Source organism: Pelmatolapia mariae, linkage group LG16_19, assembly GCF_036321145.2.
Source record: "Pelmatolapia mariae isolate MD_Pm_ZW linkage group LG16_19, Pm_UMD_F_2, whole genome shotgun sequence".
In the NCBI taxonomy this organism is placed as follows: Eukaryota; Metazoa; Chordata; class Actinopteri; order Cichliformes; family Cichlidae; genus Pelmatolapia; species Pelmatolapia mariae.
The window spans coordinates 30,781,332-30,842,279 of record NC_086241.1 but is presented as its reverse complement, the minus strand read 5'-3'; the positions used below and the strand labels follow the sequence as shown (position 1 = coordinate 30,842,279).

At 40.3% G+C, this 60,948-nt stretch overlaps 1 protein-coding gene and 1 long non-coding RNA gene across 3 annotated transcripts; one reads left to right on the top strand and one right to left on the bottom strand.

The window, feature by feature from the left end:
- The first annotated feature begins 1,599 nt into the window (after positions 1-1,599).
- pde1a (phosphodiesterase 1A, calmodulin-dependent) lies at positions 1,600-52,135 on the top strand. Of its 2 annotated transcripts, XM_065472121.1 has the most exons (17): positions 1,600-1,799; positions 1,891-2,803; positions 20,663-20,689; positions 29,442-29,555; positions 29,646-29,828; positions 36,427-36,493; positions 38,294-38,410; positions 38,510-38,650; positions 38,970-39,070; positions 39,584-39,709; positions 40,707-40,808; positions 43,054-43,174; positions 46,969-47,050; positions 47,254-47,374; positions 48,438-48,622; positions 49,782-49,946; positions 50,026-52,135. In XM_065472121.1, exons 2-17 carry the CDS (start codon positions 2,073-2,075, stop codon positions 50,076-50,078), a joined length of 2,436 nt encoding a protein of 811 aa, XP_065328193.1. In that variant the 5' UTR covers positions 1,600-1,799; positions 1,891-2,072; the 3' UTR covers positions 50,079-52,135. The 2 variants fall into 2 exon arrangements, with proteins under 2 accessions (XP_065328193.1, XP_063355475.1); XM_063499405.2 differs by having other exon boundaries at positions 1,600-2,803.
- LOC134646334 (uncharacterized) lies at positions 24,671-25,859 on the bottom strand. Its single transcript, XR_010096661.1, has 3 exons — positions 25,742-25,859; positions 24,852-24,900; positions 24,671-24,683 (listed from the first exon to the last, which is right to left on the bottom strand). It is a non-coding gene; the product is annotated as an uncharacterized LOC134646334 (long non-coding RNA).
- Positions 52,136-60,948: the final 8,813 nt, after the last annotated feature.

Below are 60,948 nucleotides of genomic sequence, written 5' to 3'. Positions count from 1 at the left end.
CAAGGAGCTACTTATTACTTTCTTTACCTTTTAACATAGGTATCTGTACTTCTACTTAAGTACAGAATTTGTTGCACACTATTACACAATCCACCAAGCAGTTTTGGTGCCTGTGGTGGAGACTAGTGCTCTTTTGAGGTGATCAATGTTTGCTTTCTAAGTAGCTCTTTAACTTGCTTGGCATGTTGAGACCAAGAAGCAGCCAAAAGGGTTGGTGAAATTTCCAACTTGATTTAACATACATTGTACATCCATGGGGTGGCTGTAGCTCAGGAAGTAGAGCAGGTCACCTACTTATCGGAAGGTTGGTGGTTTGATCCCCTGGCTTTTCCTTGTGCAAGATACATCGGTGAATGTGTGTGAATTTCGTTAGAAAAGCACTCAGTTTAGAGTCGGTGAATGTGGCATGTTGTATAGTGCGCTTTGAGTACTCCGGGAGAGTAGAAAAGCAATCCATTTACCATTGTGGCTAGACCTCTGCTTGATTATATGGTTAGGTATGTCACATTATATGAGGGTATTTTGCCGACTATTTGACCATGACCAGAAACTTTGATCTATCGTGATCACATAATTGCCACTGGAACATTTTTTTTTAGGAAAATTGATGTGGATAACAAATTAAACGTGAATTCATAATATTTGATCTAATTACACTAATGCTATACAGTTATTGCAAAATCCCATGTCACATCTGGCCATGGGATTTTGGCCTCCTCCTCCAGGAAACCGTTTGGGAACCTCTGTTCGAGATATTATATTGTGGCGTGGGTGTGGTCTCTGGCCGGCTGCAGAGGAGGGGTGACGCAGTGAGCTCCCGGGGCGGCGCAGGGGCGGGGTGAACAGGTGTGCTGAGAAGTAAAGGTGATTGTCACTCTTTATATGTTCGCAGTGACAGTCGGAGGCGGAAGAGCGGACGTGACAGCAGAGAGCGGGAGTGACTGTGTCCCAGTGAACCTAAAATCACAGTATTAATAAAAGTATTGCTGTCCCCACACCTGTGTCCCGTGGATGCTTTACAGGACAAACGTTACATATATATACTGCACCTTTAAACTTAAGGGCCACTCAGAAACATGTCCTTACATTTGTGTGGCTAAAGACAGAGGATAAATTGCTGTTTTTAAAGTTTACAGAGCTTCAAAATCTTACTTCCATGAGGAAATTATGGCTGTAATAATCATTTCAGCCTCTAGAGGGAGCCATTAGCACTTTACACCGACTGTGTGATTGTACCACTTGACTGGAGAGGATTTGTGACTCTCATTTTCAGGAACATTACATCATCATTGTTTAAAAACAACACACACACACACACACACACACACACACACACACACACACACACACACTCTCTCTCTCTCTCTCTCACTGTACAGTCTTTCTGGCAGGCACTGCGGGTGAGTGAGGGGAGGACAGATTAATGTGCCTCTTTGCTGTTTGTGTCTGAATAGAGCATAAAGTTATGTGCATTTGAATTTGGGAGGGGGTGAGGTGGAGGAGAAGGAGGAGGAGGAGGAGGGCAGTCTGTCGGCTGCAGAATTCCATCACTCTTGGCAACCGTTGTTGGGTTACCACGGAAACGCACTGCAATGTTCTCTGCTTCTCTTTTGTCCTCCTCCATCACTCCTCTCTCTCTCTCTCTCTCTCTCTCTCTCTCTCTCCCTCACTCTATCCCATCTTTATTGCTGGTCGGCTTCCTCCTTGCGTTGCTACGGCGATGCTCTGGGACATTCAGTGGGATCATTTTGTCACTGCAGTGTCGGCGCACAGAGCTGACACTGCGCTCCGAGATCTCTGTGAGACGTGTTTTGTTGTTTTTGCTCTCCCTGTTTTGTCTCCTCCTGAATTCTCGTGACCTTTAACCCCTCCACTTCTCTTACCAATCAGTCCGAAATCAGCGATTTGGACTGGCCGGGCTCGTCAGGTGACATCACAGAAAGTTGGATGAAGTTTCGCTGAACTGAAGGCTCCGATCAGTGTTGATGTTTTCACGACTCTGTCGGACTGAGAGACGTCCGGACACTTCACAGAGACTGAACTCTGCTCGGTGAGCTCTGCCACAAACCGAGATGAACGAGGACGCGGAGGAGGCGCAGCTGCCTGAGAAGTTGCTGGAGGCTGAGGAGCAGGAGTTGCAGCAACAGGAGGGAGAACTTGAGATGGAAGAAGAAGTGAAGGACCAGGAGGGAGAGGGAGAGAAGGAGCAGGAGGAGGTCCATCCGCTGGAGGAAGACCTGGAGGAAGAGAAAGTGCAGCAACAGGATGGAGATACTGAGGAGGTGTATGGGCAGGAGGAAGAGCTAGAACAAGAGGAGGTTGCGGCGCATGAGTGGGAAATGCAAGAGAAGGTGGAGGAGGTTCTGAAGCAGCAGGAGGACGGGCTGTCTGAGCAGATGCTAAAGCCAGAAGGGGAACAGGGGCATCAAGAGGAGCAGGTACAGGAAGAAGAGCAGGAGAAGGAGGAGGAGGAGGTAGAGCTCAAAGAGGTGCAGGAAAGTGAGCTACAGCACCTTGAAAAGGAGGAGGAGGAAGAGACTGAGGAGATGCAACAAGAAAAGGAGGTGCAGGAAAGTGAGGTGTTACAACAAAAGGAGGAGGAGGAGGTAAAGCAGACTGAGGAGCTGCAGCAACAGCAGCAACCTCGAGAGCAGGAGGAGGAGCAGGAGGAGGTGCAGCGTGAGGAGATGTCACGGACTGAGGAAGAGCAGAAGGAGCAACAGCAGTCTGAGGAGGTGCAGGACTTTGGGGACGCTCTGGAGCAGAATCACAACAACCAGGTCCTGATCCGGCTCAGAGGAATGTGAGTAAACACAGATCACGCAGTCAGCTGGCTGATGATGTAATGTCAGTGTGTTGATGCAATAGCACTATCGATAATTGGTGATCACGCTGTGAGGATCCGTGAGCTGCTGTTAGACTGACAGCCTCAGGGACGGCATCAGTGCGGTCGACCGGTTGCCTTGGTGATGCTGGCACGGACCGACGATGGAGGGGAAGACGAATGACAGAAAATGAGCGGGGAACGGTGGGCGTGCAACATCACTTAACACGGGAGAGAGAGCGCGTGTATGTGTGTGTGTGTTTGATGAAGTCACAGCTTCTCGTCTGTCTGTCTGTCAGATATTTTCTTAGCGGCTGACTCCTACGCTGCAGCGGAACAGCCTCGCCACATCTGTTTGAATTTGAGGCGATCACACACACACACACAAAAACAAATCAAAAGCAGCAACAACAACAACAAAACAGAGCCCAGCGTGCTTTTTTTTTTGATTCTCCATTGTTGCCATGGTAACAACTGAGCGTTGCGATGCAGCAAACTCTCAGCAAAGAAAGACACATCAGCAGGGAGATGGACGAAGACAGAGACAGAGATGAAGGCAGGGCATGCGAACACAAAATGTTTGAATGTCCTGTTGATGCTTCAGTCTGTTTACATGTGAATTACAGCCTCATTCATCACACTACACTCATCATCACTCACGGATCCTTTCTTTGACAAATCTGACAACACACTTTGAAATGCTCCCAAACTGAGCGTTTCAAACCAGTGAATGCCCTGTAGGCATGATGCAATGAATCCTAGTAGTCCAAGTAAGGATTTTAAGTGACTGCTGTTTAAAGTTGCCAAATTGAAATATGTACACTTTTGTTTTAGATGTGTAAATCGTCCATATAACACACAGTAAACATTTTTATTATTGTAATATATAAAAAAAGCTATGTGTTTAACCACATCTTTGCTATGGCAAGAACTGCAACTCACAACAGGAAGTTGCTGATTTGAGCCTCCTGTTGAGCTGTGATGAGTTTGTATGTTCTCCCTGTGTGGCTTTTCCTCCTTGTCCAAAGACATGCATGTTAGGCTAACTGATGACTGTAAATTGCGCCCCTTGGTGTGAACATAAGAGCTGGCAGTTATCTGTCAGTCTGTTTTTATGTATTACGACATAAGATACATTTTCTACTTCTTACTAGATGTTAAAATGAGGTAAATTCAAGCTCAAATGAACAGCAGCACAAAACATGTCACACAGTGTCGCTGCTGTTTTAACAAAAGCCAAAATTCAGTAGCTTTTAGAATCACTCTTCTTTACCATACTCTTTCAGTTCACTGAAGTTTCCTGGCACAGTTTTGATTATAACCCTTCTGCAGACGGTGGCTGAGTAGCCATTGCTGTTATACTTTTTTGAAGTCTGCCTCCACAGGCCCATGTGCAGTTGTCACACTGTATTGTAAAGTCTATGTGGATGGGTACACACGGTCTCAAAAACACTGGCAGGCATTCAGACACAGACCTTCAAACTGATTATCTGATGATGGAATTTCCGTCACTCTGACCTGAGCGGACCTGAGCAGGCTCACGGATGCGGAAAGTATAATCAAAGCTTAACGCTTCAGCTGCAGCATTTCAATCAGGCTGAGCTCTGGACTTTGACCGGGCCTTTGCAACACCTTGATTCTTTTTGTTTTTAGTCATTTTATTGTATAGGGTGGGCCATTTATATGGATACACTGTAATAAAATGGGAATGGTTGGTGATATTAAAGTCCTGTTTGTGGCACATTAGTATATGTGAGGGGGCAAACTCCTCAAGATGGGTGGTGACCATGGTGGCCATTTAGAAGTCGGCCATCTTGGATACAACTTTTGTTTTTTCAATAGGAAGAGGGCCATGTGACACATCAAACTTATTGGTAATGTCACAAGAAAAACAATGGTGTGCTTGGTTTCAACGTAACTTTATTCTTTTACGAGTTATTTACAAGTTTCTGACCACTTATAAAATGTGTTCAATGTGCTGCCCATTGTGTTGGATTGTCAATGCAACCCTCTTCTCCCACTCTTCACACACTGATAGCAACACCGCAGGAGAAATGCCAGCACAGGCATCCAGTATCCGTAGTTTCAGGTGCTGCACATCTCGTATCTTCACACCATAGACAATTGCCTTCAGATGACCCCAAAGATAAAAGTCTAAGGGGGTCAGATCGGGAGACCTTGGGGGCCATTCAACTGGCCCACGACGACCAATCCACTTTCCAGGAAACTGTTCATCTAGGAATGCTCGGACCTGGCACCCATAATGTGGTGGTGCACCATCTTGCTGGAAAAACTCAGGGAACGTGCCAGCTTCAGTGCATAAAGAGGGAAACACATCATCATGTAGCAATTTCAAATATCCAGTGGCCTTGAGGTTTCCATTGATGAAGAATGGACCCACTATCGTTGTACCCCATATACCACACCAAACCATCACTTTTGTTGTTCCAACAGTCTTGGAGGGATCCATCCAATGTGGGTTAGTGTCAGACCAATAGCGGTGGTTTTGTTTGTTAACTTCACCATTCACATAAAAGTTTGCCTCATCACTGAACAAAATCTTCTGCGTGAAATGAGGGTCCTGTTCCAATTTTTGTTTTGCCCATTCTGCAAATTCTGTGCGCCAATCTGGGTCATCCTCGTTGAGATGCTGCAGTAGCTGGAGTTTGTAAGGGTGCCATTTGTGAGTAGCTAATATCCGCCGAAGGGATGTTCGACTAATGCCACTCTCCAGTGACATGCGGCGAGTGCTACGCTGTGGGCTCTTGCTGAATGAAGCTAGTACAGCCACTGATGTTTCTTCATTAGTGACAGTTTTCTTGCGTCCACATTTTGGCAAATCCAACACTGAACCAGTTTCGCGAAACTTAGCAAGCAGTTTGCTAACTGTAGCATGGGAGATGGGTGGTCTCGTAGGGTGTCTTGCACTGAAATCTGCTGCAATGACCCGTTTACTGCGTTCACCAGATATCAAAACAATTTCAAAGAGAAACTTGTAAATAACTCATGAAAGAATAAAGTTACGTTGAAACCAAGCACACCATTGTTTTTCTTGTGACATTACCAATAAGTTTGATGTGTCACATGGCCCTCTTCCTATTGAAAAAACAAAAGTTGTATCCAAGATGGCCGACTTCTAAATGGCCACCATGGTCACCAGCCATCTTGAGGAGTTTGCCCCCTCACATATACTAATGTGCCACAAACAGGACTTTAATATCACCAACTATTCCCATTTTATTACGGTGTATCCATAAATGGCCCACCCTGTACATTTGCTGCTGTGCATGGGATGACTGTCATGCAGCATGATCCAGTGTAGGCCAAGTTTTAGCTGTTGGACCAATGACCTCACATTTGACTCTAGAATACTTTGGTAAACAGAGGAGTTTATAGAGTAACTGACTCAGTAACTGTAAGGTGCTCAGGTCCTGTAGCTGCATCACCACCACCTTGCTTGACCAGTGGTACGAGCTGTTTGTGTTGATATGCTGTGTTCTGCCCCGATGCTCCAGACCAGCAAACTGCTGTCATGTTTTGTAGCTCATCTGGGGTTTTATTTGCCTAATTTTAAGATCTGCTGAAGACCAGATTATTTTTTTATTGTTTTCTTGATACGTGTTTACTTTCTTTTTACCTTGAACGTGTCTTGATCAGCATTCACGGTGCCTTCACAGACATCCAAATATCTGTGACCGTTACCACTGATGCATAATCGTACCGTCAGATCAGGCTCTGATGCATGCTCTGATGCATGCTCTGGATAATCCTGCTCCTCTTCACCCTGAAGTATGCTGCTCCCACCTTTTCCAAAAACACAGAAGGACATAATTTTCTGCTTAATTCATCCAAAATGTTTTTTTTAGTTGGATAGACGGCCAAAAAATCATAAGTATTCACATCCATTCAGCATTACTTTCCAACTTTGTAACTCCCACACAGAAACTCCTCAAGCTTCAGAGACTTAATGATTTATTGACTGCAGATTACAAAAGAAGTCGTCAAATTCTTCGCAGTTTAGTTGTGACATGCTCCGTCAAGAATTAGTTTGGGTGGGGTTTTTTTTCTTTTTTTTTTTTTTTACATAACTTTCCCAGTCTTTTGTGTTTGTTTGCCTGCCGTCTTTAAAGGAAGAAAGCAGCACATAAATGTGTCTAAGACGAGTGTTCTTCTTCATTTTTTCAGTGACTCGCAGCTCACACGTTCAGTCTTCGACTGCAATTTCCCAAGAAACATTTGTCACATACAAAATATCTGGACAGTGCTGTGTTCAGTTTAGTTATAGCTCTTTGTCTGGTTTGGTCCAGTTAAATCTAAGAACTTTTTACACATTTAAAGTAATAGTATAGAGCACAGGTGTCGAACTCCAGGCCTCGAGGGCCGGTGTCCTGCAGGTTTTAGATGTGTCCTTGATCCAACACAGCTGATTTAAATGGCTAAATTACCTCCTCAACATGTCTGGAACTTTTTCAGAGGCCTGGTAATGAACTAATCATGTGATTCAGTTGTGTTGACCCAGGGTGAGATCTAAAACCTGCAGGACACCGGCCCTCGAGGCCTGGAGTTCGACACCCCTGGTATAGAGTAAAAAGAGTACTAATGCATATGTTTTAAAAGCTGCTGTATCTCCAGAATGGCATGGCATGGCTACAAGTGAAAAAAATCCAGGTGCGTTGTGCTATCCTCTGTGAGGTTTCATTCCAATAACGTAGGTCCCCAAGGAGGAATAAAGAGGAAATAAGGAGGAATGAGGAAATGATAGCTCTGATCCTGCTGTGCTGATAATAACCTGTTTTTTCTTGTTTAAACTGGCCATGTATAAGGTCAGTGTGGTACTCTTAAGCATACACTGATGTTTTAGTCAACAAATCTGTTTCCCAGCAGAGATGCTGACTTGTCACAGTAGGAAAAGCATTGATGGACCCGTTGTATTAAAGCATACCTTTACATTTCCCTGTTGTGACAAGTCTGTATGTCTGATTGAAGTGGTTTGTCCCTTTGTCTTGGTAGCATGACATGCCCATGACAGGCAGTCAGATCTCTTTCAACCAGGTCACTTTTTCCAGCTTAAGCTAGTTAAAATTCTAAATCGTTTCAGTTTCAGATCTTCCTTTAGTCTAAATGGTAAATTGAAATTTTCTTATATAGTACCTGAGCACTCAAAGCACTTTATACAGCACGTCTCTCTCACCCAGTCACACACAAAATCACTTTTTTCTATGTCTAAGTGCTTTCTATCTAACATTCACACACATTCAACCCCAGTGAACACAGCGGACGCAACTCAGGGTTCAGTATCTTGCCCAAGGGCACTTTGACTTGCAGACTGGAGCAGTCAGGGATTGAACTGATTAGTAGGTGACCAGCTATACTTCCTGAAGCACAGCCATGGTCATTCTTTCTAAGAATTACTAAAACTGAAAATGCCAGTTTATTTTTTTTCAGAGGCTTTCTGATATTTGTCAAAGAGGTTTGGAAATTAAAATAGGGATTTGTTAGGAAAAGCTAGCTAACTTATGATCCAAGTATCCACAAAAACATCCAAGCAGTGATGCAATCAAGAACAACAAGACTTCCAATATTTCCTGCATTGGTTGTCTTAACTTCACTGCGTGCAAATACCTATGCATGTCTGGAAAATGTAGTTTATTAAATAATTTCAGCAAATAAATAGCACATCGACCAGGGAGATGGACTGTCTGTTCCATCAGCAGTGTCCTGCCCCCCTGAGCAATGCTGGTGACTCTTCTGTCTTTAGCCTCTGGCAGTAACAGTGTGGATTGTGACTGAGCAGTGGTGCTTTGATCAAAAGTTGAATCATTTACGAACATGCTACAAGTGACTATTTAAAAGATAAGATAAGATAACCTGGTGCCAAGGAATTTGCTACATCTATTCAACAGAATAAATATATAAAACAGTAACAATAGAGATTATTATCAAGAGATTATGTAAAGAAAGAAACAGAATACATACACATTTTACACATATACAGTGGTGAAATATTGCACAGATGACATTTGAATCATTATTAAATCACAAAACCTCACATTAACAGACACTGTTTGACATCTTCAGTTTAATAAATAGTAATCTAACAATTCTGAAATGGTAGGGAACACAAGGTAAAAAAACAAGAAAGTTTTACACTTAGGTCTGTTTTTTTCTGACTTTTCCATTCTGTTCGCAAATTAGATTAGACAAAAACATTTAACAACAAAAAAGGAAAATATATATCAAGGAAATACATTGTAATATGTCATCATTCAAACACAGCAAAGAGGACATTGCATAATAACCATGGTAGCTGCTTCATTCAAAATTTAACAGCCCATTATAGCTAATGGACAAATACAGACTGATGCATTTGGCTGGTTTGTTTTTCCAGCTTCTCACATATGGTGATAGTTACAGAACGCTAACTTAGCATTCTGTAATGCTAAGGTAGCATTAGTGAAGCCATACTGGCATATTTTGTAACAGCTGACTTTTCATCTGCTGGTAGTGTTTGTTTCAAATGGGAAAATTATGTCCAGAAATAAAATTAATAGATTTAATGCTGTTAAGAGTATGTTTGCCATAGTATTTTTTTGACAGCTAAAGTTAAACTCTCCTTTATTTTATCAGCTTCTGTTCACAAAAACATTTAATAACAAGATGCCCAATGTATTGTGTATGTCTGTGATACTTCTTCTAATTTACTATCTTATGAAAGACCAGGTCACCACCAGTATTTGGTTTACTGACAGTATCTCTCATCAGCAGTTAAATGAAATGTGCACAGCATCATTACCATTAAACACACACATTTAATTTATGCCCCTTGGCTACTCTTGCTCTGTTTAGCAGACCCTGCTTGCTATACAGCATCTTGTGTTGGTAACCGGCTGGCAACAGAGGAAAATATAACAGAAAAAAAAAAAGAAACAGAAATTTATCAGCAGAAGTTGGTGTGTTGGTTGAAGAAACTGACGCCAAGACAAGTGTTTCGTTTTTGCCAAATCCTCTAATAAACATTGGCAAGTGAAAGTGTTCTCTGTCAACAGTGAGAGAATGAGAAACGCTAGAGGTGTAAAAATAAAGATGCAGAATTCAGCTTGTCTACTAACCTGACAAGACTGAACTCCGAGGTTAGGGGAACTCCGTCACGGGGAGTGAACACACTCCGAGGTTTGTTTAGTTTTCCGGAGGATTCTTCTGCTCAGTGAGAAAAGGTCTTAGATAAAACAACAAAGCTGGTTTTATTTTGGGTAGTGAGTAATGGCAACAGGCATCTGTAGTTTGACAGTAATGTTGCTTGTGCGTAAGCAGAAGCTCTGCGTGCCTGTGTGTCCCCCCTCAGTGTCTGTGCACCTAGTAAATAGATCCCCTGCTGCACCTGAATGCTAATCACACTCAAGAATTGTTGGCACCTCTGACCTAACAACCTGTGAGACATAGTTGTAAATAAAGTAACACTCTGGGTTGCAAAGTAGCAGTGACTAAGGAGAGACCATTCGAATGAACAGTTCTCAATGATTTATTGAAATATGGAGCTTGATTAATAATTGTTTGGCAATTAGACTCCGATCAGTCTTGGTAGTAGAACTGAGTCCAACAATGGTAGGAAGGATGGCAGCGAGGTGAAGCAGGTGGAGACTTGTAGGATCTCTCTTCTGGCGAGGATGAGGTGGAGATTTGGAGGAGGCTGGTTGCACAAATAAGAATCTGAAAGGCAGGATGACAGAAAAGCAGTAAGATTTAAAGCACACAGGACAGAGCTCGCAGAAGACAAGCAAGAAAATGTTTGGGCCAAAGTGATGACAACAAAATTAAGTTTGACACCACAGGAAAGTGGAAGTAATGTGAAGAATAGACTAGCAGCGCCAAACCCCGAGGGATGCAGGCTTCCCCATTGAAATTAGCATAATCATTATTATATGTTTCAGTCTGTTGAGTGGTGCACCACAAATGGAAATATCTCAATAACTATGGGCTGAGAGGTTGTGAAAAACTATATGGACATTCACGTCACATTCCTCCCTGAATGACAGTATCTCTGAACCTCCTGTCTCCCTCCCCTCAGCCCTAACCAGTCATGGCAGATGGATGCCCCTCACTAAGTCTGATTCTCCTGGAGGTTTTCTTCCTGCTAAAATGGAATTTTTCCTTCCCACTGTCACTAAGTGCTTGCTCATGGGGGGTCATGTGATTGTTGGGGTTTTCTCTTTACCTTACAATATAAAGCATGTTGCATATATATAAATAGAACTGAATTAAATTAAGTTTGAGTTAGTTCAGACAGACCACAAAGCCAACCTTACCTGCAATCGATATGCTATAGGAAGGGTGGTGAGGTTCTCAGACAAGAGCCATGCAACCGAATATAAACAAACGAAAAGACTTCTTTTGAATATGGTTGTTCTGACTGAGCCAAGGCTCACCCAGACTTTGGGTCTCTTCATATGTGCAGTTACCAAAAATGAAAAGAAAAAATAAAATAAAGAGAAGCCTTGTTGTTACATTTCTTTTTCACAGACTGCAAATTTTTGTTTGATTAAAAAAAAAGTATTAAGGTTACTTCATCATATTACTGCCAGGTACATTTGTATCGCTATCATCAGAGCAGAGCAGAGCTGCTGTTCCATTTATAGACATTCTGCCTGCCACTGTTGACCTTTCCAGGCACAACCCTCCCTAAGTTTGGGGACTCTGTATTTAGAAGGGCCTTGTGACATTGACTTCTCTATTATAACCTGTGACACCAAGTTAAATAGAGCAAGCATGAATGAATACAAGATTAAGACCCATTCAAGTGGTCACAAAACCAGCTGTTTCCTATTTCTTTGTGTGAGCGATTGTGTCTTTGTGTTCATTATAATATTATTTCTTCCTGGCAGACATAAAGTTCATCCATAAATTAATCACAGAGCTTAAAGCTGTTTGACAAGAAAACAAAAAAGTGTGGAGATATTTATTTATTCGTTTATTTTTGAAAATTTTCCCCAGTTTCCGTGGTAACAGCAGAACATTTCGATGCAGTAAACTAGAAAAGGACAAAAAGAGAATAGAACAGCTTTTCATTTACTTTTTTTTTTTTTTTTTTCTTTTTTACACATTGAGATGCATAATTTTTTATTATGCTGTTTATTGTTTTTTATAATAGCCATGCTTTTTGTTTATCAGTAGGCTTTGGTGAGAAGCTGAGTGGAATTACAGAGGAAGTGTAAAAACAAAAGCAAAAAATAACTTTTTTTTGACACATTAAAGAGCAGAAATCAGCTGAAAAAGCTCAGCTATGAAAAAAACGTTCTGCCATCTGAGGATGTATTAAAAGAAGTACCAGACTGTCCAGGTCAGATTAAGTAGAAACTAATCTTTATAATAGTTTTTGCATGTCTGGCTTGTTGTCATGCTTCAAAAATTAAATTTAGGACCAATCTGAAGCCACCCTGATGAGGTGGTTAAGAAACTAAGCAACAAAAGGCTGATACTGTGTAGTGTGTGCACTGCTTCAATTTAATGGAGGTTCAGCTTTTTTCTCCAGGACACTTGGTCTAGACGTGGGCTGGTTAGATGGAGTTAACCATCAAAAACACACACACACACACACACACACACACACACACACACACACACACACACACACACACACACACACAAACACACACACACACACACACACACACACACACACACGCACACACACACACACACACACACACACACCCTGCAGTGATGCATTGCAAACAGAACAGTGCACAAAATAAAATACATTCCACAAGCTCAGTGTTAATGATGCAGAGAAGAAAATGTGTAGGTGAAATCACAAAACAATTGGTACAAGGACAAAGAAAAAAAAAAGGTAAAGACGCAAAATGCAAATTCTTTCGCTGAAGGCGTCACCCTGTAAAAGTCATGATAGGGGGGTGAGTCATTCTCCAGAAACTCTCTGTCCTCACCTGTCACTATTGCTGCTGCCGCGTGCTGGAGAGTTTTCTCTGACTAAGAAAACAATGCAGCGACCTGGCACTGATCAGCGTGCCTTATACAGCTTTGTAATTCAGCTCTGATCCGCCCACGCAGGCCGGCGTACAATTACCATTCGACCATGAAATAACAGGTCTCTACAGTCGCATTTCAAAGCTGAGACGTGTCAGAGCTGTGATTAGCTGCTGGGGTCAGATTCCAGAGCTGTGACTGGCTAATTTCAGACCAAATGGAGCGTTTAGATCGTCGTCATCTACTTGTGGGGTAATCTGCTGTTCAAATTTACATTCCAATAGGTCTTTAGGTTCGGTGATGCATGATTTAATGCTTGCATTTTGGTGACATTGACTTTGTTTTGCATGGTATTAACAGTAGCAAAATCAGCTCTATTTTGTCCCCTTTTTTTCTGACCTCATAACATGTAATGAAGTGGTAACACTTTCCAAATTGGATTTGGGCATATTTATCAAAGGTGACAAAACATGTAAATTAACATTAAAATCGTACTACTTCACCAGCACCACCTCTTTGGCCTGATTTGGAAAGAGTGATGTTGTGTAAAAAGCACCAAATAGCAAATTATTTAGCCATATTTTATTTTTGTGCATATTGACATTGTTGATGTCTGAAACACATCCGTGTGAAATAATGCCAACCTTAACTGTAAATTTTAGAAAGCTGCGAGGGATACATTTTGGTGACTAAATTTTAATTTTCTTTTCTTTACTTGGAAGCACAGGTGGATTCATGAATGGTTTTCTAGGCACAGGCCCAGGAACCCAAGTGATCCGGGCCCAAAGGACCAGAGCCTTGCTTTGAAGTGGTTTTTAACATCTGTCGTTAAAAAATAGCATCAAAGACTCTTAAACCAACTACAAAAAAGAGGAATATAAAACTACAAAGTGAATATAAATGACTGCAGAGAGACACAAAACAACTACAAAATGAACCAAAGTAACCATTAAATGAGGCAAAACAATTTCAAAATGACAAAAAATGATAAAAAAGGCATAAAACCACAAAGTGACACAAAACTACTTCAGGAGTTATAAAATGACTACATAGAGATATAACCCACTGTGCAAACTCCCCACCCTATCTCTAAGGGGGAGGCCAGGAACCTTTCAGACAAGTCCTATTTCCACCACTTGTATCATCAGTCTCGTTCTTTCATTCATTCCCCAAAGCTCGTGACCATAGGTGAGGGTGGGGACGTAGACTGACCGAGTTTCACCACAGCTCAGCTCTGTCTTCCCCACAACAGACTGGTACAGTGTCCCCATTACTACAGCTGCAGCACCAATCCATTTCTCGATCTCCCGCTTCCTTCGCCCCTCACTCATGAACAAGAACCCAAGATACTTAAAGTCCTCCACTTGGGGCAAAAACTTGTCCCTGACCTGGAGTGGGCACTCACACATTTTCCAGCTGAGAACCATGGTCTTAGATTTGGAGGTGCTGATTCTCATTCCCGCCGCTTCACACTAGGCTGCGAAGTGGCTGAAGGTCGTCACCTGATGAAGCCAACAGAACCACATAATCTGGAAAAAGCAGAGATGAGAGTCTGAGACCAGTGGAAGCCTTGAAACGAGTCCGATTTATTGCCGACCAAGTCTTTGCAGCGGTTGTATAAGGATTGAATAGCCCGTAGCAACGGTCCGGACACCCCATACTCCCGAAGCACCTGCCACAGGATACCCGAGGGACATGGTCAAATGCCTTCTCTAAGTCTGCAAAACACATGTAGACTAGTTGGGAAAACTTCCATGCCCCCTTGTGTATCCTCAAGAGGGTGAAAAGGTGGTCCAGTATTCCACGAACAGGACAAAAAACCACATTTTTCCTCCTGTATTTGAGGGGGACGACTGTAGATGAGTCGTCAGTGCGTCTCGCCAGTGGCAGTCCTGTTTGGTGCCCTGGGCGAACACCCCTTCTGGTGTTTTCGTGTTTGTTGGTTTGTTTTTATTTTGTTTTATTTTGCGAGTTGGTTATTAGATGCTGCTCCAGCCAGCCAGGGAATCCCCCTGCCGCCCTGCCCTCTCCTCCCTGTGCCGCAAGCACAACAAGGGACCTCACAAACGGAGGGCGCCCTTACTCCCAGCAAATGGGCGGCAGAAAACTGATCGGTGCCTTTGCCATCTCCAAAATGCGCTGGCTGATGTCGGGCAGCATGAGTACAAGCAACTTTTTTTTTGGAGATGCCAGTGATGCCGCCCCCACCACGATGCCGCCCGTGTCACCCCTATCAAAAACCGCTACTGTGTCTCCCTCAGAATGCTGTTAAAGCTCTGCTGGAGGTGGGAATTCAAGATCTCGCGGACTGGGGCTTCTGCTAGGCGTTCCTAGTGCACCCTCATAATACGTTTAGGCTCTCCAGGTTTGTCCAGCATCCTCCCCCGCCAACTGATTCAACTCACCCCCACATGGTGATCAGTTGACAGCTCAGCACATCTTTTAACCCAAGTGTCCAGAACATATGGCTGCAGATCTGATGATACAATTACAAAATCGATCATCGACGTGCGGCCTACAGTGTCCTGGTGCAACGTGCACTTATGGTAAATGAACTGATTTTCTTTGCTCCTAGAGCACTCAAAGCACTTTATACAACATATACATATACAACATTTTCTATGCTTTTAAGTGCTTCCTAACTAACATTCACACTCCGATGGATGCAATGGAGAGCAACTTGAGGTTAGTATCTTGCCCAAGGATATTTGGCATGCAGACTGGGGGAGCCAGGGATCGAACCCAGGAGCGGATCTAGAGAAATTTTCTTAGGGTGGCATGAGGGTGGCAAAGAAATCAAATGGGGTGGCAAAATCAAAGCCTTTTTTTTCAAACACATATGCTTTACATATGGTTAAAATGATTCAAATGCAGTAAGTATACACGTTTTTCATATAAATATAGTCTATAACTTAATTATTGTCTGTAGCCCACATAATTACACACTTTAGTTACATAAAACATGTGAGTTTTGATGTTATGTATTGTATAGCCTGTATAATAAATAAATATGTAGCCCAATAGATATAAAATCCAGAAAACTACACAACATGGGGTGGTTCATTTACAAACACAAGTCTAACTTAAGTTTCACTGTCTTTTGTTAGAAAACAATCACATTGTTACATGCTTAAATTACATAAAATGTCAGAAATCTGCACTGTCATGAACAAAAATTTAAACCTAATTTTTCATGATTTGTTGGATTAACCCTCTGAAGTCTGAAATACAACCGGCCATTTTTGACTCCTTTTGAGTTTATGCTTGTAGTTCACCCTCAAATTGTTTCATTTTATTTTTCCCCTTGCCTTGTTTGGTATCATTCTTTTCAGCTCAACTGAATTTAGTTGTTTTTTCACTGACATACTGCATTAGTATTACTGATCTGAAATCACACAAAGAACTTAAAATCCTACTAGTATTTTTTACTGTAAAAAAACCCACAGACATGTTGAGTAAATGGTTATAACTTGAAATGCAAATATAAATTGTAGATTTTGTAAACAGATACAACTATTTATCTAAAAATGCAGCCAATACACCTGCCGTTTTTTTCATTTTGTACAACAATTTAAAAATATTACTAAAACTAAAATGAGAGAACAATCAGGTGTCACAATGAGATACCCCACAAATGATGTGATGATGTCCACCAAAAGACAGAGGAGAACAGCGCAGGGATAAACCTGCAGGCCTGACAACAGGAGGTGTATCACTGCGCTGGTTTTCTACTTAGTGACAGTGTTTACATTGCAAATGTGCCTCTGTGACATTCATTAGTGCCCTCACTGACACACAAAACAAAACAACGAATACACAACAGAACAACTACACACGACAACACAATACACTAAGTATACACTACACGCTAAACGTCACAAATCTCCCACATCTAAAAACTCTCTCTCTCTCACTCACTCGCTCGCTCTGTCTCGCTGCCGTTACCGTCACTCCCTTCCCCTCTTCCTAAACATCCAAATCCCACGTGTTGACTTTTTTTAAAAATTGGTCGACATGGTGCATTTTTCCACCGATAGGAAAGAGGTGGCTTTTTTCCTTTCTTTACTGTTTTCGCGCTGTCCTTAGAAAACGCTTAAAACACACACACACACACACACACACACACACACACACACACACACACACACACACACACACACACACACACACACACAAACGTGACGACAGTATTTGGAAAAAAGCACGGCTTATATATATTATCATAAATATGGATTTACTGGCCTGTAATTAAAATTAAAAAACTTTGAAGTCTGAACTTTCAATGTGAGCTGAAATAGAAACTCAGCGTGGCTGCAGCTTGTTGCTGTGCCAGCTTAAATCAGTCATGTGATTTGGAGGTGCAGCGTGTCCGTGGACCACAGAGGGTTAACAACACTCACCTTCCTTCCATTTCCAGAGTGTAACATCCAACCACCTGTGTAAAATCCGAAATTCCCATGGTGTTGTTCAAAATGTGCTCTGGCACAGTCATAAGCATCGCTCGCTACTGAAAACAAGAAAAAAGCCGGTCCTGCTATGGGTTGAACCATTTGTTAATGGTGCGGGGGGGGGGGGGGGGGGGGGGGGGGGGGGAGGAGACAGGACACTGCAATATATTCAGTTTTAGCATTTATATTCACTGTTGACTGTAACTGCGCTCAAACTGTTAATGCTATCTTATTTTAATAAACAACACTGTCATATGAAAAACTGGGTGGCACTTGGGGTGGCACCCCATGCCACCCTTCTAGATCCTCCCCTGATCAAACCACAAACCTTCTGATCAGCAGATGAAGGATGTATGGACATCCTTAGATTTATTAATCATGTAAATTTCCTGTACCTGTTATAGATGCCCACAAATAATTACTCAGTCCAAAGTTCAAACATTGAATGTCATATTGATGGCCAAAGTGGCTCATGGCTGGACGCCCAAATTGTGGATCTAGTTTGGACGGAATTGGTTATGGACCAACGGACCCAATATAGATCAGATCTGCATGTCCATCCAACGTCCATTGTATAGTGGGAAATGAGTAAAAAGTGACACAAAAACACTTTAAAAAGACATAAAATGTCTATAAAGGGACAAAAATGTACTGCAAAGTAACACAAAACAACTTCTAGGAGACATAAAATGACTAAAAAGCAATAGAAATGACTAAAAAGTGGCAAAAAGCAACATCATAAAGACACAAATGGTGGCAAAATATATCTGCAGACTCACGACACATCAAAGACAAACTTTAAAGAGAAGGGAACTGACCACAAAGAGATATATAATAAAAAATGAGACAAAAATGAGACTGTAAAAAGACACAAAATAAGCAGAAAAATGAAAAAGAGTTGCAAAAAAGATGCCAACAAATAAACAGCAAAATAGCTAATGCAAAGAGAGGCGAAAAAGACAGAAAAGGAACCTTAAACTGCTTTTTAAAAAGTCAATATTTGTTTAATATGTGTTTCCATCCCATCATGTCAAATACTGCTTGTGTTCTGTTTTCTCTCCCTGCTCCGTGTGCTGTAGTCAGCAACAAGTACTTGGTTTAATTTAGGCAATAAAAAAACTTAATAAATTTTTTTTTAAAATTGTTAAAATAAAAACCTTAACATTTGTCCCCTATACATCATTGACCTTGTGTGGTGAAAATGTAACAAAGGTGATCTTCCATACATGACACATTAGTTGTAAGAGAGCTTTTTCATTATTGCCAGAAATGTGTGTATCTGTCAGATGTCAGCATTTGCATCCCTAGGAAATGGTCATTTACTTGAAAATCCATCCCAAACACACATACAACATATCATATGTTTCTTTACATGTGACACAGCTTTAACCTGCACGCATGCCCAATATCACGATTGGAATGTCAGATTCTTTAACCTTTCATCGCTACAAAAATCTGCAGACTAATATTTCATCCAGCAAATCATTTGTCAGTACAAAGTTATATTTAGGCACCCTGTTCATTAATTTGGCCTCTGTCTTTATCAGAGAACAGTCTGCATGGACTGGCTTTGCTTTGCATCCTTCACCACATAACAGCGGTAAAATGTAATCATGTGCAACAGCGTCACAGTTTCACAAAATTAACAATAAATCATTTAACAGGTGCTGCTTCCCCAGATTGGACCTTACTATGAGGCATCTGTGTTTTAGAGGGAAAGGGAAAGGTTGCACATTTAGAAGCTTCCAAACATTTTATTGATGCAACTTTGTTGGGAAAATATCCCCGCCCCCTTTGGCGTTAGACAGGAATCATCAACCTCAGTGAATTCAAATGTTGAGCTGGAGGCAGTGACATCATTGTCAGCCATCACGCTCAGAGAAATGAATGAGAAAAATGGAGTCTGAAATGGAGTGTGACACTAGAAATATATTCAAAGAAAAAAAAGTTGATAGGGTATGTACGATCCCTGGTTGATGTAGGACAAAAAAAGCTGACACCCTGACACACCTGAACCCCCTTTTAAGTCATGATTATTCTTTGTATAGGGTTCTAATAATTTGGGTTTTTTTGGTGATATAAACACGAATTGTGTTGTAACACAGAGTCATTCATTCACTTAAACTGCTATAGTTTTTTTTCATTGTTAGCAGTCTATCTGCAGTTCTTCTTTGGCATGTGCCTATTATAAAAGGAAACATAGAAATGTGAGGATTCTCAGGCTGCTTATCAAGAACATATTCATTTATGATGCCTGCAGAATATGCTACTATCCTCTGTACACTGAATCTAAAAGGAGGTGTATCATATCTGTGTGTTCATATTTGGCTGTGTTATGACTCATAGGAAGCTCCATGTTTGATGCAAATTGCTGCAATCTGCTACTAACGGGTTTAAAGTACCTAAATTACCTCCATGAGCCACTGCTGTTGCTGGAACCTCTGACAGTGTTGAAAAGCAACCAAATCAGCCACCAATCTCCACAAAATACCCAGCATTCATGGGTTCCTTTCACCTCCGCTCTCCATGTTCAACTCTTTGACACCCTGCTGGGACGGCTCAATTCCCAGAACGAAAACCTCTGCTCCAGTGCTTTGGAGTGCTTGTCTGAGCCGCCCTTGCACACAAAATGGGTAGAAAACATGATTTACTAACCGGTCTCTTTCAGACTTTTCAGATTTTATTGGAATGAGGGACATTTTAAAAGACTTGATAACATAGAGGACAAACAGTTTTTGAGTATGTTGGCCATGTATCATCATGTATGTATGGTTTAGCTTTACGTGTCTTCAAAGCCTTTCGAGGCAACAGCAGTTGCCATTTTTGTTGTGTAACGCTCCCGTGGTTGCATGTCATTCTCATCTGTCTCGAGGTTAATGGAAATGACAGTTTGCTTTTCGCATGCAGTGTTTGAGTTTGCTCTCTGTAATGCAGCCCCCTGACTCACTTCAGTAAATCCAAGCAGCATTTCCACGTAACCCACTGACATTAGTGCAGGTAGCTTTGGTGTGCACTCATAAACTGTATATAAATGATGGACGTGCCATCAAGATCTAAAACGTGAATCCAATGTGCCAAAGTACCTTAACCGGCACTTTTTCTGATGGCCACTATAGGAGCAATCTGGTCTTGTAAAAAGTCTTTGTTAATTTAATGAGTAATCCAGTACAAATGAAATATATCTCTATATACAGATATAGATATTTATTCAAGCTTCTGAATACTCTATGATTTATTAGTTCCAATGTGAAGATGTGTTTTTGTTGATGAAGATAAGACTTTATTCAGAGAAGAAATATCTTTGTTAGTCTGTCATGTTTGTTTCAAGGTGTGCCTTCTAACCTAGCCTGAAACTCACCATGTGATTGGCTGATTTGATTAACTCTTGTTTGTTCTTGTTTGTTTACAGGCAGAAATATAAAAGTACATCGCAAAGGTAAGGCACGCACTGGCACACACATACACGCACAATTGTTTTTATGGAGAGTTGAAACAATTAGTTGTATTCTTGTGTGTTTGTTTAGTGGAAAATCATTGTGACAACTGACAAGCATGAATGAAAAATTAAAAATACAAAATAGAGAAAAAATCAGCTTCTCTAAACTGCAGATTTTTTTTTGTGCTTTTTTCTGCTTTATAAAAGTGTAGAAGAAATATTTAGGTTTTGATCTGATGGTTAGATATTTAATAACATTTCCTTGGTCTTTTGGTCTCTGAAACGTACACTACCAGTCAAAACCTTGGACACATCTTCTATTTTATAGGCTTTTCTTTATTTTCATGACTATTTAGATTGTAGATTCTCATTGAAGGCATCAAAACTATGAATGAGCACATTTGGAATTATGTAGTAAACAAAAAAGTGTGAATTAACTCAAAACAAGTTTTATATTTTAAAGCCACCCTTTGCTTTGATTGATGCTTTGCACACTCTCCATGAGGTTCATGAGGTCGTCACCTCAAATGGTTTTCAACAGTCTTGAAGGAGTTCTCCGAGATGCTGAGCACTTGTTGGTCCTTTTGCCTTCTCTCTGCGGTCCATCTCATCCCAAACTATCTCGACTGGGTTTAAGTCAGGTGACTGTGAAAGCCAGGCTATCTGGCGCAGCACTCCATCACTCTCCTTCTTCTTCTTCAGTATGTATCTACATGTATGTTGAAAGTAGTAAAAAATAAAGAAAAAATATTAAATGAGAAGATGTTTCCAAACTTTTGACTGGCAGTGTATATTTTCTGATTCATGATTAAATCCTTTCTGCAGTTGTTTTGAGTAAGTCTTTGATAATTAAGTGCACAAAGATTTTTTTTTCACCATAAAAGCACACTGAGCTTATTATGCATCATAAAAATATGAAAATGAATTAGCATGTCATTTTAGAATTGTGGAAACCATCATCGACACACAAAAGGTGCTACTTGCTTTACCCTGAAATTTAAAAGAAAAAATAACTTTGTCTTTGTCTAAAACAGATACACTCCCAGAGGTAGGCCTTGTTTAATGTGCAACACTAAAACATGTTTCAGCTCTTTTAAAAAAACCTCCCTATTTCTTTACGTACTTTGTGTAATTTTAAAACAAATCTGACTGTAAATGTGTGTGTTCTCAGGGGATATTGCTTTTAGCTTTGTGACTATAGACTGTAAACATAGACATCTTGGATCCAGAACTCTTGAAGTCATTCTTTCTAATTATTAGCAGGGGGTGTCTTCCATTTGTCCAGTTAAATAGATGTCACTTGGAAAACAACCCTACGGCTGCTTTGCTCCATCCATCCATTTTATTTCGCTTATCCTTTTCAGGGTTGCTGGGAAGCTGGAGCTTATTCCAACTACCATAGGCCGAGAGGGGGGGTACATCCTAAAAAGATTGCCACTGTGACACAGGCCTAACACAGAGGGACAGACAACCATTCGCATGAGCAATTTAGAAATCACCAGTTAACCTAACCCCACTAATTACCTGTCTTTGATCTGTGGGAGGAAGCCGGAGTACCTGGAGAGAACCCATGGAAAACATGGGGAGAACATGCAAACTCCCCACAGAAAGGCCTCCGGCTATTTTCAAGTCTTACTGAATACAGGGACTTCACCTTTGTGGTTGGGGTTGTGTCTTTTACTGAAACAGTTCTAAATGCACTGCATTAGAAACTTCTAACCTACAGTGACATTTGTAAAACTCAGCAGCTACTACTACTAATAACTAATAATAACATGGAATATTTCAAGTTATTAAAACAAAAACAGATGGTGTTTTGTTGACACCTGAAAATGACGCACCTGAATCACAATCTCTCTAGTCTTGAAGTTATCTTTCTCACCATCTCCTACTCTGACTTCAGCTGTTACCATGGCAACTAAAACAAATTTCATCCAGTTTACAGGGTGGTGGTAGGTCACCATGGCAATGTTAAAAGGCTTGGACACAGCAGAGTCTTTAAATCACCCTGTTGACAGTCCGCTACATAAAAAATATCACTTTATACTGCAGTTAAAGATGACCAACATTTCCATCTATCCTTCCAGATTAAACATTCTTGCTGGCCGTAATACCTCTTTTAGGTTATCTGGACGAACTTTTTAGAATTTCTTTTAGATCGTTTACCTTAGTAAAAATACAAATACCACCCTGCAAAAAATGTAAAAGTCAAGTCATTCAAGCTTAAATAAGAAACCTACCTCAAGGAATGAACCAGTGTCTCAGCAAAGAACCAATTTAAATCAAGTGGTCACATTGTTACTAGATGGGGAAAAACATGTAATTTCTTCTCATCTCTTTAATTGAATGTATGAAAAAATGTGAATGATAATAATTTGACAGGTATAAAATAGTATTTGTTTACCAACATGATAATTCCCAGAGAGCTATTTGCTGTAAACTTGCAGGTCTTAGCATTATGTGCTGTCTGTCTGAAAAAAAAAAACAAAAACTGAGGAAAATGTAAAAGTGGAGGACAAAAGAATTAGTAGCAGGCCTACACTGTAAAATCTAATTAGTTCCCAGAACTCAAAAAAATTATGGAAACTCGTTGCCTCAAAAAAATTGAGTAAAGCTTAGCTAAAAATGACTAAGTTAGGACAACTTATTTATTCTGAGTACTCTGTACAAGCTCATTTGTTCCCAGAACTCAAAAAAATTGGATCAAGTTTACGTAAGATGACCAAGTTAGGACAACTTACTCATTTTGAGAACACTGTACAGCCTTGTTAGTTCCCAGAACTCAAAAAAATTATGGAAACTCGTTGCCTCAAAAAAACTAAGTAAAGCTTACTTAGGATGACTGTTAGGACAACTTATACATTGCAAGTCTGCAGTATTAAGAATAACTTGATATTTCTGACTGTACAATACTAATTGTTTACCTACTGACAAACATTTCAAGTTCAACTAAATGAAAAAACAATTTGTGGTACCATGAATATGATTAAAAATAATTAACAACAATTTTTGTAATGATGTTAAAATCAGCCCAACTTTTATTTTCAAACACAACAAAGTACAACAGCCAACATACTGGACACTGTTCTGCTGAACAACAAACAATTATGTTGCCATCACTGTTATAATCTTACAAAGAAACAAAGTCTCAGATGTAATTATTCTGAAAATAAGTTTAGGCCTACCACAAGTTTGTTTTGTACTTACATTACTTATATAATCAAAATAAAATATTTGTTGTTCTGTCACAAGTGCAGTCTCTAATTCAAACAACACATTTGTTTTTCATTCCAACACAGGAGCTGGAATGTTGTATTATTTTAAGGATGGCTTGTTTCCAGTCCAGGCGTTACTGCCTGAATGACTATCACGGATCGAGGTGATCCAAATGTAGGTGCAGAAGAAAGTCTTTAACTTCCCTTTACACAGTGGCAGTGGATGTGGGTTGGAGATGCAATGAGCTTGAACCTGCAGGCGACCATCTTCACTGACCACACCATCTGTGACGGAGGACTCATCTCTCCTGGTGTCCTGCAAGCAAACAATCATATTTTTTGGAACATGAACTTAATTGCTTTCTTAAAACATTTTTTTCTGCATTTGGTATAGAACAGACTCCAATTTAGACAATCTCAGGCTCCCTCCCCACCGGAGAGGTGACATTCAATGTCTCAATTGTCAGTCTGGATAGCCCTGACCACCACCCAACACACAATAATGTCATGAAAGCATCATTTTAAAAAAGGGCTATGCAAACATGGCCAATAACTTTCATTCTAATAATGTGCAAAATGATTTGGGCACAAAACAAATTTTGCTGGTAGAAAACTTGCAGACTTCACTACATACAGTGTAGACCCTCTAAACTAAGTTTGGGGGATGTGATCTTTCAAGAAATGCAGACCAAACTGTTGTTGTTTGTTTACTTACACAGCATGTCTTGTAGAATTAACTGGAGTCACCAGCAACAGCATAGTGCAGTCATATCTCAAGTCTAATAACAGAAGACAGGAAAAGATCAGTAAAGAAACAACTTCCCCAAACCAAAGCACAAATAAAACAATAAGTAAAACAGGCTGATCTAAAGTATGGTTAAAGTTCAGCCTGATTAATATAAATGTCACTGACAGTTGCTAATATATTGGAAAACCAAAATACTTACCACTGAGTTGATGTCTTTCTGTCCAACAACAGGAGTGCTGGTCCCGAGCCTCAAAGACAGTAAGAAGCAAGCAGAGGGAGAAAAAACAGAACATATTTCAGAAACTGATTTGATCCTTAATGGCTGTGCAATCATTGTAACATACAGTTCGCTTATGTTGTTAAATAAAGGCTGGATTTGACATTAATAGATGCCACAGATGTTCAAAAGCTGCCACAAAGCATGAAAAAATAGACGTCTCCGAAAACGTCGGAGCATTTTTGCAAATATGTGATGTCTTGATAAATCGAGCAGATATTTGAAATTTACACAGCTACATTCTCGCCTGAAAATATCTTAATATCTTATTTTGTAACCCAGAAAAAGTAATAAGTTTTTTAGCCGCGCTCCTTTTCCGCCATTGCCGCGCTTACAAGTACGCACAGGCTCCGACAACCGTGGCCGACAAATGCGATCCTCCTTTTCCCCAGACTAGCCTTTCTGTGTCACAAAATAACATTTTAAGATATTTTCAGGCGAGAATGTAGCTATGTAATGCTCAAATATCTACTTAATTTATCAAAATATCACATATTTGCAGAAGTGCTTCCACGTTTTCGGAGAGCTCTGTTATCCACACCCCACACCTATCCCACCCCTAACGGCTGCACCTCCCAAAGAATTTTGCCTGGGCTCTTATCTCACTTATTTATTTCAAACAATCAACAGAAAATTTCACCGACATAGTTTTATGTAAGGTTTTTAAGGCTGTGGTGTTAATTTTTAAGTAACATGAGCCCAGCGGCAGCAGCAATGCTAGGCTAACACTAACTAGCTAGCAAGATTTTAAACCTGGTGCTAAACTAAGAGAAGCCACAAATCAGTTTGAATAAGAGTAAACATTTACTCACCAAGTCAGTGTATCAGGTAAAGATCCACAGCAATGACAACAATAATATCTTGAGCTGAAGCTTCTCCAGGTTTGCTCAACATATTCCATAAAGAATGCACCATGAACATGCGGACTGATCCGCGAGGGAGGAGGACGGTAGTCACGTGGCATTTTCAAAACACATCTTTCATCCTTCCGCACAGAGAAGCAAAACTTCCAGCTTACTTAGTTTTTCTAAGTTAGGACAACTCAAATTAATCGAGTTTATCAGCGTTTTTGCATAAAAAGTACTGGTAACTTATTTAAATTGAGTTCTAATAACAAATTGATAAAAACTGAGTTCAGCCTATTTAATATTTTTAATTAAATACAATATTACATTTTACAGTGTAAAAAACTACAGCAAATCTACAGCAAATGAACTGTATCTGAGAGTCATGTCCTTGGGCAAAGACCTAATACAGGACCCAACAGATGCATCTGGCCTGGCCTTTCAGTTGATCTACTGATTGCCAAAGGCTCATCAGAAATTGTCTCAGTGGAAGGGTGGCTGTCAAAACTTAGAATTATGAATGCAGAATAGTAGATTTTGATCCACCAGGCAAAACCATCTGGAAAACTTGATGATTAGCATCAACTACTGCCAGTGGAGTAAAAGCATAACTGGATAGAAAACCACACATTAGAACAGTATCAGTCATGGATTGGCCTCCCCAGAGACAGGACATCAACATTACTGAACCACTTCTCTTGACAGAAAATAGAAGAAAAGGCAGCCAACATCCAAACAAGAACACTAATTGTCTTTCATGAAGCCTGGAGAGCTTATAAGTACAATGCTTATAATTAACCTCTATTGACTTTCAAACAGTTTGTACAAACTCTGTTTCTATGAAGCCATTAGTTTGTAATATGTAACTTAATCTGATTTCATCATTTAAAAGTAAGTCATAGGTCAACCCTTCTGAGAACTTTTCAAACTGGCATAAGGGCGCTGTTGGCTGGCAAAGACACAAGGAAGATGCACTCTACAAGGCAGCATGTTTATTTCCTGGAGGAGACTCCAGTCGTTTTCTGTGGGTGTCAGCTGACTGACAGGAGGCAGCGTGTCATGTGTCCATCTGGAGGAAGCAGATTTTCGTGTTCTGGTTCTGTGGTGTGAACAGGACAGCAGCTGTGTGGGTGCTAAGAATGAAAATCCACAATTAGCAGGTGTGTGAAGACTGCAGACAGACTAAAAGCATATCACTGATGTCGTGAGGTGCAGGATATCATACACATATACAGTATATGTACATTTAAATCCAGTGAAGTACAGTATTTAGTATAGTAAAGCAGACGGAGTGTTACACGGGTTTTGAGTGATGCACTTCACGTTAAGAGACAGAGTTTATTAGCGAAAGTCATTCTGTATCATTCACAATACTGTTATAATGTAGGAACTACATATCTGACACCACAAACAAAATTCACTCTGATTTATGGCATACAGTTCAATTCATTTTGATTAAGTTTTGTTTAAATGACACCAATTTACAACTACAATCACCTCAAGGGGCTTTATATTGTAAGGTAAAGATCCTATAGTTTTAGAAAGAAACCCTAACTATCATACAGCCCCCTATGTTCATGCCCTTGGTGACAGTGGGAAGGAAAAACTCCCTTTTAACAGGAAGAAACCTCTAACAGAACCAGGCTCAAGGAGGGGCAGACATCTGCTGCAACCAGTTGGGGGTGATGGGATGGTAGACGGGATTAAAGATATGCTGTGGAAGAAAGCCAGAGATGAATAATAACTGATAATCAAATACAGACTGGTGTCACTCCTGGCCCTCCATATATAATCACACAGTGAGTGAAAAAGGTGAATGAAGCACTTTGTAAGTGTGCATGCGCCATTAGCATGCTGCCTGCTGTAACCTATAATTTCCTTCGGGATTAATAAAGTATTCTGATTCTGATTCTGATTCTGAAGAAGAAACGCTCAGTGCTTCACAGGAATCCCTCAGCAGCCTAAACTTATTGCAGCATAACTAAGGGAGGATTTAGGGTCACCTGGTCCAACAATAACTATAAACTTTATCAAAAAGGACATATCAAATTTTTTTTAAACCTAATCTTAAAAGTAGAGATAGTGTCTGTCTCCTGAATCCAAACTCCAAGCTGTTTCCACAAAAGAGGGGCCTGAAAGCTAGAGGCTCTGCCTTGCATACTACTTATAAATACTCTAGGAACAACAAGCAAGCCTGCAGTGCGAGAGCAAAGTGCTGTAATGGGGTGATATGGTACTATAAGGTCATTAAGATAAGATGGGGCCTGATTATTTAAGACCTTGAACAGGATTTTGAATTTGATTCTGGATTTAATAGGGAGCCTATGAAGAGAAGCCAATAAAGAAGAAATCTGCTCTCTCTTTCTAGCCCCTGTCAGTACTCGTGCTGCAGCATTTTGGATTAACTTAAGTTCTTTTCCGGGAGCTTTCAGGACATTCTGATAATAAGAAATCTCTGGTAGAACCAGACTCAGGGAGGAGAAGCCATCTGCTGGGGTGAGGAGAACTAGTTAGAGAGCAGAGAGATAGAAAAAAACGACACACTATGGGAGGAAGAGCCAGAGGATGTCGCTGGTTGTCCAGTATCCTAGATGTGCCTTCCTATTAGGGGAAACAATTCCAGAATCAAACATATAGAGAAACATGGTAATTGCAGCTGGACATCTGCACCCTGAACAAAGAGAAGTACCACACCTTTCACTGAGACACTCTGGAACTAGGCCTGAATTATAGGGTATTAAAAAAAAAAAGAGTCATGATGACACATAATTTCTGATTTCAGCTGAGAACAGACATACCAAATACTACCTCCTAGCTGACAAATTTAGCTTCACAGTGATAAAAATAACTCAAGTTGACACTGAGGGAAACAAAAAAGCAAAAAATAGTTGAAAAGAGGCAGGAGTACTTTGACAGTTCTGCAGCACAAACTACATTAATACAAGCTGTAAATATGAGGAATGATATCCACAGCAGCCAAGAAGAAAAAGAAGATACCTGATTATATTAAAGTATAAAATCAATACCATATAACCGAATTAAAAGTGCTTGTTGTGTTTGTGACTAAACTGCATCTAACAGAAAATTGAGCATAACATTAGTTCTGTCAGGCTGGACAGTAAAGCTCAGCCTGCAGTTCCACCAGATCAGCTGATGCCCAGGCTGACATTCTTCAATTTATTCTACTCACTCATATTTAAGCTGCTTCACCTTCCATACAGATACTGCTGCCTCTGCAAGCTGCTTTGCAACCCAGATTCCCTCCAGCCAAAGTGTTACATGCCATTAATTAATGCCATATGTTTTCTAACTGATGCCTCCTCTGCTGTGTTAGGGGCCTTTGTTGCATTCTTTTTACCTTTTAGCTTTCAGTGTATGCACATGGAAATACAGAACAGAACTGTACAGACAAATATGAATTACTGCAGATATAAACAACAATCTCCTTTCAAATAAAGTGGTCCTGACAGGATTTTAAATGTTACCTAGCCCTTTACCATTGGGCGTCCAACTTCTGAATAACTGACAACAGTGTTAAATTGTTAAAAAAGAGTGGAAAAAAAGAAAACAAATACTACACAGTCTGTAGCTTTTGCATCATTTACTTGTTCTTCAACTGTGTTTGCTCAATTAGTGTAATGCACTGTATATTTGTTTGTGCTGTCAGGCTGAAGGCGGTCTTGGAGCAGATGGACCGTGGCATGGTGGACCTGCAGGAGCTCCGGAGGCACTTGGAGCTTGCAGCTGCCATGCTGGATGCTGTTTACACCGATGAGACCAGGTGAGCCTGAGCAGGCTGTTGAATGAATGGCTGTATAGAAAATAAAGCTTTATCAGCAGTTGCCAAAAATGTGACTGTTTCTCTCTGCAGGCGCCTGCTGGACACTGAGGATGAGCTCAGTGACTTGCAGGCGGAGTCGGTGCCAAGCGAGGTGCGTGACTGGCTGGCGTGCACCTTCAGCAGGAAGATGGGTGTGGCCAAGCGTCGCCCTGAAGAGAAGCCAAGATTCAGGAGCATTGTTCATGCAGTGCAGGCTGGGATATTTGTAGAGAGGTAAATGTTGCTCTGATCAGTTAAACAGAAAACTTGTATTCACTAATAAGCATGCTAGAAATACTGTACGGAGTGGTAGTGTGAAGAAAAGAAATTCACAAATTGTTTCAGTCCCATAATTTCTCCAAAAGCCTGCATTCAGGTTTTGTGAATTCAAAATAAATGCTCATGAATAGAGAAAGTGCCTTCGCAACTGCACCAGCAATGAGATTCTCACTCTAACTGCTGCTAATGGCCATTAAACATAGCAGGCATTAGTTAAGCTTTGTAAATCTCATTTTAAATCATTGTTCAGTGTGTATAAAACTGCAGACAACTCTAAGTACCTCTGCTTCACACCCCATTAGCTGTTAACAGACCTATTCAAGGATTAAAATGGCTGCAGAGCTTGGAGCGAATTTATATACTGACTCACTTTCTTCCTTTATGTCCTCCCAGGTGCTCTGACCTAGAAAATAATGAAGTAACTTTGACCTTGCCCATTATCTCCTTATATAATAAGACTGTTACAAAATAAAAAAACAAAACAAAACATGTTATGAACATGAACTGAGTCCTGCAGGATAATTCACAAACCTTTACAATAATAATAATTTGCTGCAACTTCTCAACTGATATATAGATATTCCGGTTTTATGTAAGCATAATAACCCACAATCCAATCCAATTTAGGGTCACAGAGGAGGAGTGAGTCAATTCAGAGTCAAAAATGAATGTTGAATTGTAAATAACTATAAGCTTTATACTTACTCAGGAAGAGACTAGCAATGCGAAAAGAGCCTGGAATGTCAATGCTGCCATTAAAATTCACCATTAGCAACGTGAAGTGCGAGGGACTCAGGCTTTCACGTTTGGTTGACCCGTCAGTCCACCCTTACCTCCTCCTTGATTTCCAGCTTTGCAATTTGATTGATTTATTCTTTTCTTCCAAAATAATTACTATGAACAGTATGCCACACTCCACAAATGAACTCCTGATAACTGTACTCTCCACTTTGGGTGTTTTTGTGTGTTTGCTTGCTTTTTAAAATGACCTTACTTTACTCTTAAGACCTCAACATACAGTCACACTGTAGACAATACTGATCTTCTAGTTGCACTCGCCCCTCGCTAGAACCTGATCATCTTTTTGCACACAAAGCCAGCTCCAAAGTGAAGTGGCTTTCCTAGTTTGGTTTATAGGTCCTGAACACCAGGGGATGAGTTCCAACACTGACTGTGACTCAAATCCAGTTCCACAGCTGGACCTTGTGAATGCTCTTGCAGGTACATGTGGACCAGATTCAATGTTGAGGCATTCATATGATTACATTTCATAAATGTTGGGTCTGTTCTACACTCACCCTCATACTGCAGCAACTCGTCAATCACACAGTAAAGCATACCCTATTTTATCCTGCTGTGTGACTCTAATGGAGACCATAATATTGTGCAGGCGGAAACTATCCATAGAGCTAAATGAACTAAAAACAGCTTACCATGACAGGTAATTATTAATAATTGTAGGAGCACAGAACTGTGCACACTTTGCCTTTTTCTTGCTATTGACATTTTTCTTTTGTAGTCCAGCACTTGGAGAGAGTTTTCTGGAATATTCTGACCCTGAAGGTAGAAACGATTGCGGCTGTCTCGCTGGCAGGAGGTGACATTTTATTGTATTAAACCGTCATTTGATCAGAAGTTAAAACAAATAAAAACCTTTTCAGTCAGAGCTCATTTTTTCAGAGCTCAGAACCTTAAATAGAAATTGAGAAAAAAACTAAAACAAAATAAAAATTGAAAAAAGGCTGTAGAAATGTAGACAGGTACCAAAGGCAGGGAAAGAGCAATCTGAGAAGAAAAAGAGTAAGGTGGTAAAGGAAGATAAAACAGTCAGATGAAAATTTATCCTGCTGTTTGACTCTAAAGACTTTTGTACTTTTGCACAAATATTTTGTGCATAAAAATATTTTTGTACTCACCTGTTCTTACTGCAACCTTTCACACTGACCTTACCATTTCGCTGAATATAGAGTATTTCAGCATTTATTTTTTCAAACCAAGCTTGATTTTTCCTATTTCTCAGCTCCAAAATAACAGATCTGACCCAATCAGACCACTGTATGTGGCAACAAGTGTGCTCGTCGCTCAAAGTAGGCACAGGTACAATTATATGGTAATAGTAAAATAATACTAACCCCAGACACACAGCTAGACACTACTCTGGCCAGTCGGCTCTCTGAAATGATTTCTCTGCCTCCTCAGAAGTTGTTTCCAACTCTGCCAACAAGAGTTCAAACTTCCCCACTCACATCCTGAAATATGTGTGAATGCGGTGGTGATGCAGCTTCAAATCCTGGATCAAACCATTAAATTCTCCCTCCTGCTGCCTTCTTGTGAGACTTGGATGAACCCAGAATCTTTCTTTCTTTGTTTTCTTCCTCAAAATTTAACACTTTCAGTGTGTAACATTTGGACATATTACATTCAAATATTACATATCTTCCTAGTTTTGTCATTTCTATTTCTAGTTCTTAGATTTGTGTTCATTTAGTCTCCTCCCTTTCATGCTGTGGTCATCTTGGTCTTGTCTGTGTTCTCCCCAGTCCGTCATGTCTCTCATCCTCTCTGTGTCCTCATTCTGTCTTGTTCTCTGCTTCTGTTTCTCCCCTGGTCCCAATGTCAAGCCCTTGTCTCTTATTCTGCGTCTCAGTGTCTTTCCTGTTTTATTTTGACAGTCTCTCGTCCCATGTTCAGTGAGTTCAGTTTCCCTTCTCCCTGTCTCATTGTGCCTGATTACTACCAGCTGTGTTTCCTCCTGTTTCCTATCCCCTCATTATTCTTTGTGCATTTAAGTCCTCTGTCTTCCTCTGCTTGTTGTTGTGTTGTCCATGTTGCTGTGTGTTCTCCTGGGCTCCTCGTGTCCATCACTTCCTAGAGTTTTCTTCTAGTTTTCTTCCAGTTTCGTGTTTTCATTTTCCAGCGTTAGGTTTTGTTTTTGTGAATTTAGTATCTGAGTATTTTGATACAACACAACACAAAGCTGCCTCTTTTAGTTATCCCTTTGTGTTTGAGTCCTGCGTTTAGGTCCTACTCCTGCCTGCCACACAGCCAGCATTGACAGATCTGACCATTCAGATCATTATTTGGCAACAAGTGTGCTTGTAGTTCCAAGTCTGTAGGATGAATTTTTCACGAAAGCGCAGCACATTGGTGTGCACATACTTTACAAGACAAGTTTGGATCAGAAAAACATGCCTAGCTTGCAATGCACTTAATGTGTAATGGCCTTAAGGTCTGATTTAGATTTCTGTGAGAAGGGAATCTTGTAGAGCCTATGACAAAACCTACATAAATGGATGACATTATTGCTGGCATTTAAGCTTGTGGTAATAGCCCAGTGTTTTATATCCGGTGCCAGTCGATAGAAATGAATAAAATGCTGGGACATTTTTCTCTCCTGGGTCCTCACTTTTTGTAGTGGTCAGTTTTTTTGTTTTTTGGTGGCAAACATATTTATTTCTCAAGTTTTTCCACTTCATTGCATATTCCCTCACCTTCGTTCCAATAGTTTTGGCAATCTCCCTCCAGGACTTTGCTGACACTTGAGTCCTTACATTGATGCTATCATTATTATTCCTTGTGTTTGTCACTGGCCAGAATGCTAGTACATTGGAGCGGACTGAAAAGCAGACTCAATGGACAAACGATGATGATATTTAATAAAGCTGTATTGAACACAGAGATATACCAAAGGTGACGTGGGGATTGTAACAAAAGTCACTGACGTGGGGCACTGAAAAGGGGGGAGAGGGAGGTTAAATTGTGAACTGCAGTGCGGTCAACCGAAGGGGAGTATGAGTTCAATAGTTTAGGATTTACTTGCAGGTGAAAAGTGAGGGTAGCCGGGTGAGTGTCTGATTGAATGGCAGGGTGTGTGAAAGGTGAGGTTCCATCCTTTTGTTTCCAGAAATCCAAGAGTGATGTGAGCAGGAGGTCAGGCAATTGAGAACAGTGAGTAGTTGTATTTCTGGGGAAAGAGTTTGCAAGAGGACTTGGTGGATTTTACCAGAAGCCAGCATCTAGGGCAGGGGTAGGCAACTTCAGGCCTCGAGTGCCAGTGTCCTGCAGGTTTTAGATATCACCCTGGGTTAACACACCTGAATCAAATGATTAGTTCATTACCAGGAGAACTTCAAGACATGTTGAGGAGGTCATTTAGCCATTTAAATCAGCTGTGTTGGATCAAGGACACATCTAAAACCTGCAGGACACCGGCACTTGAGGCCTGGAGTTGCCTACCCCTAGGAGATTGCACTGCGGGTAAGTTTAATCAGAGGCTTGGCAGGAGAACAAGAGCCACAATGGACTGTAGTGGATGGGCATGACCTGGGAGATGTGGAATGTGGGATGGATGTGCATGGATGCTTGAAGCTTGAGTTTAACCACTGAAAGGCTGATGATAATCTCGATCTCATATGATCCAATAAAACAGGGAGCGAGCTTGCAAGAGATGACCTGAAGATGAATATCTTTAGTGGCTAGTCAAACCTTTTGTCCTAGTTCATATCTGAGAGTGGGTGTTTGGAGGCAATCTGCATAGTGGCAGTGCTGATCGACTGTTCGGAGTACGGCCTCTGGGCCTAAATGCGCTATCTGCAGGTGATGCTAGATGGAAGGAACAGTGAGATCTGCTTCTACTTCCGGGAACACAGGCAGGTGGTAACCTAAGGATACGTTGAAAGGTGAGAGTAGCAGATAAGGTGAGTGAGTTGTTCTGTACTCTACTCATGGGAACTGTGAGGACCAGATGGCTGAGTTTTGTGTCATAACAAAACGGAGCCAATTCCAACTCTTGATTGAGCCTCTTGGTCAGGCCGTCGGTCCGCAGGTGAAACCTGGAACTGAGGCTGACGTTGGCTCCCACTGCAGTGAAGATCTTCCAGGGAGGTGAACTGAGGACCCCTGTCCAAAACGATCTCCAGCGGAATGCCATGGAGCCTGAAACATGATCAATGAGCAGTTGGGTGGTTTTGGTAGCAGTGGGCAATTTCTCAAGAGCAACAAAATGAGCGAACTTTGAGAACCGGCCTATTATGGAGAAGATTATGATCTTCCTGGAGGAGATGGGTAGCCTGGTAATGAAGTCCAAAGCTACTTGGGACCAGTGCCTGTGAGGTGTGGCTAGCGGTTTGAGTAAACCTGAGGGTTGCTGGGAGTTACTCTGACTGCGTGCAGAGATGGAACAGTTGGCTACATAATCCCTAACATCTCTTTCCAGAGATGTTAGATTGAAGGTGAGAGAAGGAGGTGAGCAATCAGGGCACATGGGTGGACACAGGAGAACACAGGACCCAAACAGAAAAACACCAGACATCACTCAGATCATGACAATATTTAGTCAATGATTTTTATTCTCTCACTGATAAATTAGAAAACTTCTGTGAAAAAGTAGCAGGAAATGCACATTAGGAATTTGAACAGGCCAATCACAATATTTAGTTACATTTCTAGGGAGGTGCATGCCAAGTTATGCCATAGGTTACAGTGCAGGGTTTCAGAGTGCTTGCAATTACAGCTAAACATGTGAGTCTATGAGGATTGACTCACTTTTGGTTATTTAGAAGATCTGCAGTTTATGACACGTTGAATTTACTTCATTTTTCAGCCCTTAAATGAACTAAAAACAGGAACCCAAGCTTACCATGACAGAGCTTTATTAATAAAAGACTGCTGAGAAAACAGGGCTGTGCAGATTTTAGCCTTTTCTTGCTATTGACATTTTTCTTCCATAGTCCAGCACCTGCAAAAGAGTTTTCTTGGATATATGAATTGTTTTTATATGATGTTGAAGAGCCATAAAAAGACATGAAAAGTATACTTTTTAATGTAACTGTATCTTATCTTTACAGTAACATCATAAATGTATTTCCTGCCACTTCATTGACATGCAGAGGTTTCTCTTAACCTCTGAGCCTAGTGCTCTATATGTTAATTTATCTTAAAACTTGTTATACATGTACAGAAAAGCAGTGAGGCGTCGCAGAATTCTGTCAAATGATTGTTTCAAACGAACACTTTCAGATGTTTAGTCATTTCAGTTATTTTTATCTGCAGCAGAAATCTGGAACACCTGCAGACAGAACAGAGAACAGTCATAGATTTTCTTCAAAATAAACGGCAGAACATCCGGCTGACTCCACCGCAGATGTGATTAAAGGGTCCAACATGAAGTGTAACAATGTTAGCGTGCAAGAGAGCTGGGGATGGAGATCATATAGGGAAACTGTGAAGTCCACTATTATTATATTGTAAATGACTCGCAGTGATAGAACGGTATCAGTTCATCTGCTGCAGCTTAATGACGCATGAAATCAAAAAATATCTGCTGCACCAAAGCAGCGCTCATTGCGTGTCTGTGAGTGTTTGAGTGTGTGTGTGTGTGTGTGTGTGTGTTTAGAATACGGTTACCATGACAACAAACAATCCATCCTGGTCACAAACTGTGGAGGAGGGTGGCTGGAGGGGGTCTGTGCGGGGAGTGTTTATATGCATGCCACTGCCTGTATCAATGTGTGAAATTAGTGCGTGATATTTTTATCTGTGTGTGTGACAACAGGATGTACAGACGGACGTCCAACATGGCTGGTCTGACCTATCCTCCCACAGCTTTGACAGCTCTGAAGGTAAAAATTACTGCTGCGGTCCCACTGGCAGCAGGTGACATTTTACTGTATTAAACCTGCGTTTGATTAGCAATTGAAAAAAATTAAAACCTTTTCAGTAAGAGTTCTGAGTTCAGAGCCTTAAAAGGAAATGAAGGGAGAAAAAAACAAAAAATTAAACAAAATAAAGAATGAAATAAAGACTGTAAGAGGTAAGAAAGTGTGTAAGAAGGTAGGAAACGGAGGGAAAAGCAATCCAGGATGATGAAAAGAGGAAAGTGAGAATGACAAGGAGGGTAAAAAAGTAAGGTAGAGGAAATAAAATGGAAGCAAAAGAAAAATAAAAAGAATAAAGTGATATGGAAGTGTGGAGGCAGACAAGAAATACTGGAAGAAATATTTGAAGAAGTTGAAATGGAAAGGAGGCAATGTGAAAAGAAAAGAGGAATGAATGAGTGAATGAGTCAGGGAGGACTTGGGAATGGGAAATAAGAAATAGGCAAAAAGGGGAAGAAAGTGAGAGGAAAACAAGAGGAAGAACGGGAAGTAGGAAAGAAAAGAATGAAGAAAAGGCTATAGGTAGGATAGGAAAGAAGACAAGGAAAGGAAAGAAGGCATGGAAGGAAATCAGTGTTGGGTAAGTTACTTTAAAAAAGTAATTAATTACTAATTACTAATTACTTAGTCAATATTGTATTTAAAATACTTATCTAATTACTGTGTCAGAAAAGTAACTTAATTACTAAATAAGTAATTAAACTAAATACTTTTTAAAATCCATATAAACCTTGAGTGGACAAACAATAGAAATTAAACTCTTTAAATAATAAATAATTTTTTTAAAAGACGGAGACTCTACAGTACGCAGCGGTAGCATGTCTTCCACAATGTAGCCTGCAATCATTTTTTAAGCTCACCTTCAGACGCTTTCTGTGCTGCTGAAGTAAAATCAAGTTTTGCCTGCTTAGCAGGAGTTGCCGCGTTGTTATCCATGGATGATGAACAAGGATCACTCAGAAGTGTTCGTCTATGCTCTTGTGTCAGGCGCTTCAGTAGATTACTCGTGCTATTAACAGCAGCCGATAGTTTTTTCTCCCCAGGACATAGCTTACATATTACTGTAATATTCTTGTCTGCTTGTTTCAGAAAAGTGAAGAGACGGGAATATGTCCATTTCACGCCTCACGTCATTTAACCCCTTGTCCAAGTCAGGATTGGGGGAGGGTGTTGGAGCCTATGTCCTAGCTGTAAAAGGACAAAAGGCGAGGTACAGCTTGGATAGCTTACCAGGGAAAAAAGAAAGTAAGATAAAGAAAAGAAGGGTGGAAAAACCAAAAACAGTGACTGAAAGGAGGAAACAGAAGTGCTTTGGATAGTAAGAGATTATTAGGAAGGAAGGCATGAAAATGAAATATAGACAAAAAAATGAAGCAGAGAAGGAAAAGAGGTGATAAATAATAAATGAAGGAAGCGGAGAAAGGCAAGACACTGTGGTGAAGGACAATGTAGATTTAGTACATTAATGATATATGTTTCCTCCTCTGCACTTCCTGTTGTCTACAAACTTAGAAAAAAATTGAATTATTCTAGTCCACGCTTCTTGCAAGATGCAAAGCACGACCCAATGAGAGGCTTTAAATGTAATTGTATATGTAAATGTAATAATTAATCTCAGTTTTATATCCTTCCTGTTTGAGCAAACATTATCAGGACAGTGCCCTCTACTGGCAGAAATCTTCATTTCACTAAGGTCTCACCAGCTTTATGTCTGCTGTAGTCATACCTTACATGTGAGATGGTATTTGTTGATGCATTTCTCAGGAGGTGGATCAGTGGTCCTTTGATGTCTTTGCCTTCCACGAGGCCACAGGAGAGCACGCCCTCAAGTTCCTAGTCTACGACCTTCTGACCCGCTATGACCTCATCAACAGGTTCAGGGTACTCGCAGTTTAATTTTGTTCAAATCTGGTGGTGGGCGGACTTAATACTGGGGAAAGTACATTTAGTCCTTGTGCTAACTTACAGTTTTGTGTTCAGATTCCTGTGCAGGCTCTGGTGCAGTTTGTTGAAGCGCTTGAGAACGGTTACAGCAAACACAGGAACCCCTACCACAACCTTATTCATGCCGCTGATGTCACTCAGACTGCCCACTTTCTGATGCTACACACTGGACTGATGGTAACACACACACACGTGCACATCTTTTTGTGGGGAACCTCTGGCATCCCTTTACACTGCTGTTAACCTAAACCAGATCCTTAAAAGCTGAATCCTCAAACAGTCTTTCCTAGGACTCCGCAGCATGTCCTCATTTTCCAAAACGTTGCTGATGTCCAAACCTTAAATTAGCCCACACAAAGACAGAAGTAGATTTTCAAAAACGCCTATGTGGACATCATTTTGTCACAATCTTGTTGTGCAACTGTGCTGCCTGCACATGGCTTGCAAAGACAGTTGTCTATAGAAGCTAACTAATGATGTGTGTGTATGTGTGCAGCACTGGCTGAGCGAGTTGGAAATTCTTGCAATGGTTTTTGCCGCAGCAATTCACGACTTTGAACACACAGGAACCACCAACAACTTCCACATCCACACCAGGTAATGTAGATGGTAACACTTCATGTAGGTTATCAGGGGATCTGATTTGACAGGGACAGTTTTTCTCAAGATAATTAACTTAACATAATTGATATTTGACATTTAACACTAAACACAATATAAAGTTAACAATATAAAGTTTGTCACGTAGTACATAACATATGAATTAGGCCTGTGTTTAAAGACTCATGAAAAACATCTTTATCTTACATAATAAAACAATGGGAATCTGCCAGTTCATTGGGTGAGTTGTGAATTCATCCAACAGAGTTCCAGATGCTTGATTCAAAAGCATGGTGACAGGTTTAAGGAGGCGCTAGGAAAAACACAGTGGGATTCATCTGGAGTCCCCCCACCTTCTTTTTTTCCAAAAATTTCGGCAAGTGTGGTTTAAAATATTCAAAGAATAGATGTGAATCTTAAGTAGGGGAACAACAGGAAACCTGCTGATGTTGCGGCTTCTGTATACAAACTGCAGAAGATATCTGATTGGATGTCGTGTCTGTCTGTCAGGTCGGAAGTGGCCATTCTGTACAATGACAGGTCAGTGCTGGAGAACTATCATGTCAGCGCTGCCTACAGGCTGATGGCTGAAGAAGACATGAATATCCTGGTCAACCTGAACAAAGATGACTGGAGGTTTGCCCCTACTGCCAATTCTTGATGTTTGTGCTTCCATCTTAATGCACCAAGTGCCCTTACCCTGAGCTTTGACATCACAACTACATACAAAACTCCACTTTGTGTCCTTTGTGTTGATGTACAGAACTCATTCTCTAAGAGACAAAAAAAGGGCTATTTTAAAATACTTTTGTTCTGATGATATTTACAGAATTCCCAGCAGATTCTGTAAAAATCAGGTGACTGAAAATATTTTAAATATGTTTCCTTGGTTAAAGTGTTTTCTATACAGCTAGTATTGTTTTCAGAAACAGATGTAGGACTGATGAAACATTCAGTTTTACCTCTGTTTTCATCACATGATGACACAGGTCCTCATGTGTTAGTGTGAAGTCTGGTTAGTGCCCCAAGCTGGCATGATATATGTGACCACACACACACACACACACACACACACACACACACACACACACACACACACACACACACACACACACACACACACACACACGTGTGTGTGTGTATTCATATCCTTGTGGGGACATCTCATTGACATAATGCTTTCCATAGCCATTTACCCTAACCCTAACCAAAAATCAATGCCTAATCCTAACCTTCAGCCTAAACCTAACCATAACCATGTAACCCTGACACTAAAACCACATTTTGAGCCACTAAAATGCCGTCAAACTCGTGTGGACGGGCATTTTGTCCTGATAAGTGACTGTTGGTCCCCACAAGTACAGTAGCATGCCAATTTTCTGTCCTCACAAAGATGTCTAAACATGTACACACACACACGAAACAAAAGGTGTTTTAAGCCCGACTTTAAAACAAAACCTTTCTCCTAAACTTTAATTATTTACTTGACTTGTTTTTTGAACGCAAAAGAAGTTGAGTTCCCACACTGTCTCGAGAATGTCAAGTTGACAAACTTTCAGAGGTGTGGGCTCTTTGATGAGAACTGATTGGTGATTACCGGATGTGTGTGTGTTTATTTATTTATTTTTCATAGGGAGCTGAGGTCTCTGGTGATAGAGATGGTGATGTCAACAGACATGTCCTGTCATTTCCAGCAGATCAAGACCATGAGAAATGCCCTAACACAGACACACAGGTCAGAACTCTAGCCATTATTAGTGACCTTTGACCTTTGTAACTGGCTATCATTAGATCAGTGATAGCCAATGATACATTATGTTTTGTTAACAAAACATAATGTATCCATGCCTTCGTGTACTTTTCATATTTTCCACAACTTTATTTAATAAATAAATATATTATTTTGCATAAATGTATCATTGTGACCAAACTTTTCCAGTTCAGATGGCAAAGTAAAAAGAAACAGATTCATTCTATCAGTTTATTTCCACCACATGAAAATAGCATGCCATGTCCTGCTGTGGCCACAAATGTTGTGTAACTGGCAAACTGGAAAAAGTCAGTTTATTGTATTATTAAACAGGATCTTTGCAGATCCTTAATTTCTCCCACATGCAAAATTGAGGCCTTGATTGCCAACAAAATTGATTCAGGAGAGGGTCCTGCTAGCAGATAAGATATTATAGATAATGTTTTTGGTTAGTTTGTACAACATATTGGTGACTCCAGTTAATGTTGGCTCATATCACTTTAGAATGTCTGCAGTCTGTCATTGGAAGAACGATAAACCTGAATCCTTTAGTTATAAAATCGTGCCGTGAAAAATGTCACTTATTTGTTGGCTTAGGTTTGATGGAGGAAAGCTCACGATAACGGTCGGCTTACAGCTGTGAAAGCTAACACTGCAACAGATGTAGCAGCTAATTATGTTTAAGATGGTGCTGTGTCGATGGCATAAAATTAGTTCCTGTGTTAGGAAACAGCCATAGACTATAGCTTAGATGGTGCCACCATCATGTCACCCATTTGTTAGTGAGGTCCCGTCTTGAGACCTCCAGCTGAGCATAGTAACCAAGGCATACTGGGCACACATGGTGTAGTAGCTAGTACCAGTCAATCACTGGGAAGTCACACTGGGAAGTAAGGCATACTCTCCTTCATCCCCCTTTCCCCTCTGATGAAGTTGATAATTTACAAAATGAACATCATGTTGTATTCAATATGTTGCTAAACTATCAAGCTGAGACTGTAGACTGATAAAGTGAATAGGAGAACTAATCTTTTTCTCATAGATTTCCTTTTGTGACCAGAATTATGCCCTGAGCTGGAGATTAGAAAGATTAAGTAAGGCTTGTTGCACATTGCTTTGAAGCTGACAGCTGGTCGCCTGCAGATGCTCCGGCTGATGTATTTACTACCAAGTGATATGTCAGTCAACAATATTTTTCACTCTCACTGGTAGTCACTTTAGTGGCTCACTATAGAGGTGTAGAAAAGGTTTTTCTCCAGTAGGTCCACTTCTTGTACACCGATGGTTGTTTCGGCCGTTGTCTCTTGAAGTTGTCGTTCACTTTCTATTGTCTCAGTTCACCACATTGTTTTATATCGAGCCTCTGGCTAATTTAACCCTGAACTTTGTAAGACTTCTAAGAACCTTTTAGGCAAATAAAATTCTCTAAGTGAAAACATGTCTTTCTGTCTTTCTTATGTAAATAGACTTCTTCAATTTCATCTTAAAAATCTAATATTTACCATTTCTAAACCCGCTGATACTCTGAACTACGAATACTTTTCATTCTTCACACAAAAATGACTTTTCCCACTCAAACATATAAAATTAGATTCCTCTGCAGTTTCATAAAAGATTTTCCGGCAGACTGTGCAAGGCTAGTCTATCTGACAGAGACGACCAGATCATCTGTGGGAGTGTGGTGAAAAGGCCCAACATAAGCTCCTGCAGGCTGCTGGACCAGATTGCCCTGTGCGTTCCTGTAGGAGCTATCACAGGAATAGTACCAGAGTCCAGTATCTCCTCTATGTTTGTCAGTCCTGCTGGACCTGCGGAGGTGTGTCCATGTGTATCTGTGTGTCTCTGTGTGTAAGCGTGTCTGAGTGTGTATGGAGGGGGTGCTGGCAGCTGTCGTGATTCTCAGCTCACGCTTGGATGGATTTTGGGGGAAGACGCTGTCATCAGCCTGTCAACACGCTGGTTCTGCTTTTGTTGCTGCAGCAGCGGGCAGAACTGTACAGTCTGCACAATATGATCAAAATACAAAATAAAAGGCACAGCTCTGTTCACATAACATATGGGATGCTGTAGCCGAGCAGTTTCTTTCCTTCACAAGTCATTCTCAAAAAACATTTTAGCTGATCTTCTACAGGTCAAAAAAAGTAGATGCTCAGTTTTTGTTCAAGGTAATATAGTTTCTTTTTGAATGATGGATATTAATGAAATTATTTTGTTTCCTTTTTCTTTCCAGTATAGACAAAGTGAAGGTTTTGTCTCTGATGCTTCATGCTGCAGATATCAGCCATCCAGCCAAAGCATGGCCACTGCACTACCGCTGGACCCACAGTCTGATGGAGGAATTTTTTAGACAGGTACAAACACCTGTCAGTGAGGGTTCTCATTTGTGAGGATCCTCGTGGACTTTAAAATCAACTATCAAATCAAGCCAAGGAATCATCCTCTGTAAAACAATAAAACACTAAAATCAGTGTAACACAGGCACTGTCATTGGTTGTATACTGTAAAAGTGTTTTAGTAAACCCTTGACTGCCATTTCCCATCATGGCTTAGCAACAACTTAGAAGGTTCTTTAAAACAGGATTTCTCCATATAATAACACAGAATTGTGATACCCTTCTCTTTGTTATGCCTACTGCAAAATAAATTTCTCCAGACTTACAAGTAAACCAGTTTCACTTGACTCCTAATATACAGTGATGTGAAAAAGTGTTCGCCCCCTTCCAGATTTCCCTTTTTTTTTCTTTTTTTTTTGCATGTTTCTTAAACTTAAACGTTTCAGATCGTCAAACAAATGTAAATATTAGACAACAATAACACAAGTAAACACAAAATGCAGTTTCTAAATTGAGGTTAAGGGGAAAAAAAATCACTGTGTGAAAAAGTGATTGCTACCTAAAACTAATTTAACTGGTTGGGCCAACCTTAACAGCAACAACTGCAATCAAGCATTTGCGATAAGTGTCAATGAGTCTTTTACAGTGCTGTGGGGAAAGTTTGGCCCAATCATCTTTGCAGAATTGTTGTAAATCATCCACACTAAAGGGTTTTCAAGCATGAACCACCGTTTAAAGGTCACGCCACAGCATCTCAATCAGATTCTGGTCTGGACTTTGAGTAGGCCGCTCCATAGTCTTCGTTTTGTTTTTCTTAAGCCATTCAGAGGTGGACTTGCTGGTGTGTTTAGGATCATTGTCCTGCTGCAGAGTCCAAATGTGCTCCAGCTTGAGGTCACGAACAGCAGCAGGTAGACTGCAGAATTCATGGTTCCATAGAGTATTTTCCTAAAAGTCTTTGGGATTATCAAGATGTTTTCTGGCGAATGTGAGATGAGCCTTTGTGTTCTTTTTGGTCAGCAGTGTTTTTCTTCTTGGAACTGTGACATGCAGGCCATTTTTGCCCTGTGTCTTGCTTATCTTGGAGTCGTTCACACTGACTTTAACTGAGACAAGCAAAACCTGCAGCCTTTGGATGTTGTTCTGGGCTCTTTTGTGACCCCTTGGATACAGTGGCTTGCAAAAGTATTCGGCCCCCTTGAACTTTTCCACATTTTGTCACATTACAGTCACAAACATGAATCAATTTTATTGGAATTCCACGTGAAAGACCAATACAAAGTGGTGTACACTTGAGAAGTGGAATGAAAATCATACATGATTGCAAACATTTTTTTACAAATAAATAACTGAAAAGTGGGGTGTGCGTAATTATTCAGCCCCCTGAGTCAATACTTTGTAGAACCACCTTTTGCTGCAATTACAGTTGCCAGCCTTTTAGGGTATGTCTCTACCAGCTTTGCACATCTACAGACTGAAATCCTTGCCCATTCTTCTTTGCAAAACAGCTCCAGCTCAGTCAGATTAGATGGACAGCGTTTGTGAACAGCAGTTTTCAGATCTTGCCACAGATTCTGGATTGGATTTAGATCTGGACTTTGACTGGGCCATTCTAACACATGGATATGTTTTGTTTTAAACCATTCCATTGTTGCCCTGGCTTTATGTTTAGGGTCGGTGTCGTGCTGGAAGGTGAACCACTGCCCCAGTCTCAAGTCTTTTGCAGACTCCAAGAGGTTTTCTTCCAAGATTGCCCTGTATTTGGCTCCATCCATCTTCCCATCAACTCTGACCAGCTTCCCTGTCCCTGCTGAAGAGAAGCACCCCCAGAGCATGATGCTGCCACCACCATATTTGACAGTGGGGATGGTGTGTTCAGAGTGATGTACAGTGTTAGTTTTCCGCCACACATAGCGTTTTGCATTTTGGCCAAAAAGTTCCATTTTGGTCTCATCTGACCAGAGCACCTTCTTCCACATGTTTGCTGTGTCCCCAAAATGGCTTGTGGCAAACTGCAAACGGGACTTCTTATGGTTTTCTGTTAACAATGGCTTTCTTCTTGCCACTCTTCCATAAAGGCCAACTTTGTGCAGTGCACAACTAATAGTTGTCCTATGGACAGATTCCCCCACCTGAGCTTTAGATCTCTGCAGCTCGTCCAGAGTCACCATGGGCCTCTTGGCTGCATTTCTGATCAGCACTCGCCTGTGAGTTTAGGTGGACGGCCTTGTCTTGGTAGGTTTACAGTTGTGCCATACTCCTTCCATTTCTGAATGATCGCTTGAACAGTGCTCCGTGGGATGTTCAAGGCTTGGGAAATCTTTTTGTAGCCTAAGCCTGCTTTAAATTTCTCAATAACTTTATCCCTGACCTGTCTGGTGTCTAAATCCAATCGAGAATCTGTGGCAAGATCTGAAAACTGCTGTTCACAAACGCTGTCCATCTAATCTGACTGAGCTGGAGCTGTTTTGCAAAGAAGAATGGGCAAGAATTTCAGTCTCTAGATGTGCAAAGCTGGTAGAGACATACCCTAAAAGACTGGCAGCTGTAATTGCAGCAAAAGGTGGTTCTACAAAGTATTGACTCAGGGGGCTGAATAATTACGCACACCCCACTTTGCAGTTATTTATTTGTAAAAAATGTTTGGAATCATGTATGATTTTCATTCCACTTCTCACGTGTACACCACTTTGTATTGGTCTTTCACGTGGAATTCCAATAAAATTGATTCATGTTTGTGGCTGTAATGTGACAAAATGTGGAAAAGTTCAAGGGGGCCGAATACTTTTGCAAGCCACTGTAAGTCATTGCTGTCGGTTGGCCACTCCTGGGAAGGTTCATCACTGTTCCAAGTTTTCGCCATTTATGTGGTTCAGTGGAGTCCCACAGTTTTAGAAATTACTTAATAACCTTTTCCAGACTGAGAGATTTCAATGAGTTTGTTTCTCATTTGTTCCTGAATTTCTTTGGATTGTGGCAGATGTCTACCTTTTGGTCAACTCCACTTTGTCAGCCAAGTCATACTTAAGTGATTTATTGATTGAGAACAGGTGTGGCTAGAGAAATTGAACTCTAAACTTGTGATACACCACAGTTAATTCTTGTTATAATCTGGCGGAGGGAAAATCACTTTTTCATAAAGAGCCATGGAGTTTTGGATTCCCCCCCACCCCTCCACCCCAATAATAAACACCTTCATTTAGAAACAGCATTTTGTGTTTACCTGTGTTAGTAGCCAGTTGCATTACTATTAGCTTTTGCCTCAGTCTATTTGGGAAATCATGTTGCCACAAGGACCAAATAAAACTTCTTTGGTTCTTGTTAAAAATAAATCAACCAGTAAAGAAAAATTAGCTAATTGTTTCTGCATTAACAAATAAAGGTAACGTTAGCCTAATTAGCCATTTAGAATTAATAAAATCTTTTTCAGTTGTCATAGCCGACATAATTGATATTATTACTAGAAACTGTATGAGCTCTGTACCAGTTACAGGTGATGACCTGGGTACTGCATAGCTGTTTGTTTTGTTATACGACACTTAACTTTTTTGAGTCCACCCAACGAATTCCAGTCAACTTGTATCAGTAAGAATACATTTTTGTGTTATCACTGAAACAGTCTGAAACACTGAAAGACTCTATTGCCCATGTTGTAATGATGAAGATATTTTAGCTAGTTTCCATGAGGAGGATGTCTCCATTGTGTTTTATTGTGTAAGGCTCAAGCAGAAACTGAATGCAAATCCCATAAAGTTAACTTGAGTACTTGAAGACACAGTGTTATATTGTCCCACTTTCTACATTGTTTCCAGGGAGATAAAGAGGTTGAACTTGGGCTCCCGTTTTCTCCTCTCTGTGACCGTAAAGCTACCATGATTGCCCAGTCTCAGATAGGTAAGAGTCACAATGAGAAAGGACTTCATAAACTTGTGCTGGATTTGCAAACAGCTGGTGAAACTTTATTCTCATGTTTACTATCTGGTAGTGATTTATTATAAGAAAAAGAACCAATATTAAGTTATTATTAGTAATGATGCGCTTGTTATATATTTTGCTCTCTCTTCTTCTATTATCCTAACATTTCTCTTGGGATTCAGGTTTCATAGACTTCATTGTGGAGCCAACCTTCAGTGTACTGATTGACACGACAGAGAAGGTGATTGGTCCTCTAATAGAAGAGGACAGGAAGGCCAGAGAGACTGGAAACAGGAGATCCAGGTACTGCTGCTATTACTGCTGTAGGTTCAGTGACTTATTCAACATGTGTATTAGACACAAGGTTTTTAACATGAACGATTCCTCAGTGAATAACCACAACAAAAGAGAAGCAACAGACTTGATAACAGCTGAAACTCTTAATCCACATCAGAACAAGTATTTGGAAGTCCAGACCTCACCCCGATTGAAATCTGTGGTGGCACTGTGCATAAACGGATGCCCACAAACCTCAGTCAACTAAAACAATGTTATAAAGTATAGTGGACTCAAATACATTAACAGCAATGTGAGAAACTGATAAAGTCATACAGATAATTAGTACTGTAAGTTATTGCTGCAGAAGCTGGTTGTACAAACTTGTCATTTTTTTACAGCACTGCATAAAGTCATTTTTATTCATACTTGATGATTTTGGATGAAAGATCATTGAAAATAGGCTGGTCTTAGACCAGAAACTCTTTGTTATGTTGGTTTTGCAGTATGCTTTGGGTGATCCATTTGCACTGTGAAACCCAGTCTAATCACTCAATTGTACAACTACTTATTCTTTTCTTAAAAAAAAAGAGATTTATTTGGGGGTTTTTTTGTTTTGCCATTTTTGTCTTTATTATACAATCTTTATTAGTACAGAGAACTGACAGGAAACTAGGGAGAGAGTTGCATGCAGGACATGGATGCACACCTGTACATAGCACGATGTACAGATACATGACACAAATAGCAATTGGTGTTCTTCAAGACCACATAGTGGGCAAAGAGGGTAAAATATAACTTGTTGGTACAACAACCAGTAACAGTCCCAACCTTAAATCAGCTAAATGTCCACAAGAAATGCCTCGACTACAGCATATGTTGATCGGTGTGTGAGGGCAGGTCATCACTGCACAAAATCAAGTAACATTGTTTTTCTCATAGAAATGTAAAGTTTTTGGCCATGTAGAAAAAAAGTATTGCTCATTCACCAGGTTTTATTCAATCAATGCAATTTTCCTTAATACATTAATACATCCAAGGTGGAAAAAGCAGTCCCTCTCATCTCTTTACACCTCTCCCTCTGTTTCAGTCTAACAGGAAGCGGTTCAGTTACCGTGGAGTCAGTGCAGAGACACAGTAGTGTTCGTCATGGGAACAGTGATGACGGACAGATGGACTTTTCCCTGACAGCCATTGATCTGCCGGCACTGAAGCTGCACCTCTCTGGTGTCATTACCAGCAACAAGGACAGATGGAAAGAACTATCTGTGCACGGTACACATACAGTCACAAACAAATATTCAAGAAACTCAGAATTAGTTGAGGTAAATTCCTAAAGGTAATGTTTCTACAACCAAATTTAGAAAAAGAATGTTTTATTTGGAGTATTATTATTTTGTTTTGCACTTTTGGACTATTATAAGACAAAGCATCCAACAATCTATAAGTGATTTCTCAAAAAACAAGATGTTTTTCAGTGTAACAAAGAGAAATATATAAATGTCTCTTTGGAGAAAATAATGTTTGTCTGCAATTTGATAAAACATGCTCTTGAGATGCTCTGTCAAAGAAAATTGTACCCTTATTTTAATATAAGCTACCATATTTGTGCTTTTGGCCTTGTTGTGCTTGTTTCACACACTTAGCTGTGTTGAGGTTGCTGTAATTTGTAAGACAAAAACATTTAATAACGGTGCTGCTGATAAATATCCCAACAAAATCGATATGCTTTTTTCCCCTGCTAAGTCATTTTTGCCTTGTTGGCATGACCGCAATACAGTGAGAGGTTAAATTGAACTGAGATTTGTCCACCTTTTTCTAAAGTTTTGTGCAAGTGCCACCTGTTTACCTTTGGGTAGTCAACATTTGAGTTAGGTATGATTTTTGGCTTAGCACCACATATCATATCTAATATACTGGGAATGTAATATAGTGGGAAAGTGTCTCGTCTTCTGAGATAGAATCTGATATTGGAAACATTTGCCAGTCAGGTTGTTGTGGTGATGTATCCACACACAAGCTTTGCCATTAATGTAAATATCCACCAAATATCAAATGCAAAAAACATGTGTCCTTTAGGCTGCAGGGAGACTCAGTGCAAGACTATGAACTAAAATAAGTGTCCAAGCAATCCAGCTAATGCTAGGTAAATAACACCTCCAACACTGACACCACAACCATGGTACAACAGGCAGGAGAAAATTCAAAGAAAAACTCAAAAGTGACAAAAGTCAATGACATGAATGTGAGTTATTTTGGTTTAATTTAAACACTGAACTGAGTGTAAACTTCTCCAACACTAGTCCTAGAAACAGCTAAGAGTCTCAAACCATCAAGGAACCAGGCTTGAAGAAGATCCCCAGATTTGATGGAACTATTTTTTTTTTTCAGTTGAAAATTTATATATTTTCCTGTGTTTGCCTATTGTGAACAGAGCTGGCCAGCAAGGCGCAAGAAGAAAAAGAAAGTGTGGACCTCCAATCACATGCCTCAACCAGCCACCGTACTCCTGATGGACCCACTGCCGATCAGCCACAGAACTCTGACTGCTCACCTCCTGGTGAATCTCATGACAAGTCACCAGACCAAATGCTGAATGGTATGAACTTGACAACAAACGTAACAACTTCCTGACATTTAACCCTCAAACTCACCTTTAGCTGTGGTAACCTTTACAGGGGAGGCCCCAGAGGAGGAGAAAGAGGATGATGAAGTGCCTGAAAACGCCTGACTGCCCTCTGCCAAACGTACCACTGTATTTGACTGTGGCAGACGACCCTGGCAACAGGGTGTTGCCGTGCAGAGTTCATACTCTCTGTTTAAACACAGCAGCTGACTAAGTGGTCCTTCAGTGACTTCAAAAAGGGCCACTAGACCTTTGTTTTTTTTTGGGTTTTTTTTTTACAACTGACCATGAAAATATCACATTCAGAGTGAAAAGATTCATTAGATAACAGCTTCTTAGCAGCTTCATGGCCCATTAACAGTGGTGAAAATGTTTTGTGATTTTATTAGAGATTCAGAGGAATGCTGTCTGTGAAATAGATGTCATCATTTAAATAAAAACAGAGGCAGGTAGGTCAAAACCAAAGAGTGTGGAGCGGCTGAAAAACCCTATTCAGGGAGATGGGAGACTGAATGTCTGTTATTAGGAATAATAATTAACTGAGCTGTTAAGAAGCAGTTGTCAAGGTTTTGTTAATGCAGCTGAGCACAACAACAGGTGTGATGTTTTAAACTTATAATATGAGTGTGAAAAGTGATTGCTGCTCTGTTCTTTGTTCCTACTCCTTTTTATCTCACACTTCTACCCATGATGTCAAACAAAAACATGTTGGATGATGTTGCAGCAGTTGTTTATCGTACCGCCTAAGTAGCAAGCTAAATGGGGCCAATTGCGTATTGGCATAATTGACTATGCTGAGATTATTAATACCATACAGAATTTTTTCTTCTGACATGCAGGACTTAGGCTATTTTTTGGGGCTAAGCCAATTTTCATACCTGGCCATTACTAACGCTTTTGGGGCAAAACTGTTAGCAGTTATTCAGTAGACTGGAACCTCTAACTTTTGGTCTTGCACTAGCATCGGCCGAGAAACTTTCCAAAATGTGTGCCAGGTGGTTGATGCCCAGTATCCCAAAACAACTCTGCAAGTTGTGCTTATTGCTAATTAGCAAATGTTAGAGAGCGAAACTAAGATAAACCATAAATGCCATAAACCTTAAGCATTACACAAACAAAACATGTATATTACCACTATCACTGAGAGCATATTAGCATTCTGATAGCATAGCTGATGGCTGTTAGAGATGCTGTAGACTGTCAGGTGTGTAAAATATCCCAGCACTTTGTACAGAAGACATTACAAATGTTACATTGTACAAAGTGATGTACAAGTTACGAAATTTTTCAGTTTATTTGCAAAGGAAAAATCCATGGCCCTACTTGCATTGGCCAATTTACAGTGCAAAATATACCAAATGGAGGTCTCCTGTGTGCAGTCTTTTAATATAACATTAAAGGAGGCAATTACAGACCTGGATATAGTGAATATTTGCAGTCCTGGTTACACTGTAATATTTGTCCTAACTACTAACATGCGACAGAGACAGGAGGTGTTGTCAGTCACGATGCTTTTTAAATGCACAGTATAAAAATGTATTCTCAGATTTCAGTTATTTATGTTTTGTCAAGCTCAGTTTGGTTATAAAAATCATACCATGAGCTTAATTAGCCTAGTGTTAAATGTAGCTAAGCAAAAAACCATATAGCCATTGTGTAGAAGGACAGAGTCTGGATGTTATTCACAGCTTGTTTACACCATTAGTGGTGTCTTATTTGATTCAAGAGCATTTCATTGAAACTGAATCACTCTTTCAATTCATTTTCTTATCAAATCTCAATTACAACTTGATGAAATATTATGATATAATATTCATTAACCCTGCCCTGACTATTTCTGCTGGTGTCTAACGTGCCTCCTCAAAGTAATACAAATTAAATAAAATTTTGTATTATATGCATAACTAATGTTTGCGTGCACAATGTAGTGAACATTACCTGCAGGTGACCTAGTTGCTGCTCTGCTGCAGTTCACAGATCTCACAGATCACAGAATATGGTTTGACAGCTGTCATGAGCTGCTGCTCAACACTCGAATAATCTAAAATATCACATGTTCTTGCTTTCACATTTGACAGTATACATTTCAACAAATTCTAGTTTAACATTAAACAATATGCTATTAATACACTACATGGAAACAGCATGTAATTTATTATTTCTTTTCCACTTTTGACATGAGGCTGATATTGAATTTGCTTATTTAATTAGTATCTTTTTAAATGTTTACTGGTTAGGTAGAAGGTGAAGGGGGGGGGGGGGGGGGGGGGGGGGGGGAGCTGCACTTAAGAAAGCTAATAGAAAGGATTAGCTCCAAGGCGAGAGGCTTGGTAACTAAAGATGAACAAAGATTTAATAAGGGATTTGCTGGCTGCTGAGCCTAACCAAGTATTTTGCAATCTCCAAAAAAGACATCAGAGCTCATCTGTAGGATCAAATCAGAGTCAGTTCTGTGTTACAATTGATCGTAATAAACGGTTGATCCCAAATCTGTATCTGAGCCCTGACTGAAGAGTCTGTTTCACTTGATAAATGTGTACATACGGGAGCTAAAAAGCTATGACTGCCATTCAGCTGGCTTTACCTTTTCCATGGCTAATAGCAGTAAAAATCAAAACAAAACACATTGGCAGTTTGAACGCACAGAGCAGAGCAGCAGCAGTGAATCGGTGTGAATTTCTTTACATGTTTACATGTGACCTTTTTTTAAAAAAAAAAACAAAAAAAACATGGGCCATCTATCGTATTCTGGGCCAATATACCCATAGGATAGCATTACACTGTACTCTCCATCATTGTAGAGATTGTGGAGATGAGCACTCTGATGGAAAATGATAATGAACACTGAGTCCAAGGAAGTGTGATCATGAGTAAATAAATAAGATTTACCTTTAAATCGACAGGAGCCCAGAGTTCAGGCAGCTCTTGTTGTTCCTGTGCTGGGCCCCTGTCGCTCCTCCTGGCTGTGAATAAAGAAAAGTGCCATAGAATCAACATGATGACAAGAGAAACACCAGTTTCTATAGCAATTTACAATGAGTCAAAGGCCGGAGCCAAAATGGCCGAAAGTCAAAGCTCTTTAGATTCTGTGAGCACTGTGTTTGTTAATGCAATGTGTGCTATAGTTATTGTGTGCTCTTTGACTCTGTGTGTGGGTGAGATTTTGAGTGTGAGTTTGTGTGAGAGAAAGTGTGAGAGTGTGCACTGTATACTGTACAGCTGTTTTCTGTATTATTGTATTAAACATTCACAAATCTGGCTCTGTCTTTGATTTTATTCAGTCTTGTTGTTTACATTTGGTGGTCAACAGACCTGTATCTGAACTTCTGGTATCTGCTTTTACTATATAGACAGTCTACAGGAATGTCATTTCTGTCCAGTGCATGCATATTAAGTGACTACAAAGACAAAGAAAGAAAAAAAACGACATAATACTAAAGAAAAAAAAAGATTTTAAAATAAAGATCCACTAAATCCACCTATTATACTTTTCCTTATTTTCTACTGAAGGTTTTCACCATTCTCATTTCTTAGTCTTTTGCATATTTGTCAAACTTAAAAGTTAAAACCAAATTTTAACATTAGACAAACATAACCTGAGTAAATAAAAAGTAAAAAACAATAGTTAAAAAAATGCAGTTCATCTGGTGTAAAACTACCATTTCATAAAAATAACATCATACCAACAGTCTAACATGATGTAGTAGCATGATGGTCTGTGGCTGGTTTGCTGCTCCAGGACCTGGACAACTAGCTAAAAGAAAAACCTGATGGAGACCATCCAGCCACCAGTTTGTGTCCTGAATTTCAGGTACAGTTGGATGTTGCTGCAGGACAATAATGTGAAACAGCAGTGAGTCCACTGGTCAATAAATGGGTCAAAAAATAAAGTAAAATGAGGGTTTGGGGGAGTGGCCTAGCCAAAGTGTGGACTCAAATCCAATGGAAATTCTTTATCATGCCCTTAAACAGGCCGTTACCCCGTAACGAGATGGCGCCTCTCACACGGCTTGGGGTCCTTTCCTGCCAGAGAGGTGACATTCCATGATCCGGGACCTAATTTCAGTAACTGAGGACTGGACCATCAGACCACTGGTTGCTTTCTGAGCCACGTTGCACCCAACCCCTACAGCATCTTCTGTGGGTGTGGACCCACAGGATGGCTGTACCTGGCTTGGCCCAATGGGGTAAGGCCTGGCCAACAAGTGTTCTCCTTTGAGGTGAGGGGCCTCTTCAGGGAGTGGCCGCAGTAACCCTTTTCTGGGTATAGGTTAATCATGTACCATGGTGTATTCTTCATAGAGCTACTGGGATTTGCTCTCATCTAGGGCAGCATAGCTCCTGGGACAACAACAGTGCCCCTGTACTAAGACTCCATACATAAAAATTAAAACAGATGTACACTATAATAAAATGCATTTATTACCTTTTTCTTCTTTTGTAAAAAGTGTGCACCTTTGCCTTGAACACAATGTTTTGGACCAGTCCAGAAACCTTTTAAGAACTTGAATTTGATAGCATTTATTAGAAAGCAGCACTCATGACCTTACTCAGGTAAATATTGCTGAAAATGTCGCGATGCAATCTTTCAATTTGATGCACTAAGTTTGTGCTGCCAGTAGAGAGCACTGTGACTAAACCAACATTTGTGATGTTGTGGGGATCTCATTCTATTGTTGCACAACAAATACCACCAGAGGGTAGCAGACAACCGCTGACATTAACAAGCAGTCACACTAACACTTACCGCTCTTTATCCATTGATTAGTGTTGTGTAGAGACACTTAAGGTGTCTTCAATCACATCCAATCAGCTCTCTGACTAACAGCACCACAAGAAGCTACAGAACATGCTATTCTTGCACAAAAAGTGGCACGACTAAACCGTAACAATACATTGTGTTTCAAGTTAATGTATGACTAATGGGATGCCTTAAAATGTAAGCTAAAAAATCTGCAAATTGCACTCTCAGCACCACAAAATGTTGCTGAGATCTTCTTTTCACTTCTACTTTCAGCAACTTTAGAATTTTTTTGAACACTTGCAGCTCTTGTTAGTTGGATTGTAGACAGCAATATGGCATCCAACAGGAGACAGAGACAACATGGTAAACATTTCGCAGAAGAGACTGATATTTTTCAGAGCTAAAATAGATTTAGTAATGCCATTCTGCTTTCATATCACCTAATACAGGGGTGGGGGACCTCCAGGCCACACAGACTGGTGTCCTGCAGGTTTTAGGTGTGTCCTGGATCCAACACAGCTCAACATGTCTTGAAGTTCTCCAGAGGCCTAGTAATAAACTAATCATTTGATTCAGGTGTGTTGACCCAGGGTGATATGTAAAAACTGCAGTACACAGGCCCTTGAGGCCTGGAGTTCCCCACCCCTGACCTGATAAGACTGCGTGCAACTTTTCTTTCTTTCTTTCTTTCTTTTCTTTTTTTTTTTTTTGCAGGTTCACACGATTTACAGCAGATAGGTGTATGAGCACATGACTGTCATAGTCAAAGATGATTCACATTGAGACTCTGGCTTCATCAAAGCTGATAATTAGCCTATTTATCATAATAACTGCACTGTTAGAGTCTGTTAGTTATTTGGTGGTATAATAACTGTCGACCTGAATCAGCAGAATTTCCCCAAAAAGCTTCTGTGAATAAGTAAGTTTCACTTTCTGAGTTCAAAGGGTCAATTTGATGGTTTACAACAGCCTTTGAAGTCTGGCCAAGTTCATTCTAATTGAGAGTACAGTTCTGATTGGCAGCGGTTGCCAGCAGAGGGGCCTGTGTCAGACCATACCTTTGCCAACTTAATTTAAGCAAGTGGCATAGGGTCTATCAGAGGGTGCGTCTCAGATCGCTTTTTGAAATTCCTAAATTTACTGTATGTTTTGGCAGACTTGCACTGATGCGTTGACTGGTTTTACTGATCCCAGAGTGGAAATTAGGTTACTGCAGCATCCAACATGCAGGGATGTAGTTTGTGACAAAGTCAAAAATAAGAGTGGTGGAAAAAGATGTATAATAAAATACACTTGCTATCTAATCTCCGTAGATAGTAATGTACATCTGTGAAAAAAAACAAAGAGAAAACATGAAGTTTATGTGTTGTGTATATGTGTTGAAGCAATAGTGCGTATGGGTGCATACTAATTTTGTACAACTGGCCAAAACAGCACAGGCAGTAGCTGAAATTTCAGTGAACCTCATTAACCAAAGTAAGTGTGCTATTTAATAGGACACAGGTTTAAATTGCAGTCACTTTTACCACTGTCTATTTCCCTATATCCAGATCATTGGGTCCAGTTCACTTCACCTCACCTAATGACATAAAGCAGCAGTTCCTCTGCTGAAAGAGTAATCAGTTCCATAACTGCCATGGCAAGAATGAGAAGAGGAAAAAAGCAGAAGATGCAAAAGAAGAAGAAGCTGAAAAAACATCACTGTTTCTGTGTTCTAGCACATGTTCTCAATATCGCCCTACATTTAGTCGTTTTGTATTTATCCTATTTCACTTCTCTCTCCTCAGCAAACCCAGTATGTTGGTTTGGCTTGATCAAGAATCATTTCAAAATCAGAAACTTCTATTAGAAATATGTAGCAAACTAAACCAACTGAAATTTAGTGAGCTCCAATGATTTTTATTATGGACAAGTGTTAATTCAGTGTGTAGCAAAGGTGAAGCTGAGGAAATGCAAGGACTGCTACAGGAGGATGTTGGAGGCCAGACACGAGCAGAACAACATAACGAATGTGTGGAGTGGAATGAAGAAAATCATTGGGTTCAAGGTAACCAATGGAGACAACCAGTGGAACCTGGAGAGAACAAATGGGCTAAACAATTTCTTCAACAAGTTTAGTTCACAGCTTTCTGCTGCCTCCTGCACTGTACACCCTGGCCTTCACACACCTTTATTACCTTTAGTGATTTTTCCCTTCTCCTTCTCTCCCCCCAAGGTGAACTCTGGCCAGGTCAGGAGACAGGTGGAGAATCTAAACAGAGCAATACTGCTCGTCTTGATGGCATCAACCTCAAGCTTCTCAGGACCTGTGCTAGCCAGGTGTTTGTGATCCTGACAACCTGACTCTGTTTCACATTGCTTCACTTAGCACCAGTTCATATAAGAGTTACCTCAAGGTGCCTCAAGGTGCTTTTTTTAGTGAAGTGAACAACCATATTAGAGGAAAAACCCCAACAATAACTGGGCAACAGTGGGAAAAACTTCCTTTTTTCCCACTGTTGCCCAGGGCAGCCATCTGTAATGACTAGTTGGGAAGGTTTGGGGAAAGAGGAGAGAAAAAATGAGGACATGGGGAGAAACAACAAAACTCAAACTTCAAGAGAGAGGAGACAAAAGTTAATGAATGTTGTAGTGGAGCATAAATACATGGGAGTGAAAACACCACAGTGGACAAGAAGTGCTCAGGAAGCCACATAGCCTGCAGCAAATAAGAGATGGTTCAAGGGTCATCTGATCCAGCTAAGTGTTATCAAAGCTAACTGTGAGCCTTATCAAAAAAAAAAAAAGCTTTAAGACTAATCTTAAAATTAGACCAGTATCTTCATCACATCACATGTGATGCCATGGCAGGACCACAGGTGAAAATACCAACCTCATCTTTTAAGTGGATGATGTAATCATCTACATGCTTGGATGTATTAGTGATGGGCTGGAGGAGAAGTACAGAACACTATTTGATTTTTTTTGAGTAGTCTTGAAGAACTCATGACATGGTGATCGATTTCAGAAAGAAGAGGATGCCTATGAGGTCTATACTTTGGACCATTGCAGCACCTTGGCTCTTCTCTTTTTCAGCTTGTTGCTGTGCTTGGGATCTTTGTTCTGCTATGTGAGCCAGCTTGGGCCAAACTTCAGCTGTCAAACAGCTAAATATTGTATTGAAATAAAGAGGAGTTCATGGTTGACTCAGTAACTGTGAGGTTCCCAGGCCACGAGGCTGCAAAATAAAAAGAACCCAAATTAAACTACTGTGCCTGACAGCTGGTATGAGGTGCTGATGTTGGTTTGGTTTTCTCCACATGCAGTGTTATGGATTATGTCCAAACATCTCCATTTTGGTCTCATTTGTCCAAAGGACATGGTAAATGGTAAATGGAGCGGTTCTTAGCTACTCTTAGCACTTAAAACACTTCATTGTCTCACCCATTCACACTAATTCATACAAGCACTTTTTTTCTGAGCTTTTTCTATGTAAGTGTTTTCTATTTACCATTCACAAACATTTATACTCCAATGATGCATTAAAGAGCAACTTGGGATTAGTATCTTGCTCAGCGATATTTGTCATGCAGACTGGAGCAGATGGGGATTGAGCCATCAACCTTTCGATCACCTGCTCTGCCTCCCGAGCTACAGCCATACCAATATGTGTGTGGAAACATTTTTAGTCTGTGCAAAAAACGAGTTTTCATGAAAAATTACTGTCAGATTTATGACGTATGCACCAGCCAATTTTGTTCTTACGTTGGCAACTCAGACTCATTTTAAATCAGCAGGCTCGTGTTTGCTGCCTGCAATTCAAATACCACCACCTCCATACATCCATTTTTCTGTATAAGGAAACAAGTTTACCTCCAGGTGAGTCAGAAAAAGTGGTGAAGTTACAAAAATGTGGTGAGTAAAAGAAAGCAAAATTTTAAACAAGTTTACTACTGAAGAAATCTAAACAATCGTCTCTGAGGTGGAAGCAAAAAAAAGTTTTCCATACTTTTCAAAAGTGTTTCCGCAGGTGTGACGATGGTAAAGAAAAATGAAGCTTGGGCTACAATAACAGCCACAGTTATCATTGTATCCTCTGAGACGCAGACTGTGGCTCAAGTTAAAAAGAAATGGTTTAACGTTAAAGCCAATTCAAAGCAGACACAGCTAGAGTACAAGGGCCATCTGATCTGTCAGACATAAATGAGAGACCTCCAGCATTTATTGGGCAATCATACACAGTGGAATATCACCCAGACATAAGGAGGAAAGTGGTGACAAAGACTTTCATCCACAGGCAACTTTTTCCTCATTTGTGATCTCCAATTATTATTTTTTGTGTAAATTATGATCAAAATTCAAAGACATGCAGTCAGTGGGGACAGGTTAATTGGTAAGTCTAAATTGCAGCCTGTCCAGGGTGTACCCTGCCTCTCGCCCTAAGACAACTCTACAGCCTCCCCGCAACCCTGACAAGGATAAGTGGAAAACAATGGATGGATGGATGATCAAAATTCAAATTTTATTCAAGAGGAAAAAAAACATGTTCATAACTATTTAAATTTGTACGCCTGAAGTGAAAGCTGGCATGCCTTCCACCTCAGAGCCTACTTGGCAGTCGTGCAGTCCACTGCAGTTTAAAAAGATAAACAGCATTTAATACTTGCATGTGTTGGAGGCTTTAAAGAAAATTCTTATATGTACAATATGAAGGATTGCCATTTTAACATTAAGCTATCATTAGAAATCCCGAATTAAGTCCTGGTGAACTTCACCAGTACCTGCCTACTACTGACCCTTCTAAGTCCTATTGGAGCAGTAGGCTAACTCATAAGGTATATAAGGTATTCATTTCCATCTTTTCCTTATTTCATGATCATTTCAACAGTTTTAATGATAATTTCTCATACATAGGCGAAGCAGCACATCACTTGTTTTAAAAGTGGGGAGGCAGTTTGCTGTTGCTTGTTCTGTTGACCCACAGGAATTTACATAAAAACGATTAGCATTTCCAGCTGCATCACAGATTGTGCAGAAACTGTAGGTGGGGTCTGTTAGGAAATATTTATTTTCTAGAGCTTATTTGCTATGTATTTTGTTTTATGCATTTAATAACAGTCCAGTATATTAAAGGCCACCTTTGAGTTATAAACTGTGTCATAGGTCATTAGATTGTTTCGCAAGACTGAAAACTGAAAACATTTAAAGGATTTAAGATATCTCTCAGTTCTTTGTTTGCAGGATTATCTTTCTGTCACTTTATGTCCTTTACGTGACTGAAGTGACGTTGGGGGAGCACATGCCTACAAATGGCTGTCCTTCAGTGGGACGTGGATAATGTCAACTTAGGTATTTCAGACTGGCTGTTATTCATGTTTAGCTTTCGTCTGCTAACCTCGGAGGTCACTTGTCCAAATGAAACCACTTGATGTAGTTAAATCTTGACAGCTGAGGAGGGACAAATGACATCTGAGTGGCAGGAACTTGGAAGCCTGGTAGAAAACTTGATTAAACTCAAAGGGACTTTACCATCAAAAGGGGAAAAAACGAAAAAGTCCACAGTGAGTCCAGTTTATAGTGTACAATTAAAGACTAATGCCCTCAAACTCACATTCATTGAGCTGGAATATCGACTGAGGTACCTCTGAACGGTCTGAGAAACAGCTAAGAAAAAACCTCAAAAACGTTCAGCTCCACTGCGCAAACATCTTTCATCTAAAAGAGAACTATCACTCCTCACTCCATACAATAAAACTTATAAATATTTCAGCAATGCTGGATTAATTGTTCCTTCATGAATTTTTGAGTTAAACATCATATCGATCCAGAAAATATTTTAACAATGACTTGATGGATTTCTGTGAAATTTGTTTCTCGCAGGGTAACACACTGCTAACCTATAACGCTCTGTTGCTTTTTCATTCCTATTTGGAGTTTAACGTGTTGTATTGATCTGTATCACAGTGAGTATGATTTGCCATTTCTGTTTTCTTTTCCCCAGAAGTAGATTAGCCAGTGTGTCTAAACTGGCATATTAGTCACTCTTCTCATTTTTAGGTTTGATTCCATTTGAACAGCAAATATTAAAACTTCTTTGATCAAAAAAGCAATGAAACTGGCCATGAAGAGATTACAGTTGCTGGGTGGACTGGTAGGATATTTACACAAGTACTTTTGGCTGTGCTCTTATTTCCCCACAGGTTTTCACAGTAGATGGATGCAGGCAGTTGATGTGGCACATATTTTATGCTG

Bases quoted from the DNA above. Each gene is read 5' to 3' on its own strand.
- pde1a (XM_065472121.1), top strand. From the start codon at position 2,073: ATGAACGAGGACGCGGAGGAGGCGCAGCTGCCTGAGAAGTTGCTGGAG. The intron at 36,494-38,293 runs GTAAAAATTACT...TGCATTTCTCAG, and splicing joins CAGCTTTGACAGCTCTGAAG to GAGGTGGATCAGTGGTCCTT. The intron at 47,375-48,437 runs GTACTGCTGCTA...CCTCTGTTTCAG, and splicing joins ACTGGAAACAGGAGATCCAG to TCTAACAGGAAGCGGTTCAG.